Source organism: Zeus faber (assembly GCF_960531495.2).
Source record: "Zeus faber genome assembly, chromosome: 19".
In the NCBI taxonomy this organism is placed as follows: Eukaryota; Metazoa; Chordata; class Actinopteri; order Zeiformes; family Zeidae; genus Zeus; species Zeus faber.
The window spans coordinates 20,593,601-20,655,716 of NC_137206.1; the positions used below are offsets into that span (position 1 = coordinate 20,593,601).

Below are 62,116 nucleotides of genomic sequence, written 5' to 3' on the forward strand. Positions count from 1 at the left end.
GTGTTCAGATTCTGTTATTTTATGAGTTCAGTTCTGGGAAATTCCATTTCCCAGTGGTATCTTCCACTCTGGTATATTGCATACACCAAAAAGGGTGTGGCTCACATGGAGAGGTTACTAGCACGATCACATGTGAGCCTCCTTGGGGCCGTCCAATAATCATGCACACTCCTCATGGGTTAAACCAGGGGTGCCCACACTTTTTCGACTTGCAAGCTACTTTTAAAAATGACAAGGTGAAAATGATCTACCTGCATTAAAATATGATGAATATATATATTTATATATATTCTAAGTATTCTTTATGTATACAATATGTGTTGGCGTACCTTGCATCTCTGCATGAACCCTTACGGCACAATACAATTAAATACATTTATGGTCACTACCTTACTCTGATGACTTGGACTGAATGGAGTTGGCCAGGGTTGCATAGTCCGGACAGTAGCTGCTTGTAGCCAGCCTCAAGCAGGCTTCCAAATGATCCTCAGTCATAAACTTAATAATCTTCATGTGGGTAAACGCTGACTCGCATAAATAAGTAGAACCGAATAATGCAGTCAAGGAGGTTGCACGTTTCCTCATGTTTGGGCACTTTCCCTCTGTGAGTAGGTTCCAAAACTGTCCTTGAGCCCTGGACTTCAGCTGAATGTCAGCCTGTAGTGTCATTATCTCATCCTCCACTACAGATGAGTTCAGGTGAAACAGTGTTGCAATTTTTGATGCGAGTGAATCAACCTCAATATCCCACCTAAATGGGTTTCACATAAATGTAGCGATTGGCTCGAGTAAAGCCAAGTCTTGAAACCGTTTGTCAAAGTCTGACAGACAATTTTCAATCTGCTCTGTCTAGCATGCACTGTCAAGTTGCGCACACGCCTTTCCTTGGGTCTCCAGCTCTGATGCGAGGTTTTGAAAGTTTCCCAAATCATTGCGCTGCAGCTTTGAGGACAGAAGTTGCATTTTTCGTTTGAAAGCATTAACTGAACTGATCATGTTGACCACGGTTTTGTCTTTTCCTTGTAGCTCTAAATTAAGCTCATTCAACATCTTGGTCAGATCGGTTAAAATATATATTTCTTTGAATGACGTGCGATCTTCCCACACTACCTTTGCGATCTATACGTCGCCCAATACGCGCAATACATCGATTGCAATCGACGTATTTGGCACCCCTGGCTTAAACCCTTAATTCTTCATATTCTTCCCTATAATGCTCACTATTGTCATCTCTAATGCGTACCCATTCTTGGGCGGCACAAGAATCTAATTCCTGTGACTTGACAATTTCCGTTGTTGTGAGGGACTTGTTTGTCCAATCTAGATGTGTAACAATGTATCTAAATCTATGTAATCACATAAACATATATGCACACACATAATGAAGAACACAACCTCATAAAGCCTCAGTGACATTATTTTCAATCAGACCTCGGGAGGGAGATCCTTTTGACCCTCTCTCTCCGAAAACACACCCTTCTTATTATCCTCTGTCACTTTATTTCAGTACCCAGGGCAAATTATTTCACTTATCTCTTTAGGTTGTTTTCTTCATTAGATTTCTGCTGTGAAGTTTGCCTTATCTGAGCACCTACCATTTGTCAGGTCAAACTTACCATATTCTCTGACTCCCTAGGAAACTGTTTGACTCAGAAAGCTACTCGAGAGCACATCTCTGACCCTACCCTTGTACAAGTAAAAAACAGTGTCTATCTGACTCTTTATTTAAAACCACCGATTGACAAACCGCAGATTATAGCGACCCTTTAATTTAAGTAACAATCCTTGGCGTCACAAACAGGATTGAGCTGAGTCCAGGGGGACCATCAACGACGGAGCCGGCATAGACTAAAACCGTCGTTTGGAGGACCGTCCTTCGGTGGGACTCCGGGGTGCCGCCTCGATCTACATGCCTGATAGCGGGGCAAGACATGTTGTACAAAGTGCGTTTCGCATAAGTGTGATATCACGTTATGGCCGTCTTGAGGCCATCACGTGATATCGACATGCCGATTTACACTGCACCGCCTCTGTGCAACCAAACGTTGATCCTGATTACCTCTTTCAATCGACTGATGTTTCAACACCTTCTGAAACTCTCACACTGTGTAGTCTTTACTATGATTGTTCCCACGCAGCATGCTCCGTTTCTCTCTGTACACCACAACAGTCGAAACTGGCATGGATCCAGCCACCACATGTCTCACTCGCGAAACCCTCCTCCTCCGCCTGGAAGGACCTGGGTCCCTGGCTCCGTTGTGCTTTAAATGCCTGGGACTGGGAACCCTCTCCCTTATTTTTAAGGGAATCAATGAATAAGTAAACATGTCTTTGTGTTGAGTATGCCACAGTTAGAGGCAGATGTGGAAGGCAGGAAGGCTGCTCATTCCATCAATCACCTATAGACAAGGAATGCAGAGGTTTGGGGAATCAAATCAACCTCGTGAACTATGTTATTTTGAGATACCACCTCTAATAGAGAGGGTCTGCTTGGTCAAAGGAAAGTCTATGTTTTATGTTCTTTTGAGATACCGCCTCTAATAGAGAGGGTCTGCTTGGTCAAAGGAAAGTCTATGTTTATGTTCTTTTGAGATACCGCCTCTAATAGAGAGGGTCTGCTTGGTCAAAGGAAAGTCTATGTTTTATGTTCTTTTGAGATACCGCCTCTAAAAAAGAGGGTCTGCTTGGTCAAAAGAAAGTCTCTATGATACCGCCTTAAGGAGAGAAATCTCGTTAAGAGGCTGCTCGTGAGACTGGTTTTGCTCGAGCGCCTCAAGAAAGTGCAGTTCGAGAGGGTCTGCCTGGGCAAAACCGAACTCTACGGATACCGCTTAGCAAGAAATGGCTTGGTAAGGTCTGAATTGGTAGAGTATAAACATAGTAAATAAACTCTATGGATACTGCTCAGCAAGAAACAACTTGGTGAGGACTTAATTAGTAGAGTATACATTTAGTTTGGCTGGTGAAAAAGAGATTAAAAGTAGGGAAAAAAAGGAGGGGGTTTCTCTCTCTGTGTGTCTGCGTGTGTGAGAGTCTCTGCGTGTGTGAGAATGTTAGGCCCACGGCCTCCCAGCGCCACTAGAGGCCGCCCTTGCCCCATCTGCAGCTCCCTACTCAGGCCCAATTGCACACACCTGGGATCAATTACCCACACAGTATTTAGCCCCAGCTTCCTAGCCATTCCTTGCCAGACCGTCAACTAGCTTTCCCCGAGTTGTATCGCTATTGGCGCCCCTCCTAGTGCCTAGTTTATGTGTCGTTGTCTCGCCTTCCCCTTACCTGCTTGTCTCCTCTCGTCGACCAAGTCCAGCCAGCCCGGTTTACCTGCCTGTCTCCGCTCGTCGACCAAGGCTCTCCGTCCATCTCCATCCAGCCTGGTTCCCCGTCTCTCCACCCGGATCCTGGACCCCATCTCCTGGTCATCACCATCCCTGCCCTGCCCTGCTCCATCCCCACCCGACCGGGTCCCCCCGGCCAGCTCCACGTCCCGGTTAATAAACATCCCTTGCCTGCCTCCCGTCTCCCTGTGTCGTGCGTTTGGGTCCCTCCTAGTTCTGGTCGTGACAGAGAATCTCTGTGTGTGTGGGAGCTGTGTTAGTAACTTTAAAGCTGTGTGTGAAATTGTATTTGATAAAGCACGTTGTGGAATTATAAAGCGTAAAATTGCTGTTTATGACAACTGTGTGAAGTAAAGTTCATGTTTAGTGGTAAGAAATATTGTGATTAAAACTGATAACAATTTTGGTCAATAACGGAGATACATTTTAAAAAGGACAAGAGAGACTGATAAGTCTGATCCCTTAGTGCCTGTTAAAAGTGTGAGCTCTTGCGGGCAGGAATATGTGCATTGAATGGACTTGGATTTGAGTCTCAATGCATATGATTCTGCCTTCAAGGGACTGTATGTTTGAAAACAGTCCCCAATAGAATATCTCCGAATAAGACCCTTAAAAGTAACTGTTCATGATACTTTGTCTAAACACTAGGGATTCTGATAGAATATATTTATATTTTTTTATGTGCACAGTTTGTCTGAATTCTGGAAATTTAATTGTGTCAGTGAGCACGATCCCCAAGGGAATACTGCTGCAAAGATTTGTAAGGAGTGTCTGACGAGTGTGTGTGTGTGTGTGTGTCAAATAAAGATTGTTCTTCTACACTCAATGCATGCCACAACTACGGGAAAATATATCTTTCAGGGGGTATTCAAATGTGTCAATAAAATAGGGCTGCCTTGGGATAAACTTGTGGGCCTGACCACAGATGGAGCACCTGCGATGTGCGGTCAAATGAGTGGATTGGTTGGCAGGATCTGTGAAGATGCGGGAGGAAAACGGCTCAGGTGAGCTGACAGCTTATCACTGCATCATTCACCAGGAATCAATGTGCTGTAAGTCCTTGAAAATGGAACATAGAGTTCCAACAAATAGTTAACTTCATAAGAGCCAAAGGTTTAAATCACCGCCAGTTTAAGGCTTTTCTAGAGGAGTTACATTAAGAATATGGCGACCCACACAGAGGTGGCTAAGCCAAGGAAAAGTGCTGAAAAGATGTTTCGAGTTGCACGAGATTTGTGAGTTCATGAAAGCAAAGGGAAAGACACAACAGAGCTCCGGGACAAAAAAATTCTGTGTGAGTTGGCGTTTATATATGACATCACGAGCCATCTTAATGCGCTCAACCTACAGTTTCAGGGGCGGAACCGTGTGATCACAGACATGTACGACGTATCCTGGAAATGGAAATTTCAACTGTGTGCACTATCTCATCTTAATCCAGTCATGGTCCTTTAATTAGCGTCCCTAAGTTACGGGTCAAGTTTTCAATCAGACCTCGGGAGGGAGATCCTTTTGACTCTCTCTCTCCGAAAACACACCCTTCTTATTATCCTCTGACTGTAATATCACAACAGAAACAACCACAACAACAGAAATAGCAGCAGCAGCCACAACAGCAACACCAACACCAGCAGCAACAACAGCAAAACCAAAGCAGGAGCAACAACAGCAACGCATAGGCAAAGACCTCACCGGAACTGGAAAAGTCACTCAGGTTAGAGGTGTTAGAGATGTTGAGTTGTGGTACAAAGTTAGAGATATTTCAATTAGGGTATAAGTTTAGAGATGGTTAAGTTTAGATATAAGTTTAGGGATGGTTAAGCTTAGGTATGAGGTTAGCAGCTGCAACGACAACACCAGTTAAGGTATAAGGTTAGCAGTACCAACAACAACACCAGCAGCAATAACAACACTAGTGGCTACTATACCAGCAGCAACAAAAGCAACAGCAAAAACAGCAGCAACAGCAGCAGCAACAACGCACAAGCGAAGACGTCACCGGAACCGATAGTGGTAGCTCTCACCGGAACCAGAAATCTCATCTGTATTGAGTCAACAGTCCTCAGGGAAGAAATGCACAGCAAAGACGTAAACAGAACCGGAAGTGGCAGCCTTTACCAGACAGAGATTTCAACTGTGTTCACCATCTCATCCTAATCCAGTCACGGTGGATGGTTAAGTTTAAGTATAAGGTTAGCAGCAGCAACGACAATACCAGCAGCAACAATACCAGCAGAAACAATAGCAGAAACAGAAAACAGCAGCAGCAATAGTAGCAGCAACAGCAACAGGGCACAAGCGAAGACGTCACTGGAACCGGAAGTGGTAGCTCTCACCGGAACCAGAAATCTCCTCATCTGTATTGAGTCAACAGTGTGTACCATCTCATCTCAACAAATTAACGCACAGCAAAGACATCACTGAAACCGGAAGTGGTAGCCCTCACCCGAAACGGAAATTTCAACTGTGTGCACCATCTCATCTTAATCCAGTTATGGTCCTTTAATTAACGTCCCTTAGTTACGGGTCAAGTTTTTCATTCTGACCTTGGGAGGGAGATCCTTTTGACTATCTCTCCAAAAACACACCCTTCTTATGATCCTCTCACTGTAATATCACAACAGAAACACACGGAGGCCTTGTTGTGGAGGGGGCGTGTATCGTCGAGTAAGAATTGCTGACGTCACTGACGTCACTTCTGTAAACAAGATGAGGATCCGGTTTCACTTGTCTGTGAAAATTTTCATTTCCCTGTGTTGTTAGGATTTCTACTCTGTGAGGTAAGCACTGGAGGTAAGTTATGGTAAAGTTTCATTTAGGAGGATTTAGATGTATATTTAATACAACACAGACCATTAATCCTATTATACAATTGTAGAACCCAGAATCGAGATTGTGGCGCCGCCCCTTGCGGCCACCTGCGCGAGCACTGCGTGTCAATTATGCATATCTGAGTATTTTTCGAGCTTATAGAGCTTGTGCGTAATCACTGGGTGTCATGACATTTCACTGCATATATGTACGACCGTATGTGTATGTATGTGACAAATAATCTCTTGAACTTGAACTTGAAACTACAACAACAACAACAGAAATCGAAGCAGCAGCCACAAAACAACAACAACAGCAGCAACATCAACTCCAGCAGCAGCAACAACAAAAAACAACAGCAAAAAATGCACCAGCCCTCTGTGTTTGGAAAGCCTCACTATGTGCCCAAGCAGTAGGGCACCACCGCCGCTTAGGAACAACGTGGCGGGGCGAAGCCTGCTGGGCTGCTGCCGCTTGGGCACAATGCGGCGGGGCGAGCCTGCTGGTCCGCCGCCGCTTGAGCACAATGCAGCGGGGAGTCTGCTGGGCTACTCCTTGGGCACATAGTGAGGCTTTCCAAACACAGAGGGCTGGTGCATCAACAGCAGGTTCTCATTTTGTCCAGGCCTCTCGGCAAGTGCTACCCCATAAGTTGTTTTTAATACATACATCAGTTAATTCACTCAATTCATTGACTGAGTGTGTGGACAGGGTTTTTAAACCTGATGCTTGTTAGCCCAACCAACAAGCATCAGGTGTGGCTGCTCAAGCCACCCCATACCCCCAACACCAAACTGAGGCCAGGAAGAATTCCTGGCTGAAGCCTACTCCCCCCACCAAGCAGAGAACAAAAATTTAAATAAATGCTTTAAACACACTCTGACCCAGGGTTCCTGTACCTCAAATTAATAAAGCACCGAACTCTGAAACAAGGTTCCCATACCTCATACCAAAAAAAAAAAAATAAACCGAAGAGGTCCCCTCCCAGAGGACCTGAGTTCCCCGGAGCAGCACGGTCGACCGGCCTCCTTCCACCATGGCGCCGACAGACTGCCCCCTCCTCTCTTCTGGAGCATGGGGCCTCGGGCTGCTGGTGACGGTGTGGCGGGACTTGGCTGCTGCAGGGGCTGCTTGGAGGGATGGCTTGTCTGCTGGGTAGTCCCGGCAATGCCTGCTGGGCGGAGAAGCTAGCCGCCAGCGGTTACCTGTGGTGGTTGCTCCGCTGCTTCTCCCCCGGTGCTCCGCCGGACCCCCTAGGTGCTGCTGCCAGTCGGAAGAGGGTTGGTGCTGGGGGCGCCCGTTAGACCGCTGGTGGCTCCAGGGTGTCCTTGGCTGGCCCTTCTGTGTCCCTTCCCTTTGCCGGAGCCCCATATTGGGTACCACTGTGGCAGATTCGCCACCACATGCCACCCAAGTGGTGTGTTCAGGGACCTCTGGCACAGAGACACGGACGATGGGGGGGATTAATAACACCAGTTTATTGTCGAGATGTGGCTAGGTAGAATTAGCCAGGAGAAGATGGAACATGTCATAACAGAGCTCCTCCCTTGTTTGAGTGGTTGGACAGGGTTTTTAAACCTGATGCTCATTAGCCCAACCAACGAGCATGAGATGTGGCTGCTCAAGCCACCCCATCCACCACAGGCCTCCTGCCAGAAGGTAACCCGGCTGCTGTAGTAAGGAGTCAGCCTTGAAAATGGTGCGCTCTATCCAGTGAGCCACCGAGGCGCCCCAGGACAAGTAAATTAAGAACTGAAATTTTTCTCACCATTTACTTGAGACTTCCAACAAGTAGTAAACACAATAGCAGCAGAAAAGAAATGTCCAAAATAGATTTAAAAAAAATCCACTCTGAGAGAATCCCACTCATTTGAAAACAGCCACATTGACTTTTTTTTTTTTTAAGTTGTAGTTTCTTGATGAATCTGATGTGTTGATGAAGAAGGAGAGACCGCTGATGCTGACTTTAGTAAAATAATAGATTTATTACAAAAGAACAGCATCAGACCAGTCTTGCCTAGGACGTCCGGGAGAGAACCGAGCTGGATGGATTCTCTCTCGAATGAAACTCGGGCGGGTTCTTTTATACTTGCCCACAGACAACGTTGACCATTTGGTTCCCCTACATAGGTCACCGTTCACATTTCACCTCCCTTATCACTGGGATCCCTGGTGATGTGCTATCTCTCGGGACCCCTGGCACCGCCCCTTAGTAATTATCTTATACGATGGGGCTGTCTTCGGATGCCACACATTCCAAGACACCTCATATTTCCCCCCTTCGAGACTACACAAAGTCTCGACAGAGATAAGAGTCATTGAACTTATGACGTTAATTGGCTTAATAGAAATCACATACTAACAAACAAACTGATTATAATATACCCTTCTGAACATGCTTAGTCATAGCAATACAATAAATTTGTGGAGTGTGAGAGCGAAAAACCCATCTGGCAGCTTCCTTTCTTAGTTCTTTCAACAAACAATCAAGACAGGAAAATTCTCTCACGGTTCCTCTGCCCCAGGCAACCACCTATGGCACTTCAAATCAATTAATCGCAAAGAAGAAGGGTTTAGACAACTGTACAGGATGTTACATATAAATGCATACATTCAGAACCTCAGAAATAAATACAAGATTTTGTCCAAAGTTAGGCTGGTCGACCCATCGAACCTTCCAGTGAACCTGTCCCTGCCGATTACATTACATTTAGCAGATGCTTTTATCCAAAGCGACTTACAATTATTCAAACACCGACGGACGCAGCCATCAGGAGCAATTACGGGTTAAGTGTCTTGCTCAAGCACACTACAGCATGCTAGCAGGAGGAGCCTGGGATCCAACCAGCAAACTTTAGATTACTAGACGACCAGCCCTACCTCCTGAGCTACCATCCCCAACAGGACATCATCAATGTCCCTCAAAACCCCGCAAAACAATAAAACACCTGAGGTCCCAATATATTCATTTCACCCTGTTACAGAAAACTTCAAGGAAAACAATACTAAATCAAAATAATATGGCTTGATAAAGATATCTACTGTAAAGTACAGACTTTTCATCAATAATACATGTTACATTGTAATAAACAAACTCCAATATTATAAAACCTGCATAACACATATGTATGTATTGAACTGTTGCTTTTTAACACCATCCACTTTTAATGATATTTCACTCGACACTCCTGATCATGATGTCCTCATTCAGGGTCAGGCGTCCATTTTCATCCTCCATTTTTGAATGTCCATGTTTGAGTGTTCAAGTCCATTAGGCTGTTAGGATCTCCGGACACAGCCAACCTCAGACTGGTCCTGAAAGAAAAATTCACCAGCCAGTATCTTGCACACACATCAAATACAGTTTAATAATTTCACTTTTGCATTATACCTTAACATTATTCCAATTTATGATTAACATTTTCCTTTTCCCCCTTTGTCCATGCATTTTCTCAGTCAAAAATACTTTTGAGTCTATGACGGAATCAGATATTTAGAATGGATATTTCTCTACTAGTGTTAGCTCCTCACTACACACCTCTACCCAATTCAAACCTGTATGCTGACAGATTTTTACAATGCGATTTTTCAGCACACCATTCAATTTTTTTTTTTTTTGTTCACAAACACCTTGGCTTTGCAGATGATAAACAGCTCCTAGACGTTGTTTAATTCCCAATTTTTGCAGAATCTATTTTACTGTTTTATCCACGAACTCTTTCCCATTATCTGAAGATATGTGATCTGGAAGTCCCCACCTGCTTATTACTTCACGACACAAGAACTTGGCTTGGCAACTGACTGAGCATCTTTACGCTTGGTTAAACATGCTTCAGTCCCCCGTGAAAATCTATCGACGTCCAATCTTTTACCTCCTACTGGTCTTATCATGTCAACAAAATCCATGACCAACTCACACATGGAACCTATTGGAGTTGGAATGTGACTGGGTGGACTCATCACACCCCTCCGAACATTGTTTTTAAGACCGATTGTACATCTGCCAATGACATAATCAATTTGCTCAAGCAAGTACGGTGCCCAAAAACCATACTCTTTCGTGATTTTTCTTCTTATCTCCCCCCTTGCAACATGGGCTAACCCAGGGGTGGGCAAACTTTTTGGCTCAGGGGTCACATTGACTTTTAAAATTTGACAGACGGGCCGGGTCATCACAAGATGCATACATATCAAACATAAACAGAAAAAAAGCATGACAGTCTTAATACACTTACCTTTTAGTGGGAACAGTGTTGTTGATCACCCATTTTTGCCAGTGCATCGCAGTCTGGTGTTAGTTTTGTTTTGGCAATTCTCAGAACAGATATGAGGTGTTCATCACTCAACTGGGATCTGTGGGGTGCTTTGTCGGTGTTCATCACACTAAAAGTCTGTTCACACACATACGTAGAGCCAAACAACACCAGCATCCTCTGTGCCATCTTCTGGATGTTTGGAAATTTGACTGCGCTTAATGAAGCATAAAACTCATCCATTTTAAGAGAGTTGAACTTCTCCTTTAAGACAGTGTCACATTGGAGATCAATCAGTTCCAACTGCAACTCCTGTGGCACCATTTCAGGGTCTTGTGAGAAGTCATCCAGTGATTTCCTGTATTTTTTCCACATGTTGCGGGGCCTCTTTCAACGTAGCCAGTGTGGGGAAATGAGCGGATGACTTTTGATGATGACATTTGCTTTGAGAGTAAAGCTAGCTTGGTTTTGAAGGCTCTGACGTTTGTATGCATTTCATGCACAAACTGATCTTTCCCTTGTAGCTTCACATTCAGCTCATTCATGTGTGTCAGTGTGTCCACAGCAAAAGCTAAATCAAAAATCCAATCTGTGTCACTCAGGAAACACTCAGCTCAGGAAACTTGTCAGCGTTCTCAAGTAGCTCCAAAAATGAGATAATCTCCTGTTTGAGCTCCCACACTCGTTGATATACTTTCCCCAAACTGAACCAGCGGACATTAGAATGGTAAGGCAAGTCCCTGTGATCAGCGTCAGTTTCTTCAAGAAACGTAATAAACTGATGATGGGGAAGTCCCCTCGCTCGAATAAAGTTAACGAGTTTTACATCTGGCTTCACCACGTGGTCAAGCTGCAATCTGGATTTACACAGTGCTTCCTGGTGAATTATGCAGTGTAGGAAAATTACCTCCTGCTCAGGGTTGTCCTCTTTCACCCTCCCCTGGATTCTTTTGAGCAGTCCGACGTTTTTTCCCGTCAGATTTGGCGATCCATCTGTGGTAACGTTGGCGAGCGTACCCCTTTTAAAGATTCCACGGCAAAAAACTCCTCCGTTATCTCAAAATTGTCATTAATCCCTCTGATAAAAATAAAAAAATTTTGTGTAGCTTGAGAGCTTAGTCTTCGTCAATTAATTCAATACGGCGAGTCGCTGTCCTGCGTGAAAGCTAATTTTTTCAAATTTGTTCTTGCTCTCAGGACACAAGATATCTGCTGTCTCTACCATGCACTCTTTGAGAAACTCCCCTTCGGAGCAAGGCTTGCTGGCTTTTGCTAATTTGAATGACATCAAATAACTTGCCTTCGTGCTTCATTTTTGGATGGCAGTTTGTCGGATAAAGGTGTTTTGCTGAGCCTGCAAGCCAGCTGCCAACCTCTGAGCGGTAGCCGTCCGTTATGGGTTGTTAGCGTAATTAGCACGCTTGGTGGAAAAGTGACGGCTGATGTTATATTCCCTTAAAACCGCAATCGTTTCTTGGCAAATAAGACATGCAGCCTTTCACTGGACTTCAGTAAAAAAGTCTTTAGATGTCAATTCCTTACTAAACACTCGGCACTCACTGTCGACTTTTCTTTTCTTTGGCCCACTCATTGTTGCAGATGGGTTCAGAGTAGTGGCAGACTAATAACAGAGAGTAGCTCGGGCTCCGCAAAATCAAGTCACTGCGCCTAATGCCCCACCTGGTGGAAACGCCAGGCATTACAGGTCAAGGTGAAATGAATGCAGTCATAATTATGAAATCTGTACCAATTTTCGGCGGGCCGGATTAAAAAGACCAATGGGTCGGATGTGGCCCACGGGCCGTAGTTTGCCCACCCCTGGGCTAACCCATGTGCTTCCTGAATCATCAGACCTAGTAGGTCGGGGGTGCTACCATCAGTCCTTCATGATTTCTCCACAGACCAGTAGACTCTTGTGTGGCCCCTCGGTCCAACCACAATTGTTTATCTATGGCTGACACCGCTTCTTGGATCGAGTTCACATCTCTGAGCGTGATTTTATCTTCCAAGTCCAAGTCTACTTCATGGGTGACAAGAAGAACCTTGCCTGCTTTGTTTGCCCCTGTAACTGCTTTAACAGCCTCATCCGCTGCTTTGTTACCTTGAGTAACCCTTGACGTGTCCATTTTGTGTGCTGCACACCTAGCTACAGCTATTTCCGTTGCATGCAACAATTTCCTTATCTAAGCATGATGCTTCTGTGTCCATGGGTTATTGTTTGACCCCAATAAGCTACTTTTTTTTGACAATACTGTAGCTTCTTCCATCCTTTCTCCTATATGCTTCTGCTCAAATCCTTCAGCCACCATTAAAGTCATATGTGGCACACTTCTCTCAATGTCACCCTCTTTATCAAGATAATCATCAGTGTTTATCTTCATAGCTGCTCCTTTACTTCCTCATTCCACCACCAAGAATCCTATTCTTTCAGCTGCTCCCCTTAGGGGGCACCGCAGTGCATTATCTACCTACAATTCTTTCTGTTCTGCTCATCTATAAACCTTCTCTTTGGCCTTCTTATCCTCATTCTTCTTATCCACCCACTGTATTTGGCTGATATTTCTGAGAGTCTCCTGGTCCTGTTCCTTCTGGTCATGCTCCTTTTTCCTCCGCTTTGGCCAACATCCGTCTGACTACTGGGTCGTATCCTCCAATAACTTTGTCCAAGTCACTCACACGCTCTTCTCCTATTTCCAGGCTTCTGACTTGTTGTCTGTTTCCCCAGCTCTCACTCAGCAAAGTAAAAGAGAGGAAGAAAGAAAAAACAAAGATAACAACACAAGAGTTTAGTGTCTTAAGACCACTCTAAATTCTACATACTATAATACAATTCAATGAAACATACATTATCAGCTTTTTTATTTCTCGCGCATTTGAAATAAAGCAATGTTTACTTTTATTCATACCACGCATTTAAATCTAAAGAGTATATTAGTCAATCTAATATCACCTCTAATTCATTATTTTTATTTAATTTAATTTTATTTATTTTATTTTATTCATTTATTTATTTATTTTCTTTTATCATACTTCTTCTCCGTCCCTCTTGTCAGGGGGAGTCGACTAGGTTCCACTCTGTATGAAGCACAGACCCCTTGCTCCACCTCTTAAATTTAGTCACACCTTCCAGTTTGCACTGGTCGTCAGCAAGCGAACATCCTGTTTTAGATGTGTTGATGAAGAAGGCGAGACCGCTGATGCTGACTTGAGTAAAATAATTGATTTATTACAAAAGAAGAGCATCAGACTAGACTTGCCTAGGACGGGAGAGAACCGAGCCGGATGGGTTCTCTGTCGAATGAAACTCGGGCGGGTTCTTTTATGCTTGCCCACAGACAACGTTGACCATTTGGTTCCCCTACATAGGTCACAGGTCAATTTTCACCTCCCTTATCACCGGAACCCCTGGTGATGTGCTCTCTCTCTCGGGACCCCTGGCACCGTCTCTTAGTAATTATCTTATACGATGGGGCTGTCTTGGGATGCCACACATTCCAAGACACCTCAAAATTACCTCAGCAGAAATAGAATATCTTCAGCCATAGATATGATCAGCCGATGCAGCACAACTGTGAACACTGGCCTAGCAGTTACACAACTGAAACTGTCTTTTAGGGTGATGTCTGAAGCCTCTTTTAAAGAAATCGTTGCATCCAAACACATTCCTCTGTGACATTGGACAATTGGGAACAGGTGCTAATGGCAAATAAGGGCGTGGTTCCTACTTGGGAAAGAAGGTTTGAATTTTGATCATGAAATCACCTCTTCTGATCATCACTTCCCTTTTAACTAACATTGGACATTTCATGCTCAGTTATTATCTACGGTTTTACAAGAAAACATTCATCATGTACATTGCAGTCTATTTTACGAGATTATGTCAAACTTCTCTCCGTCTCCCTTTCCTTCTCTCTGTCCCCCTCTCTCTCTCTCCCTCTCTCTTGAGGTCTGAACTGCGTAACTTTCGGTTTCAATATTGTACAAACCCTGTAACTCTGTAACGTTCGGTTTCGATATTGTTCAGTTCTTTTCCACTTGACTGTGTGCTGGCCTGCTAGTAGTTTTCCACTTGGGGGGGCTATAAAGTTAAGACAGAACCATGTGTCACCACTCATACCTTGATATCAGACCAGAGTGCACCATTGCTGTACAATCCAAACTTTATTGACTTAGTTTGTTCTTTCCTCAGTCGTATAGGCAATAAATTACAGGCATGTAATAGATAAAATACAAATTGTTTCTTTGTTTCGCAGTGTTTTTTATTGGGTTTTTTCAGGCTTAGTCACAAAGAGGGTTTTTCCCGGGTGTACAACTTTAACCAGCAGGTTCATCTTCCGTTGTGGAACACAGGACTGAGTCATTGACATTTATACACTTTATACATTTTAAACAGGCCTGTACTAGTCCTCCAAAAGATCTGTAATGCTCACAGAAACACACTCATCTAAAGAAATGGCAAGGCCTTAGCCAAAGCTTTGAAACAGCAAAAATGGGAACACCGGAATCGTTTTTTTTAGACATACATCTGTAAAGAACTGTCCTATCATTCAAGGGGTAAGAGAGTGACTGAGAAGGTGTCTCTGTTAGGCACAGTGTTTTTTTTTTATTTATTTTATTTTTTTTCGTTCAATAAGGACATCTAACTACATCTCAGTGTTTCCCCTATAATTGTCCAGGCCAGGCCCCCCCCAAAAAATGTTAATGGGAAAAAAAATAACGGCACTGTCCCCTGATAATAAAAAATTGTTTGTTTTGTAATGGCCATTCAAAATGTTCTAAAAATTTCACGGTTTTTCAAAATAGCCTATTCAAAATGTTCAAACTAAAATAAAAAACAAACAGTACTTTTTTTCCAAATGCGAGTTTCGCTTTCTCTGTTTATTTGTTTCATAGACATATTTATTTTTATTTGCTGTAAGGACGGTAATGAGCTCAATACAGTGGTGACGCCACGAGACCACGGTATCCCTAATCAGAGTCACTTTGAATTACTGTGAACTGTAATTCAAAGTGACTCTGATTAGGGCATGATTACATGATGATACAATAATAAAGTATTGTAGTAAATATATTGCAACATGTCCTAACTTCAAAAGGTGCGCGTGCATTTCATATATAAAAATATTTAACTATACTTTTACACAGAAATTAGCTCATTCATCATGTAACATAACTTCATACCTAAATTAACATAATTCTCAGAATCTTATACTAAATAACTAATGCTACAAAAATCTGAAACAAGAGTTAATTTTTCACGTTTAAATTACGTTAGAAAAGAAAAAATCCACCACTGAGGCATACATAGATACTTGATTGAAATATCAATACTATTATAATGTTAATATATATGCAACAGAAGAAATCATCATATTGTACACAGACATTTGCTTAGTTGGATGAAATGGTGATTTCATATCAAAGTCGTGCGACATAAAAATGGTAAAAAATGATACAAATGATAAAAAAAAGTGAACATACCTCAGAAAGACATAAGTACAAAAAGATACTGTAGATGAGTGCAAAAAAACAAGTCGTTCAATTCTGAGTTCATAAAAAAAGTGTGTTGCAAGGTCAAAAATGCAAGGCTGCACTAATTCATTACATTTGGCCAGAGTAGCAGCTCTATGTTTATCAGCTTAAGCTAGACTTTCACGCTGAAAGTAACAATTATTATTATTAACTATTATAATCTGTCGGCGTGGGGCCTGGATCCGGGCCGGCACTCCTCTCCTTTCCTCCCCCATTTACTGCCATAACTATGACAGGAAGAGGCCACGTGACCAGTTGTAGTTCTAGTTTCCCTGGACCTAATTCACTGTTTTTCAATACATGTTTTTCAACGTGAACTCTGTCTTTCCTTGACATTCCAAAGCTGTTCCGGCTTTCTGCTGGTCAGAGACACCAGTGTCGTATGACACCCGACCACCACAACACCTGATGGGAAGACCAAGACGACACAGTCATTACCTAATTCACATTTATCCAAAAAAGACATCAAGACAATGAAGGAGAATATGCATCTACTTCCTGAATACACATATTAGTTACTACCAGGGCTGTGTATTGTTAGGAATCTACCGACACGATGTGTAATACAGTACCGCAAGTATGTGAATTTAACTTGGGTTGCACCAGCCAATATGATTTCATCAGGGATCATGATTTTTAGCCAGAAATGTAAACAATACCATGGCAGCAATTATCTGACAAGTCAATCTAATAAATAATAATAAAGTAAAATGTCAAAAAAGTATTTGAAAAATCACCGGGCATAGGTTTCCAACTATAATGTTGTCAATTAAACATTAATTTCGATAAATACACTACATATCTGGAAGGACCTGGATTTCATGAATTGGTATCTCCAAAATTTAGACATTGCAGTCTGTAGAACTGACACTTAGATTAGTATTGCAAAGATTAGTATTAGAACATGTTCAAGTTTCCCCAAACTCCTCCGCAGCCTCTCCCTTGTCCAACCAATATCAAAGTTCAGATATTTTCGTGGGTGTGACAGAGGCCGGAGTGTTTTAAAATGAGCTGTCATGGAGGGAGGACAAGAATCTTGGTAGGAGATAGAAGTACGGACTATGGCGATGGGTGTCTGGGCATCGACATCAAAAATGTTTATTGTCAACACAGCTTTAAGGTCCCCACCATTATTTAAAAAGCTTCAGAGTTTGTTCCAAGTTCAAGAAGCGTAGAAATCCTGGCATGTCACAAAGCGTAGTCCTTCATCCCCCAAGTAGCTATCTCTGATGATCATTTTGCAAGATTAGAGGTGGCCCTTGATTATTTGAAAGTTGTTGAATTTAGAGAAATGGTACATTACACTTCTTTATACATGTGTATTTAGCATCTCTGATTTTAGCCATTTACTAGAAGAAATAGAAAATCCACTTTGATTATTTTTTTGTGGGATGAATTCAAACATGGCTAAACTGAGAAAAGTGGAAAATCACATTGACGTGATCACTAAATAAACAAGACACAGGAAGTCAAGCACCGTGCTCCAGTGCAGCTCAGTTGTTGGAACATGACTCTGACGTCACAGGTTAGAGGTCATAAAGTGTAATACTGAAGTATATTTAATACAACACAGACAATTCATATATATAATGATTGTGGCGCTGCCCCTCGCGGCCGCCTGCGCCAGCGCCTTGTGTCGGTTGCGTACATTTTAGTATTTTTAGAGCATAATCACCGGCTGTCATGACATTTCACTGCATATGTGTATGACCGTATGTATATGTATGTGACAAATAACCTCAACTCAAAACAAAACCAACCTGGGTTTCTGAGTCCAGAGGGGTCACCGTCTCCTCACTCCAGCAGAGAGGCTCCTCTGCTGAATCTTGATGTCAGTCTGATGCTAATAATTCATATTTAGCTAATTGGAGGCTGCAGATCAAATAAACATAAGATAACATTAATATTAACATCACTCAAAACATAATGTTCAGCGATGCAGCATCCGAATGGTATTGAAGTCACTACTGACCCAGGTTTTCTCAGTCTCGCTGCCAACATCGGTCTGGCTTGTCCTTCCCGAAAGGGATGGTGCGGAACTTGGAAAGTCTTCGCCAAGTGGGCCAGACCAAGGTAATGGATGCCAGAGAGTTCCTTCTGCCATCCAATGTCAGACTGCAACAACTCCTGGATCTCCTGGTTCGCCAAGCAGCACTTCAAATCAGTTAAACAATTGAGCCATTGGCAAAGTGGGTCGTTCCCCGCGCACATTTCCTTTATTTTCCAGATAGGCGTCGGGACCATGTCTGGATTGCTCACTGGCTCACCCAAAAGGCCCCCCAAGAGTCTCTTGCTCATCTCCAGTGAGAGCTCATGGATGAAGCGAACAAAGAGGTCCGGGTGCCTGTTTTTACTCTTAGAGGCTTTGTTTGTGACTTTTCCCAGAAACTCTCCGAGAGATGTGTTGTCATGGTATTTTCCTCCACTTTCATCCTTGAGGAACTCTGAAAAGACCTTCACATCCTGGCGTGTGTACCAGTGGAAAATGTAGACTGCAGCAAGAAACTCTTGAATGCTCAGATGGATAAAGCAGAAGACCATTTTGTGGATGAAGGTGCGCTCCATTTGGAAGATTTCTGTAGCCAGTCCTGAGTACAGAGCAACATCCTTGACATCCAGACCACACTCCTCCATGTCTTCTTGGTAGAAGATGCAGTTACCTTTCTCCAGATGTTTGAACGCCAGCCTCCCCATCTTCAGAAGAACTTCCCGTTCAGACTGTAAGATTTCCAGTTTATTCATCTCATGTCTCCCATCAAACTTTTCCTTCTTCCTCTTGGTTTGCACAAGCAGGAAGTGAGCATACATCTCTGTCTCTGTCAGAGTCTTGAGCGAGTCTCCTGTTTCCTCACTAATCGGCATGTCCTCCAGAACTGTAGCAGTGATCCAACAGAACACTGGGATGTGGCACATGATGTAAATGCTTCTTCTGCTTTTTATATATGTGATTATTCGGCTGGCCAGCTCACCATCCTCAAATCTCAACCTGAAATACTGCTCTTTCTGGAGGTCTGTGAACCCTTTCACTTCCGTTACCCTCTCAATACATTGAGGAGGGATCTGATGGGCTGCTGCCGGTCGTGTGGTTATCCACAGGCTGGAAGATGGAAGCAGATTCCCCTTGATAAGGTTTGTCAGAAGCACATCCAGTGGTGCTGTTTCTGTGACATCAAGCACAACCTTGTTGTGCAGGAAATCCAGTGGAAGTCTGCTTTCATCCAGGCCATCAAAGATGAACACAACTTTGCAGGTGGCAAGTCTCTCAGCTGTGACCATCTTTAAAGTTGGGTGGAAGGTGTGGATCAGCCTCAGAAGACTGTACTGCTTATCTTTCACCAAGTTGAGCTCACGAAATGGAAGCAGAATCAGGAGTTCTGTATCTTGATTGGCCAGGCCCTCAGCCCAATCAAGAATAAACTTCTGTACACAAAAGGTTTTCCCAATGCCAGCCACACCCATCATTAGAACGGTTCGAATGGGTCTCTCATCTCCAGGTAAGGGATCGAAAATGCCGTTGCACGTGATCAACTTGTCATTTAGCAGGTTCCTGTTGTCAGGCATCTCCAGCTGCCACACCTCATGTTGGGTATTGACCCCCTCACTCTCTCCCTCTGTGATGTACAGCTCTGTGTAGATCCTTCGGAGAGCGGCTCTACGCCCTTCAGCAGTGCCTTCTCTGACACTTTCAGCTCTCCTTCTAAGGTCGGTCTTGTGTCCCTCTAAAGCGTCCAGGGGACCATCATCAATATGGGGACAACCAATGTTTGGCCTTGTGAGATGTTCTGTATCCTTAGGGTATAGATGATGGGTGATACCCCTCAATTTTTGTGATGCAGTTCTTCTACATTTCTTTCTATTATGGGAATGAGAAGGTCCACACAGTCCACAGAGTCAATATCATTGGTTTCAATCATCATTTATACAGCCCCGATTATAGCAAAATGTAGTGTTGTAACAAGCATTTAAGGTGATGCTCGAGCCAGTGTGTGGTTTGCCACATTCTGGGGTACATCCTAAATAAATACGTCCCCTAACATAAACTACTTAGAGAATATTACTGTTATTGAATATTATTTTGGTATCAGAGTCTTAATTGTTTGGTGCGACAAACTATTGCTGCTAAATGTGTACAGTATTTATCTATATAGTAATGAATTAATCATTCAATCAAAATGTCATCTTACTTTTTTGGTTTTGTTTCATTGCGGAAAGTATCTGGGACCCACATGGACTTATCACTCTTCATAGACAGACCGCTGGGCACTGGAAACTCACACCTAGGGGAATTTAAAAAGGGTCAATTTCTGTCTCAGAGGTTGATTTTATTATACATTATATTTTGCACTTCTGTTTGAACATGCATGCAGTGTATAGTGGAACCCAAACTTTTTTTTTTTTTTTTTTAATTGTGACAATTGCTCTAAAATGAACTTATTAGGTATTATTACTGTTAGCACACACTTTATTGTGGCTTATTAATATACATATATGTAATATATGTACATTCTATATTTACTTATAATAGGAAGGTCAATCAATAAAAATGAATATATGTTGACAATATACTGTATTCACCCTTCTGATTTTCTTTCATGGCTGAATTCAGGTGGGCTCCACATGGAATTATCACTCTTCATAGACAGACCACTGGGCACTGGAAACTCAAACCTAAGGGAATTAAAAAAGGTCAATTTTTCATTTGTCAGAATCGAATTTCTGTGTCAGAGGTTGTTTTTTTTTTAAAACATTATATTTTGTTCTAAAGCGTTCAGGAGACCATCATCAATAGGGAAAAGTAATATTTGGCCTTGTGAAATTTTCTGTATCTTTAGGGTATCCAACATCATGAGTCAGATCTCTGTTTTTGTGATGGAGTTCTTCTACATTTCTTTCTATTATGGGAATGAGAAGGTCCACACAGTCCACAGAGTCAATATCATTGGTTTCAATCATCATTTATACAGCCCTGATTATAGCAAAATGTAGTGTTGTACAAAGCATTTAAGGTGATGATCGAGCCAGTGTGTGGTTTGCTACATTCTGGGGTACATCCTAAATAAATACGTCCCCTAACATAAACTACTTAGAGAATATTACTGTTATTGAATATTATTTTGGTATCAGAGTCTTAATTGTTTGGTGCGACAAACTATTGCTGCTAAATGTGTACAGTATTTATCTATATAGTAATGAATTAATCATTCAATCAAAATGTCATCTTACTTTTTTGGTTTTGTTTCATTGCGGAAAGTATCTGGGACCCACATGGACTTATCACTCTTCATAGACAGACCGCTGGGCACTGGAAACTCACACCTAGGGGAATTTAAAAAGGGTCAATTTCTGTCTCAGAGGTTGATTTTATTATACATTATATTTTGCACTTCTGTTTGAACATGCATGCAGTGTATAGTGGAACCCAAACTTTTTTTTTTTTTTTTTTAATTGTGACAATTGCTCTAAAATGAACTTATTAGGTATTATTACTGTTAGCACACACTTTATTGCGGCTTATTAATATACATATATGTAATATATGTACATTCTATATTTACTTATAATAGGAAGGTCAATCAATAAAAATGAATATATGTTGACAATATACTGTATTCACCCTTCTGATTTTCTTTCATGGCTGAATTCAGGTGGGCTCCACATGGAATTATCACTCTTCATAGACAGACCACTGGGCACTGGAAACTCACACCTAAGGGAATTAAAAAAGGTCAATTTTTCATTTGTCAGAATCGAATTTCTGTGTCAGAGGTTGTTTTTTTTTAAAACATGTGGGTTCCACATGGAATTATCACTCTTCATAGACACAGTGTACAGTGAAACCCCATTATTATTATTTATTTTTAATAGTTTTTTGCGAGTATCATATTCACATTAAAAAATAAGATATCCAAATGAAGTTAACTGACCGAATATGACTACATGGAATTGATTGATATTAATGTGGAGTCTTGGTGAAAACGTTACCTTCCAGGTTTTTTGTCCTGGCTGAAGTTCCTCAGGTAAGTGTCACTCTCCACGGGCAGACAGTCTAGGAGCAAGGACGTTAGTTAGTTTCCACATCACAACTTTTCCTTTCCATCTGACACTTTGTTCATCTTGTGTAACATAAGGTGCCATAAAAAAGGTAGGTGTAAAGGCCCAACCTCCCAAATCCCAATCTAATCCCTGATCACAACTCCCACTGCTGGCCACTAAATGGGACAGATCACACATTGTTCTGATCAATAGTAATGTAAAGTCATGGTGAAATTGTTTTTTACCTTCCATGTTTATTTCCAGAGGGTTTTTGGGTTCTCTCCACAGGAGACTCAACATGTTGATTCCCAACATGTTGATTCTGAAAGGGCGAACAAACATGTTAGACAAATAAATAGACTAAATTAAATGTGACTGTCATGGTTATGCGCATGCATCACCCAAGGAATTCTCTCAATTTGTATGAATCCATGAAGCTGATCAGAGCCACCTGATCAGCTTCATGGAGCTTACTTCATTTTGGCCTCTAGATAGCGACATCGCATTGTTTTACTGTTGATGCGGTCGTTTTTTTTCTCTGTAATTCGGTTGTATTAACACGGTTGTGTTTTCTGTTCATTCAGGTGGATCTGCTGTTGATGCGGGTGTGTTTTTCGTAATTTGCTTATGTTTCGTCTATCTGCATGTTTTCTTAAGTTGCAGTGCATTGAGCTCCGAGGACCACCGTGCAAAAGTGCAAGAGTTAAATAAATGCATTTCAAAAAGATGTTATTATTATGTATTTATGCATGGACCATAGAGCAAACAAAACACTGAAGGTGGCGATAGTGGCGCCGCCCCTAGCGGTCGCCTGCGCCGGCGCTCCGGTTACTTTCTTACTCTTTAGTATTTTTTTCCTTTTTTTATCACAATGTTCGCCAGAAAAACATCAACAATTAACTCATACGGCCGAGATGCACTCATGGATATAAAAATTTCCCTAAACGAACAACTTTGGGACTTTTTATCCGTGGGAGCAGAGTGGCCGGCGGAAATCCTACGCGAGAACACTCGCAACAACAGCAACAACAAAAATGGAGTCGCTGTTCCACGAGCCGGCCCACGGAGGAAGCACCGAGGTAAACGAGGCGGCATTCGGGTCAGGATGAGGACGCAACCTTACCGTCCACCTCTGCCAAACATCCTTCTTGCTAACGTCCAGTCCCTGGAGAACAAGACGGATGAACTTCGAGCGAGGATTCAATTCCAGCGAGACACGAGGAACTGTTGCGTCCTCTGCCTGACGGAAACATGGCTGACCCCACTGGTGCCGGATGAAGCCATACGTCCAGCCGAGGCCTTCTCCGTGTTCCGCGGCGACAGAACGGGAGAGTCGGGGAAATCCAAAGGTGGAGGCGTCTGCCTAATGGTAAACAACCGCTGGTGTAACGCCAACAACACCAAATTCCTCTCCCACTCCTGCTCGCCGAACCTGGAACAGCTGACCATACTATGCCGTCCATTTTATCTCCCCCGGGAATTCAGCACGGTCATCATTACAGCCGTTTATATCCCACCGCAAGCGGACACCGACGCAGCTCTGTCGGATCTGTACGATGTGTTGTGCGGATTTCAGAACAGACATCCCGACGCGGCTGTGGTGGTGACTGGGGACTTTAACAGGGCCAACCTTAAAAAAGTTCTGCCGAATTTCCACCAACAGATCACGTGTTTCACCAGGGGAGACAGAACTCTGGACCATTGTTACACACGTTACAAGAACGGATACAAGCCCGTGTCGCTTCCTGCTTTCGGGAAATCAGATCACGCCGCGATCTCGCTGCTTCCTGTTTACAGGCCTCTGATCGCGCGGGATCTGGTGATGACGAGGGAAGTGAAGCGGTGGACGGACCAATCAGAGGCTGCGCTTCAGGACGCTCTGACTGGCGTAGACTGGGACATGTTCCAAGCGAGTTCAAGTGACGTCAGCGAGTTTACGGAGGTTGTAGTGAGTTTTGTGGCTACGCTCGCGGATGAAATCGTTCCCACGGTGAAAGTTCGGATATTTCCAAACCAGAAACCATGGGTTGATAAATCCATCCGCTGCGCTCTGAATGCGCGCATGGCCGCTTACAACGACGGCCTTGTATCTGGTAACATGGACAACTACAAAGCGGCGTCGTACAATCTGCGGAGGGCGGTGAGGGACGCCAAACGGACGTACGGAGACACCGTGGAGCTGCAGATGGAGCGGGGGGACACAAGACGCTTGTGGGAGGGGCTGCGAACAATAACAAACTACAAGAGCAGCTCCTCCCCAGCCACGAGTGTGGACGCCTCCCTGGCCAACCAACTGAACTCCTTTTATGCGCGGTTCGAGTCTGGCAGCAACACCGCTAGCTCGCCGGCTAATTGGAGTTACACCGCTGGGGACGAGCGCGCACTCTGTGTCCGTGCACGAGGTCAGGAGGGCTTTGATGCGGGTGAACACCAGGAAAGCTGCGGGTCCAGATGGCATATCTGGACGAGTACTGAAGACCTGTGCTAACCAGCTAGCTCCGGTGTTCACCACAATATTCAACATCTCCCTGGCTGAATCAGTGGTCCCGTCCTGTTTCAAGAGGTCCACCGTCGTTCCTGTCCCGAAGATCGCCTCTCCAACCTGCCTGGATGACTACCGTCCGGTGGCCCTCACCTCGGTGGTCATGAAGTGTTTCGAGAGGCTGATTAAGGATTACATCTGCGCCTCCCTCCTCCGCACCTTGGACCCGTTGCAGTTCGCGTACCGGCAGAACAGATCCACGGATGACGCGGTCTCCCAGGTACTGCACACCACGCTCACACACCTGGATGGCCAGAAGGGGGCCTATGTGAGAATGCTGTTCATTGATTACACTTCAGCTTTCAACACCATAGTTCCCACCAGACTGGCTGTCAAGTTGTTGGAGCTAGGATTGAATGCTCTGCTGTGCACCTGGATCCTGGACTTCCTCACAGGCCGCCCCCAGGTGGTCAAGGTGGGGAAGTACATGTCAAGCTCCCTCACCCTGAATACAGGATCCCCCCAGGGCTGCATCCTCAACCCCCTACTGTACTCCCTGTACACACATAACTGTGTGGCCAGGTCCAGCTCCAACACCATCATTAAGTTTGCTGACGACACCGTGGTCGTGGGCCTGATCACCGACTGCGATGAGAAGGCCTACCGCGAGGAGGTGGCTGACCTGTCACTCTGGTGCCAGGACAACAGCCTCCACCTGAACGTCAGCAAAACCAAGGAGCTGATTGTGGACTTTAGGCGTGGATCACAATCGAGGACGCACGCGCCCTTGTGGATTAATGGGACTTCTGTCGATAGGGTGAGCAGCTTCAGATATCTGGGAGTCCACATCACAGAGGACTTAACATGGACTGTTCACACAGACACTCTGGTGAGAAAGGCGAGGCAGCGTCTCTACCACCTCAGGCAGCTGAGGAAATTCCGGGTCTCGGTGAGGATCCTCAAGTCCTTCTACTCTGGAGCAGTGGAGAGCATCCTGACAGGCAACATCACTGCCTGGTTTGGGAACTGTACTGCCCAGGACAGGCGGGCCCTGCAGAGGGTGGTGCGTTCAGTTGAACGTACCACTGGAACTACCCTCCCCCCCTTGCAGGAGCTATACACCAGGAGATGTAGTAGCAGAGCCCGCAGGATCATGAAGGATCCTCATCACCCCAACAACGGACTGTTTCAGCTGCTGCGGTCAGGCAAGCGCCTCCGCAGTCACGCAGCGAGAACAGAGAGACTGAGACGGAGTTTTTTCCCGCACGCCATCAGAACTGTCAACGCTGACCTCACCAGGGGTCCTAACTGAGCCATGCACTAGGCTCCACTACCTACTGTACTGTATGTAGCATACTGTACCGCATACTGTGTCACTGTTCAGGGTTGTTCGTGATGCCGTATTGCTGCGCCGTACTGTTGTATACTGTGCTGTATTATCCCAAACACTACCTCACACTATTCACATTCACATGCCACTTTAAATGCACATATCTGTATATACATAGGCATATTCCTTCAACCTATTCCATTTTATTTCAATTTATTTTTTATTGTATTTTATTCTATATATTTTTTTATCTTATTCTATAAGTATTCCACTTACTGTATTACGTTTTAGGAGTCAGTTAGTCGGTCTATTAGAAAGGAATTTTCTACTTTTTATTTTTTATTTTATTTTTGTACTTTTTCCTAGGACTTATTGTGTGCTATCACCGGGCGCGTTGCATTACATTTCACTGCATATATGTATGGAAGTATGTATATGTATGTGACGAATAAACCTCTTGAATCTTGCGGTCACGCCCTGAAAAAGAAGCGAGCAGTTCTTGTAAATCACGTGACGCGGCGCTGGGAGCCTCTCCCTGTATATATCCTTTTATGGAGATCTATGTCGCGTCATCCTACCACCCATCTACTTTTAATTCTAAATAGTAATAATAGAATATTATTAATTCTATAATATTATAACACTCCTGGCTGATCTGGTTGACCTTTGTTGCTCTAAAAGGGGAAAGGGTAAAAAAAAGGTAAATCGAGCATTTTCATTTTATTACTCCACTTCTCACAATTTCGGCAGGAATTGCCTAGTTATTATAATAATAATAATAATAATAATAATAATAATAATGCAAGTTATGCCAAGCGACCCAGGTGATATTGCTTTAGAGCCCTACGAAAAACCGATCTTTCTGTAAGATTGCAGGCAGCCTGTGCTGTTTGTGTATTGGAAAAAAAAAAAAAAAAAAAAAAAAAAAGAGGTTAAAATAATATGTATATTAATATTATTGTCAAAAGTAGATTTAACCTCAATCGTGGCAAGACGTTAAAGAAAATTTTGTTAAACGCCCATAAAACGGACGTGTTCCTACCATAAGGACTTTGTTCTCACCCTTCGTTATGCCTTTCTCGCCAGCAAATATTCAAGTATAAACCCACTGGTTAGAATAGTGGAAGCGCCATCTCCACAAATCGCGTCGCCGCGACGTGAAACCGTCTGAAAAGCCTACCTTGCAGCCTGCACCAGGACGAGGACGTCGCCAAGCCGACGAAAAGCTTCGTCTGCGCAGACTACATCCGTGAGACCGCGAGTATAAAGGCACTGATCTATTATCTAGCTTCCTCTAAGCTAGGACGCGGTGCCACCCCCTTAGGGGAAGGACGTCAACACAAAACGATACTGAGGTTCAGTTTCTGCCGAAGAGGAACCGTTGGCCACGCACTACATTTTAGTAGAGGGCGTACTGAACTGGGGAACGGAGTCACAGCGTGGAATTAATGCTAAACTTAAAATTAATTAAACTGCACATAGAAACGTCACCGTGTATTTGTAAGGTAAACGTCACAATGGCCCTGTTGCTTTACAGTGAAGTCACCAAACCCGAGCTGAGCAGTTTGCATAAACTATTCTGGTCTGCGTCATGAAGAAAGTGAAATAATTTAAATGTCGCGTTTGACTTCGGCTAGATCCTGTACGTGCAGTCCCTACCCACACGATACAAACGATCAGACTGCCAGTCAGAGATTGGACGGTAGAGTCGTAACAGTTACATTGAGATGTTTTATTTCATTTTAATTTACATTACAAAAAAAAAAACATTACATAAATTCTAAGATACCAGCAACAATACTGCCTTATTATTGCCAATGACGGAATATGATATTGTCTTTCTTTGAACCTCTCATCCCATATGTACAATCTCATATATTATTGTTGAGCAATTTAAAAACACTGTATTAGAGAGGGAGAATGTGTAGGGCCCAGCCCAGTGAAGTCCGTCCCGGGTGCGTTGTGGAATCCGGTTGATATTGCTTGGTGGCTCCGCTCAGCCTCGCCTGCAGTGTCCAGTGCTTTAGACAGTTGCTGGTTTCATCAGGGCCTGCTCCCCAAACAGTTGCTTAAAGTGAATGACATGCTCTTCACAGTGTTCCCCTGGGGATCACACACACACACACACACACACACACACACACACAGACAGACAGACAGACAGACAGACAAAGTTTGATTCAGACGCCGTGTGTAAATGAGTCAAAGGGGAATTTAAGTGTTCATCAGTTATATATATATATAATTATATACACTGTAGATGAGTGTGGCATGAGTGCAGTCTAACCAGGGTTGAATGCTGGACTTCCCCTGAGCCTCTGGTTTCGTTGCTGAAAAGACCTGAAAACTGTGTAGAACAACATCTGGTCTCCAGTCTGCCGTGCTGCGTCCAAGAACTTCCTGGCGGACACGTTGTCGTGGCTGCCTGTTAAAGGTTTTGAGTTCATTGGAAGTTGAGAGAGAGAGAGAGAGAGACGCTTGCGGTGAAAATTCTGCTGTATTGACGGAAATAAACAATCAGGTAAACAGAATAGAATTTTCTGTTTACCTGAGTCTTTATTTTATCATGCATGAATGTTCAGACATTACAGAGGACAAGAGCATTCGGCAAGGTCTGACTCAGAGTGCAACATATTTTAAGAAGCTGTCAACAAGCTTGGGGTGACACCCAAGGTTATGCATAACAGGAATTTTGTCTGCGTGCTACAACCAGAGAGAGACAAAAGGTCACCTCAAAAGCTAAGGCCACCGTAAGTCATCTGGGTATAGCAAATAGTATGAGAGCTGGTGTTTTTCTATTACACACTATGGATATCCAGACGGAGAATGATACAGAGAGAACATGATTTGATTGCCTGAAGAATGTTACCAGATCATATGATCTGCTCTATGGGGAACATCGCTAGATCATATGACCCTACCCTGTGGAGAATATTACCAGATAATTGCATCATAATTTAGCAGATGCGATTGTCATCCTAAGTTTTTGTGAGTTTTTACTTGCGCGTACTGGGACCCTTTAGTGACTGTCCTGTGATTAAGGGCTATATAAATAAACTTAACTAGACTCATTCTGCCAGTTCTACGGCCTTGTACTTTGTGGCAAGGCAATCTACTAAAAAGTATCACTATACCATTATATGCTATAAAGCAGCGATTCCCAACCTATGGACTGCGGCCCACTGGCGGGCCGCGAGGGTATTGTAAGTGGGCTGCCAAATCATGGGCAAAACACATCGATTTTATTGAAAAAATATATACAAAAAAAATTAATGACAAAAACGTTAAACGTTAAATAATAATAATAATAATAATAATTCATAGTATTTTTTCTTTTAAACCTTAAAAAAATGACAAAATAGGAAAAAATAGGAACTCATGGGAGGGGGGGGGGGGCGTATGACGTCCAAGGCGGACTACGATCAACGTGCACCTGTACATTTTTGAACTTGAAACACTGAAAAGGAAAGAAACCATTTGTACATCATCCACAAGCCAAGTCTTGGTGGGACATCGGACAGGCGGGACAGTCCTGCCCGTCAAACAAAAAAGAAAGGTTCAGAGAAAGTATGGCGCTGAATATTTATCGTTGGGATTTTTTTGGCCCGGCACGGAAGACGAACCGTTACCGCTGTGCGTGGTGTATTCCGAGAATTTATCAAACAAAGCTCTGAAGCCATGTAAACAACACCATCACCTCAAGTCAAAACACCAACAGTAAATGTCCAGGCCGCTTGAATTCTTCGATAATAAACTCAAGGAGTATCAGGGCGAGAAGAAAGTCATCGAAACGTCAAGTGTGGGCATCGAGAACGCAAAGGCAGCGGAAACGTCCTATCGGGTTGCCCGACTCATAGCCAAGCCTGGTAAGCCGCATACAATCGGGGAGAATTTAATTCTTCCCGCCACAAAAGTGATCGTGGGGGTGATGTTGGGAGAGAAAGCGTGGAAGCCAATCCACCTCATCTCATTGTCTGAGAACTCAGTCAGACGCAGGATTGACGATATGACAGAGAATGGGTCAGAACAGCTGATAACGAGTGTACGAGAGTCGTTTTTATGTCCTACAACTGGACGAATCGACAGACATCACAAATCTGTCTCAACCTGCTTGCCTCTGTAAGGTATGAAAACAATGGAGAGAGAAAAGAAGAGTTGCTATCCTGCAGATCGTTAGCGACGCGTTCAACTGCTGAGGCCATTTTTGACATTCTGAACGTTCATAGTTTAAAACAGGATCAATTCGTCCGGATGTGTGGGAGTGAGCACTGATGGGGCCCGTGCGATGCTGGGCTAGCACAGTGGAGTCATCACCCTGGTGAAAGCTGTGGCTCCACTTGTAGCATCTGTCCACTGCAGTATACACAGAGCAGCACCGGCTGTAAAGAAAATGCTGCAGATCTGAAGACTGCTCTAGATGAGTCAACTTCATCAAAAGCTGCCCACTGCAATCACCATTATTTCCCGTTTTATGTGACGAGAATGGCAGTGACCATAAGCAGCATCTGTTACACACTGAAGTCCAGTGGCTCTCAAGGGGGAAGGTACTGATACGACTGTTTGAATTGCGTGATGAGGTGAGGGTGGTTCTCGACACAAAGTTTGAACTGGCACATCGCTTCAGTGATTTTGAGTGGCTGGCTAAATTGGGATACCTGGCCGACATTTTCAGCCACTTGAATGGACTCAACCTCAGTCTCCAAGGAAAAGCAGTGACCATGTTCAATGTCCAGAATAAAATAGAAGCAACCTGTTGAAAGAAAATACCAGTCTGAAATTCAGTTTTAGCCCGTTTACCCGTTTTTATATGGTATGAATTATCCCAAAACCAGAAAATAAAGATGACATTAAAAAAAAAAAAAAGAAAAATGTGAGATATCGGGAAAATAGGCGAGCCTTCGAGCCTAGGCGACACCGAAACTACACCTTTAAACTGTAGCATATAGTTTTAGTGTTACATATACATATTTTACATTATTTATTACCAATAGGACCTGTGTATCTGTTTTAGTTGTTTTTAAACTTTGTATTTTTGTTTATTTTTGTATTTCCATATGCAGCAGCAGGAGCAGCGCTCCTGATAAAAACAATAAAAATAACAATTAAAAGGCTTCTACGCAACCCACTTGCATATCACTTTATTTGCCGTCCAAAGTGCATTGATGAGTTAAGCAGCAATCTGAATTGGTCAACACAACCTTTGTTACTCAACCCAACAAACTGTCAGCCAATAACAGAAAAACAGATCTTTCAATAAAAAGTCAACAATATTATTGGATCGTATTATTTGTTCAATAGAGAATTTTACGAGAATTTTTTTTGTGTGGAACCTTACTACATCATACTCTACGTTCCATTCTGCAGCCTTCAACTTGGAGACCGGACCAACTAAAAATACAAACACTATAAGGAACAGTATATTAACACTTTTGCCCAAACAAGCGCATCAATGAACTTCATAATTAAATACCTTTAAAACTTATTTTATATCTATCTATATCTATCTATATCTTTTATTTATTAAAGGGCATTGTGGTTGAAAACATGTAGTAGTAAGAATAGTGCTACTACATGTTAACTCTGTGGATAGATGTTTCCATATGTTACTATTGGGGCGCCCCGATGGCTCGCCTGATAGAGCACAAACTGTTATCAAGGCTGCCTTGCTGCAGCTGCCCGGGTTTGTTGGCACGAGGCTATTTGCTGAGATCCCCTCGCTCTCTCTCTCTCTCTCTCTCTCCCCTGCCTCTCCTGTCTCTCTGTACTGTTACTGCCAAATAAAGCATGGAAAAGATAAAATAAAAATAAACCCCCTTACATATGTTACTGTTTTAAAATGTTATTTTTATATCCATCTTACTTCCTCACCTGCACCTGCATTAATCCCCACAGGGATTAATAAAAAAAATATTGAATTCAAAAATAAAAAGTCTTATCTTTATAAGAGTCTTATCTTGTGTTCTGCCGGGTCCGAGGTCAATAAGAAAGACAGATAGAGTTGGGCGGAGTCAGTTTAACCCTTTTGATAAACATGCTTTTATGGCTCAGACTGACTTGTAGAACATGTTTTTGAGCCTAACTGAAATGTATACAATATTAACATTTCTTTAAAAAATGTGATGTGATGTGAAATACAGTTTACTGAATTTAATTGAAATCAGCACAAAGCCTGCAGGTTTTTAACTTTCTTCTTGCTTTTGATGGTTTTACTTCCTAGTTGCGTTTTTGTTTTTTTTACAGTGTTGTGGCTTGCTGTGTGCTCAAGGATTTCATAGCCAGCAAAATCTGCCTCCATGCTGTTTTGTTGGGCAAACAAAGTGCATTCTTGCACTTTGCATGAATGTCCACTGCCAAGAATCCCTAGTCCTTTTTTATGTTCAGAACTAAGGTTCATGGCACTCATCTCAGGGATCCTTAGGTCAACTGACCAAAATCCTTTGCACTTGAAAAGACGGAATGCTTATTTCTATTTTTGCGAAAATATAATTTACATTTATGTAAATATATTTATATATGATATTTATATTACATGTACATTTATGCCTGGCAGCGACAGATTAATATGAAAGCAATTCTTTTTTCTGTTTTGTAGGCGCATGTTTGTAAGTTGATTCAAATCTAACATGAGACTTGATGAAATCTTGAATGTTATGAGATATGTTTCACATTCCTGCAAAGCTCTGCGTGTTGAGTTTTGTTTTTACCCACTTCACAAGTCAGTGTATTTCCTTCTCCTGGGTGTGGCAGCTATCTTCTTGGTGCCAGAGCTCAGAGCAGCTCAGGTCAGTTTAGATATTTGGGTAATAAGGGGCTAACAAGCAAACCGTACAAAACGTACCGACACTGCGGATGAATCGGAGCGCACCGAGAACCTGCTGCTTGGACAACAGAACCTCCACGATCTCATCGTTGGCCGTAGACAGACGCTGAAACACACATTTCTTTCATGAATACAGACAGGCAGAGATGCCAGCAAATGCGTGCATGAAACTTCTAAGTGTAAGCTCAATATCTCTTCGGTGCTGTACATTAAAACTTATTATATCTATTGCAGAGTGCTTGTTTGTAATGTGTGTGTGTGTGCGTGTGTGTGTGTGTGTGTGTGTGTGTGTGTGCGCGCGCACACTTGAAAGTTACCTTCAACATATCCAGTGACAGTTGGTGAGCGGGAGGGTAAGTGCTTTCCAGAGACAGGAGTAAACACGCCTGAAACAACACCTAGGATGTCAAATGAACCATGTATGCCAAAGCACCAGCATGGAAAACAGGACAGAGTTACAAACAAAAAGGTCAAAGAGAAGATTCTAGGCCACCGAGTAGAGAGGGATCAACGGCTGATCAGCTGGTTTGACAGTCAAAAGAAGCCTTTCTTCATTCATGTAGTGACCTGGAGCGGCACCACGGAAAGCTCCTGCCGACACCACATCATGTCAAAGTTCTCGCTTCCATGTTCAAAGGGGACATTTGAAAGGGAAATAGTAGACCAGGCTGAGAAGGCTCTGAAGCATGCAATCCCAAAAGTTGCGAAAGGCATCTTGAGGGTGATGCCTCAACTTAGCACATGACCTTCTAATTAAGTAGGGGGGTTCATAGGTGGAATGCTCCAATGAAAAATCCCCAATGACTGCTGAGATTTACGTTTTGAGCTGAATCGAAAGAGATGAGATAATGTGCTTCCAAAACAATAATATAATGAGGAACCACAAAAATCCTTCCCTGACGTCAACTGGATAAAAGAGAGCAGAAATTAAATAGTCAAAGTGGTTTTAGTAGCTTAACACTAGTTTCACATTGTTCTTGGTCCTGGGTAATTTGAGATCACAATCAGACTATATTTACGAAACACATTCAAACTGTCGTCAGACCAGTAGGGCTGTATCTTTCCCTCACCAATGGTTTGGAGTCACTGAGCACGTGGTACTGGAGGAACTGATGCAGCATGTAGAACAAGTTGTGCTGTACCAGAGTTTTAATCACCAGCTCGTACAGGTAATGCTGCGGCAAAGAGAAACAAGGGCTCATTGAGGCACTGACGCACCTAGTCACCGCACAAGGTACCTTTTACTTTGGCGAAAGAAAACTCATAATAGCCATTAAAAAAATGAGGAACAAAAGAAAATACGAAAGAAAGAAAGAAATTATGAAAGAAAGAACAAATTCAAAATTTCATCTGTTCCAACTTAGATTTATAATGTGTAACATTTACATTTACATTTGTCATTTAGCAGACGCTTTTATCCAAAGCGACTTACAAGGGAGAATAACATTCAAGCTACATTGCGACAGAGACATTAGTGTAACAATAAATACTGCTAAGTAAGAAACATGTTTTTGCAGTACCGTACTTGGACAGTGATCTGGAACTGGTTTAGCGAGCGAATGTACTCCATCAGAACTGCAATGATGAACTTATGGGACAAACCCTGCAAACGACATTCACAACCCCAAGTTTTGGTTCTTATTTTCGTTTCCAAGCAAGGTTTCATTATGAGAAGGAAGCGAGGCTCTGCAATCATATGCACACTACAGCCCTCACTGAAAAACAGCCTGAGCCTGTCTGTGTGTTTACCTTCCTTTCTGTGAAAGTTGACAGCACGTGAGTGTACATGTCTGACTGGTCGATGACAGCCTGGGTTCTAACAGGTCTCTTCTGGGCCGCATTTCCGCGACTAGGTCCTGACTCCATGGCCTGAACAAACACAGTACAGGTATAGGTGATGGTATAATAATAATTATAACAACAATAATTTAGCTATCGTCACACCAGCACAAAAAAAAAAAACAACAACCCAAAACACTCTCAAGACTGTGCTTCTCTTGTTGTGCAGCAATGTTCAATCTGTGCGCAACCGCACCCTAGTGGTCGGCAAGGGTACTGCAAATGGGCATCCAAATAAGATTTTTATTCTTCTGACTCTTTTAACTAAAAATTCCAAAAGCGAATTTCCAAAAAGTTTGAAAATGTAATTTCATTAAATTTTTTTTTTTTTTTTTTTTTACTTTGAAAATGCATCGCCACTGTGATCATTTGCGACTGTCTGTACTCGTTCGCTGTGTGCTGCTCATTTGGTTGTTGGCATAAACATGCTCTGAGAACTCGTATTATTTGTGGTCCGGTGTGGACCATTTTTGAGATTTTGAGATGAAGTCGCTGTGAGTGATAAGCATTTGTGAACCTCTGTTGTAGTGTCTCTACTGTTGTCCTGTGGAGGGCTGGGATATAGAACTCACCACAGTGTACGTCTGCTCCGCCTCCAGGTATTCTTTGTAGACTTGGTTGAGTTTGTCAAAAACTGTGGCTACAACTGGCAAGCTGCCCTTTTCTCCGCCGTCTAGAACTGCACACAGACAAGACAGATGAGTCAGACAGGTAAGAAAAAAATGTCAAGACAGGAAAAAAAAGTCAAACAGGAGAAAAAAAAAAAAAAGTTAAAAATGTTTACAAGTCAGACAGGTAAGAAAGTCAACACAGGTAAATAGAGCAGACAGACGCACTCTGGGAGCAGACAGACAGGATGACCATCTTGCACTCTCTGCGGCGTAACAGGAGGTCCATCAGCTTGCCCTTGTCCTGCAGCAGGTTGACGGTGGGAGGCAGCTTCACCTGTAAATACCACAGGTACCCTGGCAGGCGTGACAGCAGCAGGGTCAGTGTGTATTATGGGGTGTCGTGTGTGAATGGGTGTGTGCAGCGCGTGTACAATCTCCACCTTCGCTGGCGCTGATGATGATGTCCGGCTGAAACACACTCCAGGAGGAAGAGTCTACATTTGCCGGGTCAAGGTCTTGACGATAACACAGTGTTTGGCTTGTTACCATGGCAATCTACACTGTAGCAGTTGGTGGAACATCACTCATACACACACTGGTTTCATCAGGGCCTGCTCCCCAAACAGTTGCCTAAAGTGAATGACATGCTCTTCACAGTGTTCCCCTGGGGATCACACACACACACACACACACACACACACACACACAGACACACACACACACACACAGACACAGACACACACACACACACACACACACACACTAAATATATAAGAATAACTACGTGCACATTCTGTATGGCACAAGGACACATTCATGTAGAAAATATATATTAAATGGTTGTATGATCTAATATTTTCGGCCATAATCCTACTGTAGAGATTTTACATCCGATCTCTAAAGCTACTAGCCTGACATCGCCAGACCAATTGGCAGATGCGTATTAGTCTGGAATGTCTGCATTTTCGATGTATAAGGAGCGTTACCGACGGGCGCAGACCAAAACGTCTCTGGACGCAATTTGATAGGAACTACAATCAATCAGAGTAACGAAATGTGTGACGTAGCGCTGAGCGACGGCCGACATATCTGCAGGAGCAAATTAAACATGAGCTGCCACATTTGTCTGGTTCCCAGGCTGTCAAGCCACACTTATTTCAGTGAAAGGTTTGAAGGTTTGAAAGCTGCTCACTGTCACCGAAGTAGGGTAGTGGATTCAATAATGCAGAGTATAACAGGATACACAGTTGACATGGCACTGGAGGTTGAGAGGGAACCACGGCTGGACCTGGAGGGAACGAGAGAAAGATTACTATTCCGGAAAGATTTGGCAAAACAGATTTCAAGAACCCAGGATTTGGTTGTGAGAATGATGATTTGATACGGCTAATATATATATAATAGTTTGCACTGTTTTCGACTCTCCAACAGGGCCGCCCCTTCAGAGGTCAACATGGCTGTGAGTGAGTGTGTACCCGTCAGCGGTATCCTGTAGGGGTGTATAGAACGGGCAGGAAGGACAGGCTGGTGCGTGTTGACTGCACATTCTGGTTCCCGCAGGCGGATGTCAAAGATCAGAGACGTCTGAAACACACACACACACACACACACACACACACACACACACACACACACACACACACACACACACACACACACACACACACACACACACACACACACACACACACTTTTCACACTTCTGTGAAAAGACTAATCCAGATACACACAGAGATACACACACTCTAACCTGAGAGCTCTGGTGGTGTACAACCACCAGGTTGTCCACGATGTTGAGAGCAAACTTCCCCGTGGTGTTTAGCTTCAAAACATGACTCCTCTTGCAAGCTCCCTCCCTGGAAACACACAGCACAACCACACACAATTAGACCAAGAATGTGTGTGTGAATATATAAATTTGAAATCAGCATATGTGCTTTATTGTATTGGTGTGTATGTGTATGTGTGTGTGTGTGTGTGTGTGTGTGTGTGTACCGAGGCAAGTGGTAGAGCACCACCTCCGCACTGGGGCTGTTGGCGGTTCTGGAATGATGTTTCAGGTACATCACATACAGCTGTCCGTAACTACGTCGATATTGAGGGACGAGAGTTCAAAAGACATTTCACACCGACACACAGAATATTTGATCTTACAAATAAAATGGCTACAGTGGTTTTTCATTTCTAGGGAAAGTCTCTAAGGATAAAGAACTATAAAGAATACCAAGGCAACAAAAAACAACACATAGAACTATGGGATGTAGTGGCAGAAAGGAGCCTGGATGGGGGACACTTCCAGCAGACTCACATGGTTGCCATGGCGACGTCTCTCTCTGACAGACTGAGTTTGGCGGGTTTGGGGACTACCGGCAGCTCAATTTCGAACTTGGACATTTTGGACACCGTCCCATTCTACAACGGGTAGCAGCAACCAAACATCAAATAAAAACACGGTTAGATAACAAAAACAGCAATAAATACAAACGCTAAAAATACTGCAAAATGATCAGAAATTAAAAACAGAACTAATTAAACACATGAGAAACAGCATATCAGAGTAAAGTATGTCACAACTCTGTCGGTTCAACAAAAATCAAGTCACAAATAAAGGGTGAACCGTCACTGGTAAAGTTGTCCCCAGTTGACGATTAATACTAAAATAATAACTGCGACCAACACTTTAATTGACAAAATATAATACGTAATTATACATGTTTGTATATAACTATTGCAGAAGAGCAATTTATTGGCAATAAAGATTGGAACATAAAATTCAGGTGGATAAAACTCAAAGCAACTGATGGAAATTCACCTAATTCACACCCTGAATTCCCCCTTGACTTTGGATTGGAACAAATAACTGGGATCGAGCGCATGTATGGAATAATAGCGGCAGCTCCGTGTCTCCACGCACCCTGAAGGCGAAGGGCTGCAGCACGTTGCCCTGCACGGTGGTGGAGAGCAGGATGACGGCTGTCTCTGGACAGTACTGGTACCAGTTCACGTTGATGCTCTGACTCTTCAGTAGCTTAACACTGCGCTTGTCAGGAAACACCTAGACACAGAGAGAGAGAGAGAGAGAGAGAGAGAGAGAGAGATGCTGTGTGTAAATGAGTCAAAGGGGGATAAAAGTGTTCATCAGTTATATATATGTATATATAATAAGAGAGAGAGAGAGAGAGAGAGAGAGAGAGAGAGAGAGAGAGAGAGAGAGCGCGAGAGATTTGACATTTAAGGTTCATTTATTTTCAGTAAGTCATGTCACAGCAGCAGAAACTTGTTTACAAGGGAACCAAAGAACAACAAAAAGAGAGAGAGAGAGAGAGAGAGAGAGAGAGAGAGAGAGAGAGAGAGAGAGAGAGAGAGAGAGAGAGAGAGAGAGAGAGAGAGAGAGAGAGAGAGAGAGAGAGAGAGAGAGAGAGAGAGAGAGAGAGAGAGAGAGAGAGAGAGAGAGAGAGAGAGAGAGAGAGAGAGAGAGATTGATCCATGTTCAGCCTGCGTCCGGTGTCCATCGCAGTCTCACCTGGTAAAGCTCGATTCCCTGGTCGGTGATGAAGACGATCTCATTCCAGTTGGTCCAACAGAAACCCAGGACGTTGGCGTTCTTCATCTAACGCCCCGAAAGCATCAAAGCGACAAAACAAATCTCTTATTATTTCGTGAGTGCCCAGTTCAACAATTTGTCAAACATTTTAATCTACCGTTGTGTGAAATTCTGTCCCCGCCAAAAGTGTTTTGCAAAAATTTCCAACAAATTAAAAAATATATAATAAAAATAATCTACCTTATAAACAGCCTACATTACATTGTATGAAATGTGCTACACGAATACACTTCACTTAACTAAATGCATTTGAGGTGAATGTGAAGCAACTTATGCAGATGGGGAACATAAATGTAATGTTCACTTTTCTGCAATACTGATGATTTAGATTTGAGAATAGGCCATCTTCATGAATCATGCAGTGCGAGCGGGGTGACCTGTTCAAACTTACAGCACAGGCCATGTTGAGATGGCACAGCAATGTCACCACCAGCAATTATAAATGGGGTCACAAATTGCCAGGAGCATGTTATTTTAGCTCACTAATTTAGCTCATCAGAATATATAAAAAAAATATATATATATATACATTTGGATCTTAAAATGTCAAAGCAGAAGAGCTTGATAGTGTTGATTTAATCAAAATGGGAAATGGCTATTTTTAGAGGACAAGGTGGGTTAAATTTTCTTTGATACCTTGCATTCCTGGGAGAACTCTGTATGTGGATAGTCTGGAATAAAGTTGATGAAATCCTACATGGGAAATAAACATTATGATCAGCTGCCACGTCAACCAAAGTTGCTATCACACACACACACACACACACACACACACACACACACACACACACACACACACACACACACACACACACACACACACACACACACACACACACACACACACACACACACACGAATCTTCAGATTTCAGTTGGTCTGTACCATCTATCAGAACAGTAGCATTCATTCTTCATCTTCCCTTATGGTTTATTACATACATTAAAATATAGAAGTAGTCCAATGTGACGACACTCACTATGGTGTAATATCTTGGAGCGTCAAAAGAAGAAAATGTAACTGCCAACCCTGATAGTTCTAGTGCCTTGCACACAGGTGTGCATAACTCACCACAGACTTAGAGGTCCTCTGGACAGCCAGTATTTTATTTCCTATAGAGAACTTAATGCATTTCACCTCGCCTTTGTCATCCATTCTGTGGAAAAGCAAACAAACAACATGGCGTCTCGATCAGTCAGAGTAAATCAATGGGGGAGCGCTGGAGAGAGAACTAGGAACAAACTGCGAGATCAACAGTCTGTGGCTGGCGGAGGGTGAAGCAGGAGGGTCACGTAATGCACCGTGGTACCTGAAGGCGATGGAGTTTTTGTCGTCTGGGCCTTTGACCACCACCCCCGTGGCTCCACCGGAACGCACCGCGAACACCTGGAGGCGCAGGACGGGACGGGACCCGGTGTCAATACTGGAGGAGTGACAGCGTCATGGCTTAAACTAACACGAGTCCTACCACGACACCACATTTCTGAATCCATCGCATATCACATGTCATCCGTCGGTCCCAGATTTTCGCATTCTTACCGGGAAAGTCGGACCCCGCCACCAAAAATGGCAACAGCATGTACAAACGAATATATGCATGACCCAAAATACCTCCAGTGGCTGTCTCTTATAAGCGGCCAGCATAATAACGTATGAAGTATGGGATTTGTTTCCACAAAACAATCTCACGGATTACCACTTGAATGTAGGGCTCTGGGAATCAAACTAAAGAACATTTGTAAGTCACCACGGGCGTTAGCTTGCTTACTTGCTTGTTCGCTTCGTCGAAGAACACATTGTTGACACTGGACGCGTGTTCAAACTGGACAGGATTCTCACACAGCTCCAGATAATGCTGCTGGCTCATCCTGACACTTTGATGGCAGATGACGGGTCTGCGGGTCTTTATCGTGGCCCGGCCGCTCGGCTTCTTGCCTGCATCTCTACGGGGGACGCTTACTTCCGGTATCTACGTCACGTGCCTCCAGTTCCGGTGCCACCGCTGGGGGCGCCACGGTTCCTGGCTGATTTGATCCTGTTAGAGGTCTTCATATATTAATATTATATATATATACATACACATACACACACACACACACACAGTGTATACATATTTTACATATTTAAATATCATACGTCACATTTTCATCTCATATCTGTATACCGAATAGACTAGAGGGTATGAGAAAATGCTAAACAACAAATCAGGAGTCTTATGAATAACAATAATTACTTAAAACACCCTACTATGATCATCTTAGTCAGCCCAAATTTTGATTAAGTGAATGCAAAATCTAATAAAAGACAATAAAAACATCTTTGGTCAAAATCATCCAGTTTATTTTTGTTATGCACATAATATAATATATTGGCAGACTTCATTTGGTAATCAGACGGGCACTTGTGTCAAAAACAGAGAGGACACAAACCCACTGCAGTTATCGCTGTTGCCAGACATAATTTTTACTGCCCCTCTGCCACATCCCGACACTGGAAAGGACAACATCGTACAGCTGGTTAGCAACTTTATCCCTTCAGCATTATCAAAGCAGCCCCGGGTTGTTAGAGGAGTTACTAGATCAAAATGAACGTCTCAGAATGGGGGTGCTGTGTTACTGAACCACAGATTTCCAATGAACTTGTTTCCAAAGGTATGGATTCCTCCAATAGGTCAAGACCTAAAACAAACCGCTTAAACAACACCCCACAGCTGACCTCCCTGCCAGCCTGTCAAAAAAAGCCAAACATACATTCCATAAATGGTGGCCCCACAGATTTAACACGGTAGTTTGTTTTCCAATATCTTTCTTCAGTTTTAAACCAAAACACAAAAATGTGCAATGCTTGACAAGAAAATGTCATCTTGTAGAAGCAAAGAGCGAGAATGTAGATTTGAGGATCTAAAAGGACCCAGCACCACCCATCGTCTCTAATTTGCATGCTGGCCAAGAGAGCCTGTTATAATCCGGCGATAAGGACAGGATGCCAGGACTCGCCACTTAACACCACCACTCAAATTATTTTAATTAAGGATAGCGGTTCTTCCAGGCGGACCAAGATGGGTGGGTGTGATGTGGGGGAGCCACCCAGACTTTTTGATTTTAATACAGAGGAGGTGCCATGACCTTCGACCCCCAGGGGTCTCCTCCTCATTGTGTTTTCAACATTGCGGTGGCAGCGCTGCTTCGGTGGGAGTGAACGGCTGCTTAGTCGTCTGTGTCGTGTTTTAATGGGGGATCACCATCGCATGAGGACACAGGAAACGTCTTCTTCCCTTTCCTCTGGATATGGTCCTCATTCCTCTTCTCCAGCGCCTCAATCTGTCCACAGAGAGACAGTGCATTAATATTAATAAGTCTGTATGTACATGCGTGTACATTTCTGGACATATTCTTGTGATAATCTACACAAAAATGTGCGCGTACGGAAGAGGCTTAGGGCATAAGAGAAAAATAATTATTGGCATGTGGAAAAAAAGGTAAATCCAAGATCCTCATTCTATTCTCAGAGTTCTGACGTCTAGAATAAAGTCTGAATTCTGAGAATGAAGTCAGAACTCAAATGTTTTTACATAGCAATAATTGATTTAATGTGGACCTAATCCTCTTCTGTCTGTGTATGGAAATGTCCACGACTGTGTGTATATGTGAAACTAATGAAAGACACACTGTACACATAGAGACATAGTGTTTAGTGTCTCCATGTGCATCTGAATCTTTGTGCACAGACTGGGTTGAGTGAGTGAGTAACCTGTGCTATGAATGTGGCTTTGTCATCTCCGCTGATGGTAAGGTTAAGTCCCGTCACACAGTTGAAGAGTTCATAGATATTCATCGCCTCAATCACCCCGCCTTTCTGGAAGAACTGTGAACAAAAACACAAATACTTTACTTTAAAACCATAATCTGGGTCGGTTCGAGTCCTTTTAGAACTGCATCTGGTGAAATCGTCTAGCCTTTATTTCATTACTGGAGACAAAACTCTTCAATTTCACTGCATTTCTTTAGTAGTAGAATAAAAATTACCGTGGAAACATTCCTGCAGTCTCTGAAGAGGAAGTGAAGGCCGTGAGGGTGTGTGGGCTCAACAGACTGACTGACATCTATCAGCCACACCTACAACACAAACATAAGTTTTAATTACAACACACACATAAGTTTTAATTTAGGTTGGCAGGGACAGATTTGTGTACAGCATAAGACTTCCAGCTTCCTTGAGAAAATGCAGCATTTCAAACGTGAAGGGAACTTGGGATTTTTATAAACTTCCAAGACGTTTCTGGAAGTCTGTGGGTTTTTCCTGAACATTTAAACGTAATAGTAGGCTTTAAAGCGGTATTACTTTTTAACTTCACATTATTAAACTTTAATTTAGTAGCTCATACCCTCTGTCAGACTGAGGACAATATAGCTTATAGGGGTGGGATGGGATAGGATAGTCTGGGTTCAGTTTGGGGTCATGGGAAAGAGGCACGTTGTAGATCTTATGGTTTCCTCAGGTTACAGATCACTCGGCCCACCACAACCAGCTCGCGTGCACACACACACACACACACACACACACACACACACACACACACACACACACACACACACACACACACACACACACACACACACACACACACACACACACACACACACACACACACACACACACACCAGCCCTTGACATCACCACTTACTGTATAAGCATAATGGATGGATACCCTAGGCTACTGTAACACTAAAACAGAGCTATTTTAAGAGCAAGTGAAAGGTTTGTTTCCAGCAGGCCACCACTGTGAGGATGGCATGATAGATTCAGTCAGTGTTTCATCAATGTCTATATTTAAATATTAATATTGTTTAACAGGCCATATAATCTATTTCAACACAGAAACAGAAAATAACCTTGAAACTTGAAGGACTTACCCTTCGGGGCAGGTCTATAAACAATAAATATTTACAAACATCAGGTACTTGCTGTTTACATTTGTACTTCTAAAGTGCAGTTAAACAATAAATAATATTTAAATAAACAAACAAACAAATGTAATAATATCTAAAATTGAGAGATGCACGTCGCCGGCCCACTTCCTTTGCTCTTGTTTTTGTATTATCGGCTACTCAGGCGGCCCGCAGAGCGACTGCCCCACTGAGAGTTGTCCTGGTGCTCCCAATGACCAGGCCGACTATGATTACAGTTAACAACTGTTTACACCTACCTTTCCCTCATGCCAGAGCAAGTTGTATTCACTGAGATCAGCGTGAACCAGGTTACACTCCTGGTACAACTGCTGCATCATCTGCAGAGAGGGGGAGAAAGGGAGTGGTTTTAAAATACAATATTCTTCTTGTGTCTCACAAGAAGTAAATATGTGGAGTCTATGCACACAGAACACATACCCCTCTGAATTCAAAGTGTACTTACTCAGTCTATACATATCATACACACACACGCGCACACATGCGCACACACACACACACACACACACGCACACACGCACGTGTACTAAAACATGACAATATGCATTGTGGAGCTGAAATAAATATGTAGTCATTTTTCATTTACATACTTTAAACACTAGAGAGCAGTATTCCAACCCTGCAATGTGTCAGTGGTCAAAGGATTTCACACACCGTATTGGAATTGAAAATGATTTGAAATGATTGTATTCATACGAGCATCTGCTTTAAGGGCTGATTCATTTAATAAAAGATTCGAAGTACACATGCTTGTTATACTTACATGTAGGACCTGGTAGTAGGCATTCTTCATGTCCGCTGAACCCAACATGGCGTCCTTGAGTTTGGGAGCAGGGACATGATCTTTCCCGATAAAAGACATCACCAGAATGTGTTTCTTCAACAAGGCCACTTCTGGACAGGGAATCCCTGCTTTCTTTATTCTGAAGGCAGAGAGAGATTGCTATTGTTTCACACTGTGGTGTTAACACAACTTTCTTTATATAGCATTTATAGAAAAGTTGTAAAAACAACACAACATTTAAATCCACTTGAAAACGGAAAGTTCATAAAGACAAAACAAAACTGCCTCATAATAAAGTAAAGGTACATGACTAAATAAAATAAGCAACAATAAGCAAACATGACAATATAAAAACACTTGTAATCAAATTAGTCAAAGAAGTCTCAAAATATTAACCTCATAATATTTAAAAGTAGTATTAGAAGTAGCAGATGCAATAGAATTATCAAGGGTTTCTCAACACTATCTCTGAAATCGTCAGCAGTGGGGTATTGTCAGTCGTACTATTTATAAACAAAGTAGTAGTGATAGAAACGGTAGTAATAGTGCTGGTACATTTAATTATACAAGCAATATTAACTGTAGCAGTAATAGTTGTAATGGTATTCAAAAAAAGATAAAAATAAAAAATTACTTCATCAGGTTGTGCATCTCCTTCTCCGCCCAGAGGCGGATAATCTTGCGGGGATTGAGTTTGCTGAAGCGGTCCTTGAAGCGGTAATCGTCCTTGATGTAGCGGTCTCTGTTCCTAAACTCATTCAAAGTGGTCTTGAACACCTTGAGCACCACTTCCTCTGGTACAGGCTGTTCCTCCAGGCTGCAGGAACGCATGTGCATGAAATAAATGACACACAAACAAGAACACACAGACACGCACCAGGTAAATTCAAAGTAAAGGAATTATTTTGATGACGTGGTTATCAAAATTACACTATTCTTCACATTAATCCTGACGATCAAATATCAAGCACCCAAGATCGTATCCGTCAATGGTTTATCTATATACCCACCAAACAAGGTATGTACATACAGGTACCCACCTAGTTAGGTAGGTATATACTATAGGCTTACATACATATAAAGGCTTGAAATATTTCACTCTGTGTAATGAATCTATATAATTCATGGGTTTCACTTTCTGAAATGAGTGACAAAAAATATTGAACTTTTTCACCATATTCTAATTTTCTGAGACACTGAATTTTGGGTTTTCATTATCTATAATCATCAAAATTTCAAGAAATAAAGGCTTGAAATATTTCACTCTACGTGTAATGAATGTATATAATATATGGATTTCACTTTCTGAAATGAGTGACAACAAATATTACATTACATTACATTTAGCAGATGCTTTTATCCAAAGCGACTTACAATTATTCAAATTGTAAGTCGCTTGAAAATTAGTTTGTGACAAAAGTTTGAAAATTATTCAAACTTTTATGTCACGTTTTTCATTATTAAGCTGATGTATAACTGCATAGTATCTTAATTACTCAAAATATAAGGTGACTCAAAATGGCAACCATATTTTCCAGTTTCGGCCAGCCTGGTAACCACTTTGAAAAGTTAGTGTTGAGTCCTGCTATCCATACACCCACCTCCCTCCGTTGGCATGGAAGACGACAGACTCCTTTCCTGTGCTGATGCAGCCGTTTATACTGTCCAGCATGCCAGCGCTCACCATCTTGTACATCAACAGGCGAGTACGAGGGTCCAGCGCTTGTTCCTGGTCAGAGACACAGATGAGGGCTGTCACCATCATGACATTTGAATTGACTTATGTTGATTAATTGCCATACAAATAATTGTGATCAACAAATGTATTGCCTTTTTGATCGTTTTATGCCACTGGAATAGAATAAGGTTATAACAGTGGAATAATCTGTCTGTAATGTCTACCTATTCCAGAAGAGCTATTTATTGACATTGAAACCTAAAAAAGAAATTGGTAAGGCCAACTGATTGAACCGCACCTAATTCATGTTCTATTTATAGCGAATTTCTAATATTGGATTAAAACTCACTTTGATTGAACTAAAATAATTGTGATCAGGTGATTATTACTTAATCACCTGAAATAATGTGGTGTGTGTGCGGGTGCGTGGACTCACAGCAGTTGAGTGCTCCTTCTTCTCATGCAATCTGGCACTGCGACGCTGCTCAGCGTAACAGTGCTGCTTCAAAGAGTTGAAAACCTTATTGGACAACTTCAGGTCCATCCCCAAACCGTCCCCAACATGGACCTCCGGAGCAAACTGGATCAAACACAATGGGGGAAAGGGAGAGAAGAGGGGGAATTAACTTGTTTTCGATGCAGACAGCAAAAGTATAAATAAGTGGAAGCAGCTACGTCGTGTCTCACATTGTCCATGCGGGCGGTGTTCTTGCGGCCACACATCACCTCGTCGTGTTTAGTGGTGATGTTTTTGCCTTTTCCTGTGAAGCCCTTCCGGGGAGTTGTCTGAGGCTTGTCTGGAAAACCAGGCAAGAGAGAAAGATCCCTATTTAAGCAATCAGTGATGTATCGAGACTGGTGTGGGATATAGTTTGACACCAGGCTAAACAAGGTATTGGAGCCAAATCAAAACATGTACGAAATCCATCAGAGCCCTTGTTTTTCTACGAGGAAGAGCAGTGGCAAAAACAAGCTTTGTATTACTCAAAGTTCTACCAATTTGGATTGTCGGTTTGGAGCACAGATATCCGAGTGACAAAACGAGAGACATAGGCGACTAGATGTTGTCTTCCACACTAACTTACCAGCTTTGTAGGGGTCATCGCGGGTGTCCTGCCAGTCCACCTCATCCTCGGAGCTCTCGCTGTCCTCGTAAGGATGGACCATGCGGTAGTTCTCAAAAGAGATAGACACTGGACACCCAGGGGAACAACAATGTTCATTTTGGGATTTTGTCCAAAAATGTCCCCAACTGTGAGTGAGTAGTGAGTATGAGTACCTTTGCTCTCTCCATTGTACTTCTTCTCCTCAAGGCGGAGCTGGGAATCACACTCACGGTCATACTGCATCTGCAGCATTTGGGCCAGCATCAGGTCGCTGGTGGTATCAGCATCCTCTCCTGAAAGCAGCAGGTTTGCATCGGGACTACAAAAAGAGAAAGAGAGCAAGAGAGAAAAGAAGGATGAATGAAACAGGAAAGGTTACTGTCTTGATTTTGACTTTCATGAAGCACTTTCATGTTAAGTGTTGCGTAGGAAGAGACAGGATTCAAACAGGTAACTGCTATCAAAGGGGATGATATAAGATAACCATTACGTGCAAGTTATTTTAAGGACTATACCCGACTCAGAATTTTGTCAGTAGAATCGGGGTCGGCTGTTCAATGTGAATATTAGGCGGCGGCAGCTCGGCTCTTCCTATAGGCAAGAAAGGGCAGCCGCCTAGAGCGCCATCATGAGGCAGGATGCGATGGCAGACGATGGGTGCCAGTGATGCACGCGCCAGCGATGTACGGGCCAGTGATGGGGTGCCCGCGGTCAGCACAAAACTGTGTTTTTATTTTATCTTCCGTCTTATGGAACAAAACTATGCATAATGGGGAGACTTTCTCCATGACTCTCTCTCGATCACCCCCTCTCAATGAGTTATGTGCAGAAAATAACCTTAACAAATCGATGTATTGTGCCCCGTCACTCCGTGCCCAGTCCCCACGCTGTTTTTAGCTGTTTTATTTGGAGGAACGGGGCTTGGCTCTCCGTGTTGCTCTCCGCCCTCAGGGCACACGGAGAGACGTGTCCGGGTCCAGACGATTCACACATATAAAAATATATTAATGATTCCCCTTAGGAATCCTCATTAAAATGTTATCCTTGTGCATTTTGTAAGCTCCTGTTTTATCCTGTTATTATAGTGCACACTGACTGGCAAAAAAAAAAAAAGAAAAAAAGAAAGACTGCTCGACTTGAGGAATCTCAGTCGACTGACAGGTTTCCGACTGATGATTAGACTCGTTGACTTTCAGTGAGCAGCCGTGGTTATTTTTACGTCATAGTAAAAGACAAAAGTAAGTCTTTGAGCTGCGCAGACAAGTGAAGGTGAGTACTTACTCTATGAGTGTGGGAAATGCATTGTTCTCCTCATCCAGCTGTCTAGCAAGCTGCTCGCTCATAACATCAGACAGAGAGCATGATGGAGCTGCTGGAGCCACAGCACCCCAGGGGCTCTGGGGGAATAAGAAAACATAGACCTGGAAAAACTAATTTCATATACATATATAAATATATATCAACTGTTTACATTTGAGGTAGTTATTGGATAATTTTGATCTCATTAGTCTACGTATATTCCTCATCAAACTAGCTGTTGAGGTTAAACCATAGTGTTAGAAAATTTTACATTTTTTTATTATTCTTACATTGTTATTGATTGATTCATTAGATTCTGTGATTATTAATTCTGCTGACCAGACTGGACCTCTCGGCGGTCCGAATCCGGCCAGCGGGCCTTGCGTTTGACACCCTTCCCATTTGTGTTTGTGTCACTTCTGACAGCGTGAATGGAAGAGACAAGTCCGGGCACATTCGGCGCCAGGCCCGCTGCCGTTCAACCGAGATGCTAGAACACGACGAAGTAATTAAAAAAAACAACAAGGGGAACGGCCTGGACCTGGAACCAATCAAACACGATGTCGATGCGATAGATGGGTGAATGTCACTGTGGCACACCCTGTGCTGCTAACGCTAGCAAGCCACCATTTGCCTTTTAAGGCTGTCTCTGACCAGTGGGGCTATTGGAAACCGTGTCTAACATTAGCCCCAACTGGTCAGAGAGATAAAGCAGCTCAACACCGGCCACTCACCTTCGGTACCCCCGCGGTCACACTCAACTGATCCATGATTCACCTGACAACAGTCGGTCGAGTATCTCTTCAACGAATGAATGTTTGCTGGCCGGAAAGCTTCACTGGCTATATTTGGCGACAAAAGCCGTGCGGAACGAATTGCAGCGTGCAGAAACGTGACACTCGTCGGAGACCGTTTTAAAAGCACATTGAAACGACGTCAATTCACGAAATACGAGCAAATGTGAGGAAAATTCGGACGAAAACGACCAAAGTTCAAGGCTTGGACGAAGTGACGAGCTTCACAGCGGGAGCGGTGACGCAAAGAGGGAGCGGACTTCCGGTCGCATAGCGCTCACTGCCTTCGCAATAAAAGTGTTCGTCGAAATGAAATCGAAATACCGTCAAAGCAAACCGTGGCTAATTCTATTTTTTTTTTTTTTTTTTTCGTTTAAACAAGACCAACCCGCGAACACTTGACAAATAAATGACAAATAAGTTTCCAAAGCAAATTTGGATGTCCGCAGACAATGCAAAACTGTCGCTTTAATTAGATGTGTATCACCACAATAAGAGCCCGTTACATGTAGGCCAATGTCAAAAGGATATCACTCGTTTTTAGTTTGGTTTTTATTTTAATCACTTTCGTGTCAATGACAATCGATTGGGACCCGATCGATGACCCAGCTTGTCCATGTAACGTGTTTAAATTTGACACAACAGACGCACAGGCCTACTCAATGCGCTGCCTTTTACGTGACATCATTTGGCGAAGTGACTGTAGAAGCGAGCGATGACATCATCGACAGAATTCCGACCTCCGGGTTTTATGTTATTGCGTTAATCCAACATACTCCCAATGAATAAATAAATGAATTACATTTGGGGTTTTTTTTTTGTTTTTTTTCTATCAAAATATTTTCAAATTACGTGACGCTGTAATCATCCAATCATTTCAATTTGTTGGAATTGTTTTTCATACGACTTTATTCATCTCCAAAGTCCCCGAAAAACATGTGTGTTTTTGAAATTATAAATAAATACATAATGATAACGTAAATGTTTTGATAGTTCTTGAAAAGACAGAATTGCACAGGCTAGTCATTCCACGCGCTTCACGCCACGAAGCCATTCTTTTGTGTCGCTCCAGCCGTGCACGCGCGTGCGCGTGTCCCCCGCACGCTCGTGCCAGTCCTTCGACGGCGATCCGGGCTGCTGCGTGACCGCGCATGGCCGTCAGTTGTCACGGACGGACGGACGGAGCATCCTCGGTGAGGGGAGCTGGAGGATCGCATCCCAGACCCAGACTGTGCGCTATTCGGGGCTGGGGTGGGGGGGGGGGGGACTCAATGACCTGAGGAAAGCGTCTGCTCGTCCGCGCATCGAACAGCGCTGCGGGGTTATTTCTGTAGATCTATTTCTTGTCTCGTCGTCCGTCGGAGGAGGCGCGTTCGGTCCGCTGGTTGCGCTCCTCCACCACCGATGGCTCCCTCCATCCCCAGCATCAGCACCATCCGTGGGCCGTCGGGCCAGCGCCCGGACACCAGCACGCCAGGACTGTGAGTAGCGCCAGGGTCACAACTTAAAATATTCTGATAATATTTACGACCTTTACGAGTCATATAATTCTGTCTTTCATATTGTGGTGTTGTGCTGGGTCTGTGGAGGGGGGGAGGTTGTGGAGCTGCGCTGGGCGTCATCTGACGCAATCAATCAGAGCGCCAGATGGGGGTCGTGTGTGGGCTGGGGGGCAATCTGAGAGCAGATGAAGAATAACCTACATTGCATTTTTTGATGCATGTGTCGGGTTGTGGTGGTTTTTATTTAACACGGTACCTGCTCGCCACATCCTTGTCGAATGAGACCAAACTGCACCGTGCAGGCTGTAGGCTACCACCAGCAATGCCCAATATCTTACTATGTGTATTGACACAGGCCTCATTAATATGATCTAATATGATCTATGATCTTGCTGGGGCTGTTGATTTATGCAAGGAGGATTGAGCGTTACAGTATATGTGCCGTCAGATAGATGGATAGATAGATAGATAAAGTAAGAATAAAGAAGAAATATATAACAAATTTGGCAATTTGCAATAAACCTAAAAAACAATTAAAATAGCTAAATAAAGCATTTGATGCAAATTTTACCCTGTCTCATGTTGCTTTAGATGTCACACTGTGGTTGTTAGTATTATTATTATTATTATTATTTATTATTAGTATCCATCCATCCATTATTTATACCGCTTATCCTCGTGGGGTCGCGGGGGGGCTGGATTATTATTATCATTATTATTATTGTTTATTGTTTTGGACTTAGTGGCAATAGCTACAGATGCAATTAGACATTTTCCATTTTCAGAGCAGATTTTCCTATATGACTTAAGCGATACAAACAAGCAACCTCCTGGTCGTATTGTAGATCTGCTCAGAGATCGTCAAAAAAATAGAAACCGCAGAACCTGTTCCCAAAAAAAGGTTTTGTGTCAGAGATCATAGCTGGGACCATTCTATAGCTACCATCGTGTTCGCTTATTTTGAATGAAAGGAAAAGAAAACCAAGTTTGAAAAACCCGTGCTGTGTCTGAACCTGCTCCTCTTATCTGTATGAAGCCATATTTGCGTAAAGTTAAACGCAGCTTTGTGTGACATTAATTTAAGTATATTCTCTCCTCCCTTCTTCTCTCCCGTCCTCTGCTGCTGTTTGCTCCCCAGGCCCGGACGCTATTGCCTTAAAAGACCAACAACCTCTCTGTGACCTGGGACGGAGGCGGTTGTGGTGCAACAGGGCTCCACAGACTCCACAGTTAATTCTCTCCAAATAAGTATTTATTGCCCACGTGAAAATGTAAATCATCACTCACTGACTTCAGAAAATTCAACCAGGGATCCATGGCGCCATTGAGCCCCTGGGAGATTGTGTCGCGATACTTTTAAAGTGGAAGAGTCGTCGTCCCTCTCTTCAAGTGCTGAAGCAAAGCGGATTTAGGAAATAAAGAGAAAACTTCCAAAGAAGCTAGGTGAGGAGACACAGACTGAGGCCTCATGTGACACCTACAATGTACAAGAGGACAGCAGTTAAGATTGTTTCTTTGTGTTGTACACAGACCAGTTTTCAGCCGAGAGAAGTAAAGGACTAGACCAACTAACATTGAACGCAAAACTACTGTAGAGCCCGGGTCAAAAAAAATAAATTCAAGCCTTTTTTCAAACTTCAATTTCTTACCACAATGTACACAGAACATAGCGAACAAGAATGTCTCCTGAAGGAAAAGTGACGCTTGATCCTGTAGTAAAGAGAGAGCTGGGCTCACAGCGTTAAAGCAGACCTCTGCACCAAAACAGTTTCTTTAATTGAGGGGGGATCCAGACCTCGAGATACCAACTCGGGGCTATTCAATCGCAGAAGGTGTTGATGGCAAAACATTTTCGACCACGGAAGACACAAGAGCTTTCGGACATCTAGGTCGACAGGCGGAAGGCCCGGAAAGCGAAGCGAGTTTGGACGATTAGAGCCGGAAGCGAAAGCGCCACGATGACCCACCTGCACGCCGGCCTCAGCCCGGAGACCACGGAGAAGGCTCGCCTGGAGCTGAACGAGAACCCGGACACGCTGCACCAGGACATCCAGCAGGTAGGGCAACGGAGGGTTCACTTCAAAACCGAGTTGAGGGGGGTTTCCGCTCCTAAAGTGCCCCAGGAAATCTGGGGTTCTGCGATCGAAACATTTTTTTAATTTTTTTTTTAGAGATGCCATGGGAAGTGGGAAGTAATGGAGGCGCGGTATCGTAACAGGGCTCCCTATTTTCATGGCAGCTGCTTCTAAATCGCTCTACTTTAAGCACTTACTGTACTATCGAGGCATTTCCACAACTAAAAGGTCTATATAGGCTACATGGATCTGGCTTCCTTGGATAACTGAGAAAGTTGGGGAATATTGATCCATTGTCAGGAAGCACATAAAGCACTAATTCCATTCCACAGTAAATGAAGATGGTGCAAAGCAAAAATGAATAGTTTCATCCTCGCCTGGAATATATTCCACATTAAAAAGGCAAAAACGGCATTATAAATTGGTTCATTGTCAGAAGGAGCGTGGTTTGCTTTTTATATCAAACTGTCAATGAACCTAAACGTTGTGGCGTCCCGCGAGCCGTCTGGACCTTCAAAGAACCACGTCTTGCTCTGACCCGGGACCTTGGTCTTTAGGTGCGGGACATGATCGTGACACGGCCCGACATCGGCTTCCTGCGGACGGACGACGACTTCATCCTGCGCTTCCTGCGAGCTCGCAAGTTCGACCAGAACGAAACCTTCCGGCTCCTGGCCCAGTACTTCCAGTTCCGACAGCAGAACCTGGACATGTTCCAGAGCTTTAAGGTGTGTCTGGGCGGGGATTCTGATTGTAACGCAGTAGCAGGGTTTGTCCATGTGCTGATGTGTGCCGTGTGGGTGCCAGGTGGACGACCCGGGTATCAAGCGGGCGTTGATGGATGGCTTCCCGGGCGTCCTGGAGACCCCGGACCAACACGGACGCAAGATCCTCATCCTGTTTGCCTCCAACTGGGACCAGGGCAGGTAGGGCCTCGCCCTGCACGCACACGCACACACACACACACACACACACATATATATAATAGTAAGGCATTATTTTTTAGTAGTAAAAGAAGAGACTTGGTGTCAGTATAGATGAAGCACTGAACACTCTGTCTTCTGCTGCCAGTATTGATTAGGTAATGACACAACACTAACCGGCTCATTGGCTCCCAGTCTTTTTGAACACACACACACACACACACACACACACACACACACACACACACACACACACACACACACACACACACACACACACACACACACACACACACACACACACACACACACACACACACACACACAGAAAGCCATTGTTACAAGGGAATAAGGGCACCTACATGCAAACACTCATTTTTAACATTAGCCTTATTTTTGGGTCATTGGGACTCCAACCCAAATGAGTGGCAATCTTTAAACCCTTAAATGGATCCAATATTGAGAGGATTGCCGTGAACGTGGTCAGAATTGCCCAGGACTGTCCCTCAGGTGACTGAGGGCCAGTCCTGGGCTGGGCAGTCCTGGGCTGACTCTTTTACCCACACACCTTTTCTTCCCTCTACCCTGTCCTCTCTCACCCACACCTTTCTTCCCTCCACCTCCGCCATCTCCTCCGCCGCTCACTACTCCGTGTCCTCCGCCAGGAACTCCTTCACCGACATCCTGCGAGCGATCCTCCTCTCCTTGGAGGTGCTGATAGAGAACCCGGAGCTCCAGATAAACGGCTTCATCCTCATCATCGACTGGAGCAACTTCTCCTTCAAACAGGCCTCCAAGCTCACCCCCAACATACTCAAACTGGCCATAGAGGGTCTGCAGGTATGTGGTCGTAGAGGGAGCAGTCAGGACTGACTACACGTCACATTTTAGTTAAGTCAACTTCAGATGAGTCGAACACCTAAACCAAGCCTGTGTTTCCTCACCTCTCCTCTCTCCAGGACAGTTTTCCAGCGCGTTTTGGTGGCATCCATTTTGTCAATCAGCCCTGGTACATCCACGCGATGTACACCATCATCAAACCTTTTCTCAAAGACAAGACCAGGAAAAGAGTAAGAGCCATACTTATTCAAACGCTCTCCTCTCCTCCCCTCCTCCTCCCTCCTCTTCTCTCCTCTAGTCTTCCTCCCCTCTCCTCTGTAAACCAGCGGTGCTGTCCCTCCACAGATCTTCCTGCATGGGAACAACCTCAACTCGCTCCACCAGCTCATCCAACCCGAGTGTCTGCCGTCCGAGTTCGGGGGCACGTTGCCACCTTACGACATGGGCATCTGGGCCCGGACCCTGCTGGGGCCGGACTACATGGACGAGACAGAATACACGCTCACCTATGACGCCCTGCACGTCAGGAGTCAAGAGAACTGTGGCGGAGGAGGAGGCGACAAGGACATGATGAAGAGGTGAGATGAGGAAGGGCATTGAGGATGAGGTCATAAGAAGGTGAGGAGACGGGATAGGAAAATGAGATACAGGGAGTGGCTTTTAACCCTGGCACCCAGCGACCTGCACAGAGGTAGTGCCCTTGGACAGGTGTCCAAAAGTAACGCCATACAGTCAGTACCTCTCACTGTGGCCCCCTGCTGGCCAGTTGTTGGACATCTTTTTGAATTTTTTTTTTTTTTAAGCGAATGGGATAGGAGACCAAATTCACTATCAATATTTTTAGTCTTTTTTCTCTTCTTTTTCCTTTTTCTTTTTTCCTTCAGGTTTTTATTTGTCAGGTAACTCTACTGTGTCAAATATTTTGCAGGACTTATAAGTACTAGTATCAAGACCTTTGATTTGCAAGGATCAGGAGAGAGGAAGGTCACACTCTGTGGTTTGTGTTTAAGAGTCAAGATCTTCAAGGAGCTGTTCCCCTCCTCTCTATTGATTCACCACTGAAGGAAAACTGACTGGCTGATACACACACACACACACACACACACACACACACACACACACCAGATTGATTCAGAAATTGACCAAGGTTTTAGTGTCACCTGTGCGTATAAACAAAGAAGAGATAGAGATGGAGAGAGAGCGTTTGTGTGTGTGTGTGTGTGTGTGTAATCAGCCAGTCAGTTTTCAATCAGGGGTGAATCAATAGAGAGGAGGGGAACAGCTACAGCGTAGCTGTTTAGCAGTGTACATTTCAAGCTCTGTCATGTCATAGTTTATATCATCAAAAGTTCACCTCTGACTGACTATTGAAAATAGAACGCAACTAGAAGGTGAAAATGAAAAATTACAAAATAGAATGACAATGGAGAGAGAGAGAGAGAGGGGAGAAGTGCAAAGCTGTGGAAGTGTGTGTGTTTTGATAAGTACAGGGCTAATCTCGCTGGTGTTAATGCATCCATTATTGAGGATTCATCACACACACGCAAACACACACTCACACACACTGGTACTATACTTTTGATTTTGAGAATCTACATACAGAGATGTTTGACTTTAAAGTGACAGAAGGTCACAAGAAACATCTATATCATAAAAAAAAAAGATTAAATCATTTCTCAGAGAGGACATGTTCACACACGACATTTCAGTGTCCACCCCACTCCTTCCTTCCTGACAGATGATTCGCAGCATCCCTTACTTAGGTTTGTCAAAAGGCTGCATGGGTTGAGAAAACCTTGCAAGACGAGACGGGATGTGACTCGTGCCACCGTTCTACTCCGGTTGCCACGGTAACCCTAATCACAGCCATTGTGTACTCTCTGGCGCAACAGCCCCGAACTGTCACCAATAAAAGTCCTTCTCTATGGACTGAAATATTGAGCTTTTGTTTGTATTGTCATTCAAAGTCTCAAGAAAAGCGAGAAAAAAAAAAAAAAAAAAAAACTGTATACAAGGGTCCCTTTGTTGGTCCCGCCTGGAAACTGCCTGGAAAAACCAAACCCAGGAAACCGATTAGTGTGTGTTTTGTGTGACGAGAAATAAATATCAAAGGGTGTATAGAAATCTGCATGCATGTAGGTGTAATCTCTTGGCTCTGGGTTGTGCAGGGTGAACGGCTGACTGTAAAAGGTCCAAATGTTGTGTCTCTGCTTCAGGTCCCAGTCTGCGGTGGAACCAGGAACCCTCAGACACACAGACAGAGAGACCAGCACACAGCCACTGCTGGCCTTGGACTGAGACACACACACACACACACACACACACACACACACACACACACACACACACACACACACACACACACACACACACAAATTGTTGAATTGCCAACCCCTCACACACCATCCAAGATGCTTTTGTACACCCATGCACAGGTGTGGCTCCCCCCCCCCCCACACACACACACACGCGCACACACACAAACACACACACCTGCACTGTTTGTCCCGTCACTAAACCCTCCACAGATTCAGATCAGTTGAATCTCAGCCGACCACCGCCCCGACGGACGCAGTCACGCCTGGATGACGGTGTCTTTTTGAACACACACACACACACACACACACACACACACGTCTAGTTGTGTCACGGTGATTTTTCTACCAAAAAAACAACAAACAACCGAAATTGAAAGTATCAACCCTGGCTTTTGATTGTAGTTACACAACATCCATTCTCAGCTTTAAATCCACCGACGACAACTCTAACGACATTATTCCCGCCCAAATCACACGACGTACGATGTCGCCACAGCTTTGTGTTCTAATTCACAGTACGTTCATCGCAGCGTTGTGTCATTGTGTGTCTGTGTGCGTTTTTTAAACCATGCCAAAAATAGTTGCACTAAACTAGATGTACAGATGTGTTTAAAATGACTCCTGTGTTTCTGTTTGAATAGTGTGTCGCAGAGTTTGCTTTAATTTACTGCCCGACCGTTCAAACAGGTCGTAGTTCCGGAGGAACTTGGTCAATGCACGGACACTCACATCGTCCGTGGCTTCATTCCGTGTGTAGTTGAACGGGGAGAAGCAGGAAACGTGACCGGGCTGGACTGGTCCTCCTCCCTGGGTAGTTCAGTGGGTAGACTGGGTTATTTCCACTGCCAGGGTCTGGGTTGATTTTGTGCGTGGGGCGTTGATCGGTGGGATTGCAGGAGCTCAAGTCCGTTTTCAGTTTTATGACCAATATGAGATATTTTTGAAACGATTATCGAACGTAATAGGAGATCAATTAAAAGCTGACGTCGATGGAGAGAAAATTGTCCGTAAAGTAAAATTTCCGTTAATTGTAGTTTATTTAATTTGACGATCAGTCTTTACTCAAGTTTCAAATCCTGTTCGACTTTGTCTCGCCTTGGTCCAAGCTTGGTCTCGACTTGATCTTGACTTGGTCTCGTCTTGGTCTCCTCTTGGTCTCGACTTGGTCCTGACTTTGTCTGGACTTGGTCTTGACTTGGTCTTGACTTGGTCTTGTCTTGGTCTTGACTTGATCTTGACTTGGTCTCGTCTTGGTCTCAACTTGACCATGACTTGGTCCTGACTTTGTCTGGACTTGATCTTGACTTGGTCTTGTCTTGGTCTCGACTTGGCCATGACTTGGTCTCGACTTGGCCGTGACTTGGCCGTGACTTGGTCTCGACTAAATCTTGACTTGGTTTTGACTTTGTCTCGACATGGTCATGACTTGGTCTCGACTTGGTCTCGACTTGATCTCAACTTGGCCATGACTTGGTCTCGACTTGGTCTCAACTTGGCCATGACTTGTCCTGACTTTGTCTGGACTTGATCTTGACTTGGTCTTGTCTTGGTCTCGACTTGATCTTAACTTGGTTTCGACTTGATCTTGACTTGGTTTCGACTTGATCTTGACTTGGTTTCGACTTGATCCTGACTTGGTTTCGACTTTGTCTCGACTTGATCTCGACTTGTCTCGACTTGATCTCGACTTGGTCTCGTCTTGGTCTCAACTTGGCCATGACTTGTCCTGACTTTGTCTGGACTTGATCTTGACTTGGTCTTGACTTGGTTTCGACTTGATCTTGACTCGGTTTCGACTTGATCTTGACTCGGTTTCGACTTGATCTTGACTCGGTTTCGACTTTGTCTCGACTTGATCTTGACTTGGTCTCGTCTTGGTCTCAACTTGACCATGACTTGGTCCTGACTTTGTCTGGACTTGATCTTGACTTGGTCTTGACTTGGTCTTGTCTTGGTCTCGACTTGGCCATGACTTGGTCTCGACTTGGCCGTGACTTGGTCTCGACTAAATCTTGACTTGGTTTTGACTTTGTCTCGACATGGTCATGACTTGGTCTCGACTTGGTCTCGACTTGATCTCAACTTGGCCATGACTTGGTCTCGACTTGGTCTAGTCTTGGTCTAGTCTTGGTCTAGTCTTGGTCTTGTCTTGGCCGTGACTTGGTTTCGACTTTGTCTCGTCTTGGTCTTGACTTTGTCTCGTCTTGGTCTCATCTTGGTCCCCGCTTGGTCTTGACTTGGTCTCGATTTTGTCTCATCTTGGTCTCGTCTGGGTCCTGGCTTGGTCTCGACTTGGCAATGACTTGGTCTCGACTTGGTCTTGACTTGGTCTCGTCTTGGTCTAGTCTTGGTCTAGTCTTGGCCGTGATTTGGTTTCAACTTTGTCTCGTCTTGGTCTTGACTTTGTCTCGTCTTGGTCTCATCTTGGTCCCCGCTTGGTCTGGTCTTGGTCCCGGCTTGGCCATGACTTGGCCATGACTTGGTCTCGACTTTGTCTCGTCTTCATCTCATCTTGGTCCTCGCTTGGTCTCGTCTTAGTCCCGGCTTGGTCTTGACTTAGCCATGACTTGGTCTCGACTTTGTCTTGTCTTGGTCTCATCTTGGTCCCCGCTTGGTCTCTTCTTGGTTCCCGCTTGGTCATGACTTGGTCTGGATTTTGTCTCATCTTGGTCTCGTCTGGGTCCCGGCTTGGTCTCGACTTGGCCATGACGTAACCATGACTTGGTCTCGACTTTGTCTCGTCTTCATCTCATCTTGGTCCTCGCTTGGTCTCGTCTTAGTCACGGCTTGGTCTTGACTTAGCCATGACTTGGTCTCGACTTTGTCTTGTCTTGGTTTGTTTTGACTTGGCCATGATGGACCATGACTTGGTCTCAACTTTGTCTTGTCTTGTCTTCATCTCATCTTGGTCCCCGCTTGGTCTGGTCTTGGTCCCGGCTTGGTCCCGGCTTGGCCATGACTTGGCCATGACTTGGTCTCAACTTGGTCTCGTCTTTGTCTCGTCTCGGCCATGACTTTCTCTCGCCTTGGGTGGACTTAACTACAACTCTACTCATCAGTATCTCAAACAAACAAACACAACAATGAACCACCAGAACTCCAATTTGAAGACAATTGAGTCTTAAGTGACAACAATGAATGCAGTTGGATGTTATTTATTTTAATGGTGCATTAAGTGAATAATCTCTAACCAGTCTTGAACTGTAAAGTTTGGGAGGCTTAGCTGACCTACGGCTGAATGTTATACCTGCAGCATGAAGCTAGATGGGAGGCTGCAGGGGGTTGTAGGAGTTTCAATTGGAATGGACAAAACAAGCTGTATTCAAGAAGCTTCAGTGTCTAAAGAACTGATGGAGAACCTGATTTATTTCAGAATGACTGTATATAAGAGTATGTACTTGTAAAGTGAACAGTTATTCCAGGCATCTCACCTAGACAGCGCCAATCTTTACTCTCAACTAGAAGAAGTGATTGGAGCCTGAGATAGAGTAGATCCAAGACTGTCCCGCTGAGTCCTGGCTTCCTTGCCTACATGCACCCTACAAGACCTACCGTTAAAACAGCTACATGCGAGGGTTAGGTCACATCCAGTGGATACCAAACTCTTGGTTAGAGCAGTATCCTGTATCATATCTGCAAAAGAGGATGACTCTCTTTCTGTGAACAGGGAAATGAAAGCTAGTGTTTTCTTTCCTGACAGTCATGAAAAGATTATGCAGGGTTTTCACAGGGTTCAGTGGCCCGAGGGTCAGACACGCACTCTACACATTAAATCCAAGCAAGGGACAGAAAATAGAAAGCAGTGCAGTTTTTTTTTTGTTTTTCAGAGACAGCAGCAATAAGTATAGTTGGGCTGTTCATAGAACGCGCTTAAGGTCATTTTTGAGTGTATTTGTGAAAAAAAAAAATATATATATATATAATTTTTTTTAACTTATGGCTCAGCAACAGAAATACAAGTTATAATTTTACCAGTTAAGTTCATCGAGCGGTTCTTATGGATGACAAAACCTTGACGAGATGACGAGTTAATGTCGCAGTAATGACGATATTGAAGATTTTAAATACTTCACTTTGGTAGAATATTCAATATTTTTTTTACATCTACTGTGAACTTATTTGTTATTGCTCCGACACAATCTCAACATCAAGGTCACTTGAAGTTTCACTGTAGAATGTTTTTGCTATATATATATATATATATATATATATATATATATATATAAATACCTTTAAGGTGTATTATCACTCATTCCGGTACCAGCCAGTATTGTTTTGTTTGTTTGTTTGTTTGTTTGGACATTTGTGCATGAATTATTGATCCAATATTCTACCAAAGCAGAGTACGGCTTGAAGTGTTTGAAGTATTGCAGGTTTTTTTGTTTTTTTTTGTAGCTGGGAGCGCAAAATATGAAATCCCTGACTCAGAATGCCAATCCACCCCCTCTACAGCGCTGGAGGGTTACGCTGTGGTTTTAAAATGAAAGTAATTTATTTGAAGATTGTATATTGTAATTATGATTATGATTATGATTATTATTATTATTGCACTGCAAAAAAAGGATGAACTTAAGAAGCTATTTTATTTTTATTCAGATACACAGTAATTTTGCTTTGGATGAACTGCTGGTAAAATAGAATACGCTGACGATTGCACTTGTTTAAAAAAAATGAAATCTTATCAAAATACAAGTGATATTATCAGTAACCAGCTGAACCGTCCTTCAGTACGGTGACTAAAAACAGCTCTCAACGACTCAGAGTACGGGATAAAATCACCATCTGAGCTCGTCACTTTTTTTGCAGTGTGGAACTCATCGTGCAGGGCTACACTGACCAGTGATCTGATTTCCACTCGACTGTAATGTATTTCCTTTCAATGATTGTATAGAAGTAAACATTTACACCAACGTGGTTAATTGTTATTTTGCAGTGTCACCTCCTCGTGTCCTCGTGTCCTTCAGAGATCATCACAGCCCATGTGGCTCTTTAAACCAGAGGTGAAAAATCCAGAAGAATGAAATACCACTCCAGGATTTTGAGTCAACAGTATGGATTTGCTAATTAACACAACCCAAAGGCGGACACCGCCACCGACACTGGAAACAGCAAAAGAGGAGCACATGCTTTGTGAAAAATACATTGAGTGGCTGTTTTTTTTTCGTTTTTTTTAGGTG

At 43.5% G+C, this 62,116-nt stretch overlaps 4 protein-coding genes across 5 annotated transcripts; 1 reads left to right on the forward strand and 3 right to left on the reverse strand.

Annotated features, from left to right (window-relative positions):
- Positions 1-14,628: 14,628 nt before the first annotated feature.
- Positions 14,629-27,098, reverse strand: LOC307245106 (protein NLRC3-like). The gene is made up of 10 exons (XM_080020525.1): positions 26,960-27,098; positions 22,213-22,289; positions 21,917-21,980; positions 21,549-21,641; positions 21,158-21,250; positions 20,510-20,602; positions 20,119-20,211; positions 17,907-19,787; positions 17,695-17,806; positions 14,629-16,339 (listed from the first exon to the last, which is right to left on the reverse strand). Exons 2-9 carry the CDS (start codon positions 22,280-22,282, stop codon positions 17,767-17,769), a joined length of 2,427 nt encoding a protein of 808 aa, XP_079876651.1. The 5' UTR covers positions 22,283-22,289; positions 26,960-27,098; the 3' UTR covers positions 14,629-16,339; positions 17,695-17,766.
- A 404-nt stretch (positions 27,099-27,502) lies between these two features.
- rmc1 (regulator of MON1-CCZ1) lies at positions 27,503-40,589 on the reverse strand. Of its 2 annotated transcripts, none has more exons than XM_080020556.1 (21): positions 40,422-40,589; positions 39,963-40,039; positions 39,725-39,809; positions 39,290-39,346; positions 38,573-38,659; positions 37,964-38,104; positions 37,358-37,461; positions 37,045-37,092; positions 36,800-36,905; positions 36,525-36,633; positions 36,293-36,337; positions 35,490-35,543; positions 35,275-35,403; positions 35,011-35,117; positions 34,349-34,468; positions 34,125-34,202; positions 33,670-33,774; positions 32,917-32,985; positions 32,618-32,705; positions 28,067-28,204; positions 27,503-27,882 (listed from the first exon to the last, which is right to left on the reverse strand). In XM_080020556.1, the coding sequence occupies exons 1-21, from the start codon at positions 40,518-40,520 to the stop codon at positions 27,803-27,805; spliced, it is 1,926 nt and encodes a 641-aa protein (XP_079876682.1). In that variant the 5' UTR covers positions 40,521-40,589; the 3' UTR covers positions 27,503-27,802. The 2 variants fall into 2 exon arrangements, with proteins under 2 accessions (XP_079876682.1, XP_079876681.1); XM_080020555.1 differs by having other exon boundaries at positions 37,045-37,134.
- A 382-nt stretch (positions 40,590-40,971) lies between these two features.
- On the reverse strand, positions 40,972-49,521 carry riok3 (RIO kinase 3 (yeast)). The gene is made up of 13 exons (XM_080020368.1): positions 49,222-49,521; positions 48,470-48,585; positions 47,362-47,507; positions 47,168-47,275; positions 46,770-46,879; positions 46,519-46,662; positions 46,006-46,133; positions 45,039-45,221; positions 44,384-44,543; positions 43,860-43,940; positions 42,679-42,768; positions 42,404-42,517; positions 40,972-41,973 (listed from the first exon to the last, which is right to left on the reverse strand). The coding sequence occupies exons 1-13, from the start codon at positions 49,255-49,257 to the stop codon at positions 41,860-41,862; spliced, it is 1,530 nt and encodes a 509-aa protein (XP_079876494.1). The 5' UTR covers positions 49,258-49,521; the 3' UTR covers positions 40,972-41,859.
- Positions 49,522-52,741: 3,220 nt separating this feature from the next.
- LOC307244597 (clavesin-1-like) lies at positions 52,742-56,919 on the forward strand (the record flags this gene model as incomplete). Its single annotated transcript, XM_080019839.1, has 7 exons — positions 52,742-52,840; positions 53,416-53,586; positions 53,666-53,784; positions 54,447-54,621; positions 54,741-54,851; positions 54,967-55,199; positions 56,838-56,919. 7 exons carry the CDS (start codon positions 52,742-52,744, stop codon positions 56,917-56,919), a joined length of 990 nt encoding a protein of 329 aa, XP_079875965.1.
- Positions 56,920-62,116: the final 5,197 nt, after the last annotated feature.

Bases quoted from the DNA above. Each gene is read 5' to 3' on its own strand.
- riok3 (XM_080020368.1), bottom strand. From the start codon at position 49,257: ATGGATCAGTTGAGTGTGACCGCGGGGGTACCGAAG. The intron at 43,941-44,383 runs GTAAGTATAACA...CCCTCTCTGCAG, and splicing joins CCTACTACCAGGTCCTACAT to ATGATGCAGCAGTTGTACCA. The intron at 41,974-42,403 runs GTTACTCACTCA...CTCTGTGGACAG, and splicing joins AAGCCACATTCATAGCACAG to ATTGAGGCGCTGGAGAAGAG.
- LOC307245106 (XM_080020525.1), bottom strand. From the start codon at position 22,282: ATGTTGGGAATCAACATGTTGAGTCTCCTGTGGAGAGAACCCAAAAAC. The intron at 20,603-21,157 runs GTAAGATGACAT...TAATTCCCTTAG, and splicing joins AATGAAACAAAACCAAAAAA to GTTTGAGTTTCCAGTGCCCA. The intron at 19,788-20,118 runs GTAAGATGACAT...TTCCCATAATAG, and splicing joins AATGAAACAAAACCAAAAAA to AAAGAAATGTAGAAGAACTG.
- rmc1 (XM_080020555.1), bottom strand. From the start codon at position 40,520: ATGAGCCAGCAGCATTATCTGGAGCTGTGTGAGAATCCTGTCCAGTTT. The intron at 35,118-35,274 runs GTGCGTCTGTCT...GTCTGTGTGCAG, and splicing joins CCTGTCTGTCTGCTCCCAGA to TTCTAGACGGCGGAGAAAAG. The intron at 32,706-32,916 runs GTAACTTTCAAG...TGTGTGTTTCAG, and splicing joins TGTCACTGGATATGTTGAAG to CGTCTGTCTACGGCCAACGA.